We start from the raw sequence: 71,271 nt of genomic DNA on the forward strand, positions 1-71,271 counted from the left end.
GGGCTACATATAAGCATTTAATTTACTTTTGAAAATTGTTTAAATTTAGAAAATTATGACAAAAACACACTAATTACACCGATTTGCGCGTGTTTTTGTCATGAATTCCCAACTTTATACATTTTTCAAGAGTAAATTCAATGCTTATATATAGCCCTAAGGGCTATGTATAGCATTACCCAAATTATAAATACTCATTTTATTACTTCATATAGAAAATAAAATTACGAAGCTCTCCTTTCACTTAGGAGTAAATTTTTACTAAGGATTAGTGTATTACTACAATATTCTAATTATTTTGCACTTATTAATGATTACTCGTACTAATTTCTATCCTGGTCTCTATTTTTTTTTTCTCCCAATTACAAAAACTTTAGGTTATATAAAAACTTTTTTTTTTCTTTACACAAACCGCAAGCTTAGCCATTTATTAAAACATCAAGTTAGCAAGATCATTACAAATAGGTTCATGTTACTTTAAGAGGGTACTCCTCTAACTTAAATACGACATTCATTGAATTTGCTACTAGGTTTCGCTAAACTGTGAGCCACTACAATGCCCGATCGTTTGATGAAGGAGAACGATAACGATCTGGAATCACTAGTGAGCCTTAACTATTAAAAATTAGGATAAACTATAAAACTTCAAAGTAGCGTGCTAAAAGAAATTTGGTGTTAATTATTGTACTAAAAAAAATTACTCTATAGGCACTATAGCATTTAATTTACCTCTAATAAATTATGAAATTATTTTCACACATTAGAAAATTATTGTATCCTGTAGGTTATAGGGGAATTACTTCGTACCCAGTATTTTTTTTACTTGCACATTACTAGCTCTATGGTCCTAGAGTTCCATTTTGTCAAAAAGAAATGTTAAGTTTTAGCAAGTTAAACCAAATTTCAGTAAATCACAATTAATGGTCATTCTGAATTTGTATCTAGTTTTTCCATAATAATAATAATAATAATAATAATAATAATAAATAAAATAAAAATAAAATTGTTTCTAGTTTCAATGGAGTTTAGCTTAAATTGGGATAAACTTGAATTATGACATATTTAGAAAGAACACAAATATATCCTATCAAACAATTGGGTGTATTACAAACAAGAAACAACAACTTACACACTTCTAAGATCCAACTCTACAAAGGCTACTACATACCAACATCATTACGATCGATATTTCTAACAAAACAAAACAAATGAAAAAAATTACTCAAAAAAACCTAAAACTCTCCCTTTCTAATTTTAATCCAACCAAGTATTGCTGAATTTCTTGGGATGTCGAAAATAGGCAGGGTACTTGCACACAACCTAAGCTGTCACACCTCTTGTCTTGGCTCAATGTTGGGTCGAATAAGACTTTGAACATAATTCACCACTTCACTTAACCTCTCACAACGATGAAATTGCACAAAATTTGGCGGATCACTTCTCGTGTCAACCAGCACTAGATCATTCTCCACGACAATCAACACCTTCCCGGACTCCGTTCGTTGGAATATACCGTGACAAATACCTCCTAAGTTCAATTTCAACAAGCACGTCCACGACTTCGTTACACCGTACTCTTTCATCACCCACATTTTAATCAAACGTCCATCATATTCCCCCCAAGCACACAAGCAACCATCCATGTTGCACAACTTGATCACGCGATCGTCCCCTAACTCGGTTTTTGGCGCCAAATCCATCAATTTAAACGCATCATCCGTATTATTAGCCAAATTGAATGCACCAATGTATTTCGCTAACTTCCCTAGAGTAAAAACCCAATGCAATGTTTCATTCACCAATACTCCTATACAATTATACCAACATTCTTGACAAGACAAGGACGATAGATGTCTCATGAAAATTCGCGGTGTTTGCCATTGTCTATACCTTAATGAGTACACATACACGACTATCCCGGGATGTCGAGGACTAATTGACAAAGATATGGCAACAATGCTGTAATCCTTAGTCGACGACACGTAGCCAAACCCGAAACTGAACTGATTTTCACCACGATTACTAACAATGATTCGATCATTTTGGATACTCACAAAATTATTATCACCAACACCAAGACATGGGTTGTAAACAATATAGTCAAAATCTTTATTATGTCGATCATTTACCAATACAAGAGAAGAAATCAAGAGTACTAAACCATTACAAGAAGCAATCAAACGAGTGTTTATCTTGTTCTCATGATTACCCTCAAATTTACGACTGAAATAATCAAGATTCTTGTCAAATGCTTCGTAATTAATAGATTCAAATGTACCTTCATAGTTAAGAGTAAGAATGGATTTTGAAGAGAAATGAGAAGAGCGCTGAAGTTGGGTTTCGGCGAAGTGGGAAGATGAGATTAAAGAAAACCATTGCTTCGAGACACATTTGCATATCATAAGAGTTTTGATGGGGAGTCTTGAGAGGATTGTAATGGAGATAAGGTCGTTAGGAAGCTTTTCCATCTGAGTTTAGTTTTCGGGTTTCGCGGTGGTGGTTTTGGAGGAGAGAAGGCGGGGAAGAGAGAGGAAATGGGTTGTTTTTAGTGGTTCTTGGGTGGTCAGAAAAACAGGGGAGTGTGTTTTTAGTTTGTAGTAATGAGAGTTTGATGATGAATGATGATTTTCAAGAGTATTTATAACGAAAATTGTACACCGAGTAAAATGATTTTATAAATAAATAAATTAAAAAAAAAAAAAAAAAAAGTACAAGGCTTGGATTGGCCCAAATGAATAGACCATATGGGTCGTTGATAATTGGAGCCCACTAACGAAATTCAGTTAAATGCCACTAACGAAATTCAGTTAAATGTTTTAATTTTTGTAAAGGTTTTTTATTTTTATTTTGATTTATTTTTTGGCTCATGTAAGTAGTAATATTGACAAAAATAATGTGTGTTTGTATGATAAAATGGAATTGAAGAAAGAAATGAAGGAAAGTAAGACATATATGCTTTAACAAATGTTGTAATTATTTGGGGAAAAAAAAGAAAGAAATGTGATAAGAGTCGTTGATTGGGGAAGAAGAAATTAAGTGAACTCTCATTACCACTTGCACTAATGTTATAACTCTCATTAGTGCTTTATAACTCTCATTACCACTTGCACTAGTAATTTTTTCACTTTAACAAATTTTATTAGTGCAAGTGGTAATGAGAGTTATAAAGCACTAATGATACAATCATACAAACATGGTATGGTAACCATAGTGGAGTGGCCTTGTTAGACTCCGTATTACTAAAGTACATAAATACCCCTATACCCCTCTCTACTATAAATTAATTAAGACATTTTTGAAAAGATTAAGTAGTTTTTCTATAATCAAATAAAGGAAAGTAAGACGCTTTTTCTATCCCACTTTACATTTCTTTGTCATTTTTTTATTTTTATAAAGGTAAGAAAAAAGATGACATTAGGAGACCCTCCTCACAAGGGGAACTCCTAATACATCACTGGAGAGAATAGTAGAAAGAGTAGAGTTATTACAAAGAGTAATGTCCATACTATCACTAACTAGATGATCGACATTAGCTATCCAATCAGCTGCCCAATTTGTCTCTCAAAAAATATGTCGTATGCTCCAACTTTCAATATTGGTGAGAAGAGTGTAAATGTCTTTAATGATGAGCTAAATCTATCAGGGAGTTGACCAAGTGCCCTTTAGAGAGTTGATGACTTGGAGATCATCGCCCTCGATTTGAATATTTTTTATCCCAAGCTCAAGGGCCAAAAGAATACCTTTGTGAAGAGCTGTCGCTTGAGCAATGAAAACTTTGGTGCTGCCGAGATTGAAGGTACGTACTCCTGAAGAAATCTCGTTGTTGTCTCTGATGATGATTCCTGCTGCTGCTGAGTTGTTGAGAACCGAGCCGTCAAAGTTGAGTTTGTGGAAATTGAGGGGTGGTGCTTCCCAAGAAACCAAGATGGAATTAGGTGGAGGAGGATGGGTCGTAGAAGAGGGGGGGGGGGAGCCTCTAGATAGGAGACCCTGAGGAGAAAAAGGTATCTGTGATAGTTCTATAATGTTACTCGGTAAATGCAATATGCGATCGGTGTTAAATTCTCGGTATATCAAAGGAGTCTTGCTTGAAGATAACGGACTTTCGTTTCTTCTAAATACTCCAAATGAGGAATATAAATTTCTTTGTAGTTATTTTGTATTGTTTAAAAAACATAAATGCCTCTATTAAATCATTGCAGGGAATAGTACAACCTAGCCATTGTCTAACCAAAGAATGATTCCAAACATCTTTAATGCGATAGCACGAAGAGATGGCTTATTTATAGAGTATTAATTGTGCACAACTTAAATACGTAACTTTGTAAAGGTAAAATACCTAACAAAAATTAGGAATTGTCTTTGTCAAGACTCCCTCCATCCCCAAAAGAACAACCATTTTGGGTTGATTTCGCGGGTATTAAAAAAATAAAAAAGATAGTATTTCTTCTGTCCCCAAAACTTCGACTATTTTGGCCTAATTTTAGTCCCAAAATGATGGACCATTTGCATTAAAATTCTCTACTAATTTACAACAATAGTTGTGCAAAATTAGCCTCTCCATATAATTATTTTTTTTAATTTTTTTTTATGTATTTTTATTACTTATCTCTCTACCTTTTTTTACAAACTCCATGTAAATTTATATTTCCAATTATGTTGAATTTCACATGGGGTTTGCAAAAAAATAGAGAGAGATAGTAATAAATATTTATGAAAAAACAAAATTTACATGAAAAAGCTAACTTTGCTTAAGTATTATAAACTAATGCATGGGAAAGTGTGTATTATAATTAGTTTAAGAAGTAAGAAGTACAGAGTTCAATAGTAAAACCACACTCACAGTACTCAGTTTCATCTCCTACGAGTGGCTACGAATAATCTCAGTAAATTAAATTGTTCAAGTTTTATATAAATATAGAATTACAAATGCAAAATACCCCATTATTGCAAATACAAAATTTCTTAATTTCCCTGAAATTTTCTTAATTAGAATATTGGACGAAGGGAGCAGTGATCTGCTGTCGCTCACTCTCCGGCAACCGCTTTCTTGCAATCAATCTTCTGTATTTCAGCATTTCTCTTCTCCTTTCCTCTTTTCCTCAATTTCTGAGTTTTGTAAGTGAAATTCATCCCCAGTTTCTTACCAATTTACTCTCAAAGACTTCTTAATTTGTTGAATTTCAGATTCTATTTCAATAATCTTTCAATTGCATGATTCTGTTATTTATTTTCCCTTTTTAGAACTGTAGCATAAAATTGGTGTGAAATTATAGCTTTTTTATAGTTAAATTTTGTGTATTTTGACAGAATAACACAAACCCTGATCAAATTCACAATGAATGATGTCAAAGAACCCAAATTTGAAGCAAGCTCATTTGTGGGGTTAACAGATGTTTTAATCCATGAAATCCTGTTTCGACTGCCCTTGAAATCATTAGGAATACTCAAATGTGTCTGCAAGAAATTGAATACCCTAATCTCAGACCCCGAATTCACCATCCGTCTTCTCGAATTATCGAAATCTACCACTCCACCCTTAACCATTGCTATGCTACAATATAATACCGTTGCCTCACTCAACTTTACAAGTTACACTGATATCAATGAGGGTGTAAGCTTAACCCCATGGGATCGACAATTCGACAACAATGCCATTTTTGAGAGTTGTTACTATTTCGTTATTGGATCGTGTTATGGTCTTTTATGTCTTTACATTAAGGAGGGGAAACGAGGAGAAGATATGATGTATATTTGGAACCCTTTGGTTAGAAAAGCCAAAAAGATTGCTTTGCCTGTTGGAGGGAATTCGACTTATGTTCATGTAGATTCTTGCTGGTTTGGCTTTGTTCAATCCTTGAATGACTACAGGATTGTCTTGGTTTCTACGGTGGGTAAGCCATACTGTGGGAAGCGAATGCATTTGTACTCATTAAGGTTTGATCATTGGAGAGTAATGTGTGTTAGTGATGAAGATGTGTCTTTTATTTCGGGATCTAACTCAGTTTTCATGAATGAGGCATTGCATTACCTTGTTCATCGCGAGTGCATACTTAAATTTGATTTAGATACTGAAAGTGTTGAGAGGATACCCTTCTCAATTGTGCCTAAGCTATTTCCGAGAGTTGATCAGGTGTTGCTTGGTGTCATTGGAGAATATGATTGTCTATGTGTTGTGTTTGTACATTATTCCATGAAGGACTTTGAGGAGGAAGACTCAAGGGGAAACTGTGAAAATGTGGAATGGATGCTTGAGTTATGGATGTTGGAGGAATATGACAATTGGAATTCTTGGAAAAAGTTATATAGAATCGACTTGAGGGGGGAGATTGCTACACGTTGCACCCAATTTTTAGGGATCACATACAGTGGCATTATTTGCATTCAAGCTGTGGCTGATGGACTTGTGGCTGTTAACCCAAGGTGCAACCCGCCTTCACATATTTTTGTTAGGGAGGCTGGTGCAGAGGTCTTTAAGTTGACCCATTATGTGGAAAGTCTTGTTTGTCCTTTAAATCCCCTTCCTCCTGATAAGAATGTTGATAATGATGATGATAGCGATGATGTTGATTTTCTTTATTATGGTGCTGATGATGATTATGGTGCTGACGATGATGATGATGATTAATCTGCAGTGAGTGGGTATATGCATAAATGCATTGTGGATATACTACTTTTGTGACCTCTTTAATTTCTCTTATGAGTTTACAAGGTATAAACAGAGCTTAGTGAAAATGTTGCAAATTCAGTAGGATGTGGGATTGAGAATGCAGAGATTTGTTGTCAGCAGCTTGCAACAAAATGTATATTACTCCGGCGTCATCTTCTTAAGGTGGAATCTGATAAATTGTAGCTGAACGTGGCATTACAGGGTTGATCTCATATTCTCATGCTTGTAAGTTTTCTTTTTATTACGACTAGTTTGTATATGCAATAGGACTCCCTTTAGTTATTGGAGGAAAGAGTTCGGCTAGAAAACGGGCTTTGGATATTGAATCTCTTGTACTTTGAGTCTTGGATAAGTTGGTGTTGAATGAATGAATGGTATGTGATTTGATTTTATGCTTTCTATCAATTTTCTTTGAGCTTATCTACTTGATCCAAGTTTTATTCAAATGCTGTCCTTACTGAATTAGAAACTTGGATGGAAAATATTGATCAATTTGTCAAATTCTGTTATCCAAATTCTTTCAATTTTTCTTTAAGCTTATCTATTTGAGCAAACACCCAATGTATCCCAGGAGTACATGTTTCCTTCTTTAAAGTTTCTTCGCTCGAAAAGATTCAGACTGTTAGGTGATTCCCATCAGAAAAATGCCAAGAGGTTCCAACCATGGTGGTTATCTCCCAACAACCAATGTAAAGTTTCACTGACCAAATCAGGCATAACAGCACTAAACGAGGCTACGATCTAGAGGCAATAATATCGAGTCAAGTTTTAACAGCTCTACACATCATGATATTTACGTATAATATGCATTGATCATTAACATTATACAGCTGCATAAATTCTGTACAACACCAAAATATATTGTTACTTACAATCTTACACTGCTTGCTCTTGAATGCTTTATGCTTAAAACGGAACTGGCCGCCTTCTGATTTTCCCACTATTCGAAATCATGGAAGGCCTCCCAAACGTCTCTTCCAACCATCTAACTTGCATTTCTAACCCAACATCTCTCAAAGCATTTGAAGCGGATTTATAAAGTCTAGTATCTAACTGGATTCCCTCAGCTTTCAAATCTTGCAATAGCTTAATCAATTCATCAATCCTATTGATCTTTGAGAAGACACCCACCATCATCCCGGCCAAAGCTAGATCAACCCCTCCACCATTTGTTCGATATTCATCATAGAACACGGTGCATGTTTCATATTCTTGCGCCCTAGAGTAAGCTCCTATAATGCTAGTGTAGCTCACTCGATCAGGTTTCACCTTTCTCCTCTTCATCTCCTTCCATAACTTCTCTACTTGCCTCATATCTTTCGCTCTCCCATGTAAGTCAATAAGCGTATTGTACACCCATACATTAGGCTCACACCCTCTCTCCTTCATCTTGGCTAGAAGTGTCATCGCCTCTCTCAATTGCCCCGTCTTACCATACATTGCAATCATAGTCGAGTAAGCCACCACACATTTGTCGAAACCCCTTTGTTGCATCTCATTAAACACTATCTTAGCCTTGTAAAACAACGCAAGACGAAAGTAAACATTGATTATAGATGCATATGTCACTTGCCCCGGTTCACAACCTTCTAAAGTAAGCTCTTGGTACACTCTTGCTGCCTCTTTGAGCCCTCTTTTCTTGGCATAGCCATTGACAATTGCACAAAAAATACAATCAGAAATCTTCAAATTAGCCGCCTTCATCTTCTTCACAACACCTAAGGTCTTCTCCAACAAACCTTCTTCAACATACATGACCACCAGCTTTAAAAACAATGCTGGATCCTTCAACATTCGATTTGATTCCGCTTCCTCAACGAGTCTCTCAACCACACCAATCTCTTTATCTTCGGCTAATGAACCGATCAACGAGGCGTAAATTGAGGCATTTACAGGAATTCCCTTCTCATCCATTAGCTCAAATTGCTCAAGAGCTTTCAAAGGTTCCCCTGATTTCCCCAATGAATCTATCAAAACCCCATAAATCTTAGACAAATTATCAACATTTTCAACCTTGTTAATTTCTCCCAATTCACTAAAAACTTCAACAACTTTCTTGAAATTCCCCAATTTCATATAAGCTTCCATAACCAAAACATACCCTCCAGGATCCAAAACAATCTCCTTTAATCTCATCTTTTCAAACAATTCAATTGTAATTCCATACAAATGAAGCTTATTATAGCTTCTCAGAGCAGAATCATAAGCAAAAGAAGCAACATTTTGATCAAATTCAAAGCATTCTAACAACAAATCAGCAACTTTAAACTTCCTAGCTTTAATACAAGAACTAACCAATCTAGCACAAAAAAATTTATCAGGAAAAATTTTCCACTTTTTTATATCTTTACACATCATTGAAACTAAATCCCATTTCTTTGAATTCACTAAGTACCTTAACACAGCCTTGATGGTTGCTTTTTGGGGATGAAATTCCGAACTCGCTTTCGCCTTTTCATAATACTCCAACCCCAGATTTTCAGTACTTGGATCCTTCAAAAGCTCTCTAATTAGTTGATTTATGTTCTTTTCATCAGATTTTATAGGTTGGAAATCTGAATTTGGATTATTATAGGAGAAATCAACAAGGGGTAAAACAGGGGAAGGCTCTTCTTCTAAAACAGGGGAAGGAAAAGCAGAGGAATGGAGGATTATGAGCTTTGGAGGAGAGAGAAAATGGTGAAATGCTTTGAAAATGGTGAATTTGGTGGAGTTTTGAAGTGGGTAGAACAAATTTGAGGGAGAAATTGCCATTGATGAAGATTATTTGAGAATTTTGTGAATTTTTGGTTTATTTGTTTTTTTTTTTTTTTGGTGGATTATCTTTTATATGAAAGAATTTGATTAGCCACTCGTTGGAGTACACGTGGATGGTTTGAGGTCGTGGAACTTTTGTCCTAGATTTTTAGGATAGGTGGGAAGAAAGTACTTTTTGCCTTTTTTTTTTTTTAATTTTTAGAAAAAAGGAAATATATTGGCGTTACAAAAATAATAAAACTGTCGACTCCACTGGGGATCGAACCCAGAATCTCTGGTTTCGTAGACCAGCGCCTTATCCATTGGGCCATGGAGTCCTGTTTAATGGTAGTTTTGAGTTTATAAAAACTAAATACAAGAATATTGTCCGTTTAAAGTTTATAAACAATTAACCATTGCCCCTTTGACATTGGCTATGTTTTTTTTAAAATTTTTTTTTGAGAAAATTCAAGTTCATCAGAATCAGAAACAAAATATATTTCTCAAGTGATTTTCATTTTTTGTAATTAACTTGCTTTGGGTACCGTGACAAATATTTTAAAAAAAACTCCAAACACAACTGACTACTAACCTTGGGTTAAACAACCCAACCAGTCTACTATTGCAACATTCAACAACATTAACGGCATAAAACCAAAGTGTTAATGTTTTTGGTCAAACTTCGTAGTGGGAAGACAGATGAGGTCGAGATACGAGCAGATCGAATTATGAGCAGCTTCGACATCTGATGTTGAAGCGTCGATTTGGTTTATGAGCTCCAATTTACTGTTTTGAATAATAAGGAAAATTCATAAATTTAGTATTGGAGAGATTTTCATAAACTTAGTATGGAGGAAATCAAGTTTCAAGCTTAGCTTCAATGGAGGACATGTTTTCGTTTATATTGGCACCGGATGGGGTCATCTTCAATGTCACCGTCTTCAATGGTGTTGGCCCTTTGATGTGAGCTTCAATGGAGGAGGAAAGAGAAAGAAGGAAGGAGGAAGAAGAAGGATGATTGTTGACATTGTGAGTGATGCAAGTTAACTAGAGTTTCATGAAGTTAACTCAAGTACAAAGTAAATTATATATTTGTCCTTCATTAATTTGTTGAGATTAATTAATTACCCCATGAGAAACAATTTTTTGTTTCTCATTGTGAGAAACTAGGACTTCCTCTTTATTTTTATTTTTTATGGTACATATGAACGTGTTAATTCTTAAGTTTCCATTTCAAAAAAAATAAAGTAAATAAATTGTGATAATTACATCAGATTATATAGAAAGGAAAAAAAATATAAAATTATACAAAGTATGGAGTATTAACATTGATTGTTGGGTGAAAATAGAAGTGGACTAGTGGTCTATCATGATCTCCATTCCCCCCCTACTTAAAGGTGATGTAGAGTGTTAAGAAATACAAGTATATACCTTTTGTATTTGTAAAAATATTTTACTTTGACTTATGCACTATTAATATACTAATTGTCTACTTTTGATTTGGAGGAACTCATGGCCTCATAGATGTTAAAACAATATGGAGATTGCAATACAAGGACTAATAGGAGAGGATCCATTTGCTCTAGAGTCTAGACCTAAATGTGTGACAAACTTGTTTGCTTTACAAAGGAATTTTTTTGGTGAAGGTAAAGTACAATGACAATATATTTTTTTGTGAGACAATTTTATCAATTCATGCATTATCTGTCAATTATTGTTATTGGGAGGTTGATCAAGTATTGCCTCGTTGGGTTACTACTTACTATGCTTTAAGGGGAAGCACGATTTGAGGATGCATAGGTTGTTCAATAAATATACTCTTTTTTTTTTTTTTTGAAAAATCCAACAAAATCAATGCATCCATTTTATTTTAGTTGATATTGATGAATATTATCCACATGATTTATTTAACTTTTTTTAAATGATAAAAAAAAAAGTTATGTTGGGGTTCATCTAAAAGAAAATACAGTATAAAGTACAGAGTAAAAAAATTAAAAAAAAAAATACAGAGTATAAAAATACGAGTAACAAATCAACGATCAAAGAAGAAGTCAAGCGCATGTATATTGGTATATAATAAAGTCAAGCTCAAAAATTTTTGTTGTCACCGGCGGCATAACCTCCGGTTGCCCCCTCCAAAAACCAAAACCCTTCATTCTAAAATGATGAGATCAATCGAAAGAAACAGGAAAAGGAAGAAACAGAGGTTGAAGAAAACAAACAATAAACCCCAAAATAACCCCTTTCAATCACCCCTAAATTCTGTTGAACTTCCTGAAGAACTCATCTTTTCTGAAATCCTTCCAAGATTACCGGTAAATTCCTTAACCCGCTTCAAATCTGTTTCAAAAACATGGAATTTCATTATCTCCTCCCCAAATTTCATCAATTCCCATCTCAAATGCACTATTTCAAACCCTTTTGTGCTCTCAAATTGTGTGTTTATTAAATCTGCTTATGATTTTTACATTCTTAATTATTCTGCATATGATAGATACCCAGATGATAATTATGATGAAAAGCGTTTGGTTAAGGTTAAAAGTCTTCATTTTGATGATAATGGTGTGAATACTTTCTTAATTGGTTCATGTAATGGATTAGTATGTTTTGGGCGTGGAACTGCTTTTAGTAAATTTGGCTATAACTTTCGTGTTTATAATCCGGTAATGGGTCAGTTTCTTCATGTGTCAGATCCTTTAGGGAATTTTCAAGGGAAATTGATTTTTGGGTTTGGGTTTGTTTCTTGTAAAAATGATTATTTGATGTTGGTTGGTGGTCTTCAGAGGAAGAGTTATAAGAATTTTGTGTATATTTATTCATTAAGGTCTAATGATTGGAAGAAAATCGGAGCGTTTGATGAAGATGAGTTTTCGATATATTTGGGTGGTAGAGGAGTATTGGTTAATGAGACATTGCATTGGCTTACTACCCAAGTTCGAAGAAAGAATGCTAAGTGTATAAGTTGCTTTGATTTGGTTGATGAGAGCTTCAAGGATGTGAGGATGCCTAGGGTGTTTTGGCGTAATGATCATTTTTTGGACTTCAAATTGAGTGAGATGAATGGATCATTGTGTGCTTGGGGTGAAGCTATCTATGGTGGGGTGGAAATGTGGATGTTGATGCAATATGGGGTGTGGGATTCTTGGACGAAACTTTTCAAGATTGACATGATTCCGGGTTTGGATAACTTCTATGGATGCTTAGAGAGCGGGAAAGTTTTGGTCAAAACAAATGATGGATGTCTCTTGCTAGTTGATCCGGATCAAGGTCAGCCACGTTTTATATCATTAGTGAAAGATTTGGGTGATATTGAGGTAGTGAATTACATTCGGAGTCCTGTTTCTCCTTTCTCTTGAATGTTCCTTCCAATATTGTGGAACGGTACTATTATCATTTATCATTGTATTCTTTTTGTATATATTGCATGAAATTATTGCATGGAAACTACCTTATGAATTGTGTTGTTAGTAGTAAACAAATATGTATTTATGTTCTGCAATAATTACCCTCATCTCCCTAAAAAAAATGGAAAAAGAAAGCAGATGAAGAAATGCAAAATGGACATCTTTTTGGAATGTTACATTTATCATTTCTCATGCTGTTTTCAGTTGCAGATGTATCTCATTTTCTGACTTCTGATATTTTGTGAATTTGAGTTCCATGTTTCAATGCTTGTTAACATCTTTCAGTTTCTGCATACAGTTTTTTTAGTTCATCTTCTGAGTGTCGTTGAGGCTTTGTTAAAGGCCAACAAAACCATTGATTTAGATGATCCCCCCACCCTAAGTAAAAAAAAGCCAAAAATAGCCAGTGAGGTGTATTTTCGAAGTTAGTGGAAATCTTCTATTGTATTCAGGAGGAAGTTTCTTTAGGTCCTTGCAAGATTTTTAAGGTGACTTGTAGCTATTGGCTACTACAGCATTAGATAATAACAAACGATAATCAACCCCAGTAAGGCCCATTCCAAAGGCTAAAAGTGTTCCTTTTCAATTGTATATGTGAGGCTAAATAAATCTGCCTTCTCTAACCGGGCCTAGGTAGGATGTTTGTTAGCGGTATTGAGGTAATATATTAATTGTATGAAAGCTCCTTTCAAAGGTCATATGTTCAAACTGTGACTTATATGTTTTCAGATGCTGGTGGAATGTTTGGATGTAAGTGCCTGAAGCACCAAGGAGCTTCTGACTTCTGAGAGTCCAGAATGGCCACTATAACTCAGAGAGTCAGAGACCATAGATTATACAGCACCTAAGATCAGTCATGAGTTTCAGGACAATTAATTCGAATTTAGACCTCATGGCACCACTCAGGGGGCTTTTAAGACTCATCAGATAATAATACTGATCGAGTCTTCCCTTTGTAAAGACCTGTACACAACGTTAAGACTCATCAGATAATGATATTCAGGAAGTTTTTTGTTCATAGAACATGGAAGGCATTACTATTATTGTCCAACCTTGAGCTTTTCTCACTAAGCCTTATTATTATCTAAGTCGCCCCCTAATTGCTGTCTGCTAGATTTGTTAGGCACATGTTCTGTTACTGTGGTTTCCTGTAAGATCCAAACTAGCCAATGGAGTCATTGACTCATTCTTGTCATTAATTCATTGCCTAACTGGATAATGCGATTTTTGTTTGAAGATGTGCAATGTAAGAAGATTTAAGTATCAAAAAAGCTGTAAATTACAACAGTAATGCTTGTAAGAACTTTTCATTGACCTCCTTAATCTGTTGTAAGTATCCAAGTTTGGTGACTTGAACTTTGTATTTCGATCACTGATTCTCTTCCGAAATTAAAAACTTCTGATTTCAGACCTTCATAACCTTCCATTGTTTTTTCTGTATCGGACTCAGGGGACAGAGTCTTATGATAGCTAATAAGGTCTAGTTCAGAAGAGGGTCATGCCTTCATGTGCTCAATAATGGGCAACTACATGGACGAAAGTCCTGCTAGAGTCGAATTTGGGGAGAATTATAACTTTATGAGCATTTATGCTTAGAGACCCACCCAAATTGTCCTTTGAAAGCTCCATGAGATTTACCACCACGTGTCCGGTCCTACTGTTACTCTTGTATGATTTCGGTTGGCGGGGGCGAGGGGGTGGGTGGAGGGTGGGGTAGTGTCGTATCGTATCGGACTAGTGATGGTAGATTCATCTGGCCCTACAGTTAGCCATACTTGCTTCTCTGTATCATCAATTATCAGGTCACTGGATTTTGCAATCTGAAAGGGTCAGAATTTATGAGTGATCAGAATGTCAGATTGTATGTATCATAGATTCATAGGATCAATTTAAGTATAATCCTGGTAGCAGCAGTGCATACTGTCAGTTTCGGTTATCCTCATTACAGTACCCTTCTTTAAGAGTCTGAATTTTACCATATTATTCCAGCAATGTAGACGGGTTTTAAACTCGAGTTAAGGTTGAACTGTCAGAAGCTAACCCGGCGAATACCCAATAACAGCCTGCCTGACAATCTTGAAATCTCAAACAGTCTCAACCCGAAACCAAAATTAACCCGAATAATTTTATCCTAAGATGTGTTAACAAATATGACGATGTCGATTTGACAGGTCTAATAAGATAGGATCTGTTTCTTTGAATTAGAACTCAGCAGTCTGTAAACGTGGGGAATTGTTTATGAAATCTTGCTGTTGAAGCTGGATTTAGTCATTGACTTAATTAGAAGATAAGATGATAAGGTATGATTATTAGGTGGATTCGAACACATGCCCTGATGCCCTCGTGTTACATGATTATCCTGTAATCTTTTTTTACAGGAATCCTGTTTTATTTCTAAATCTGTCTATAATTTCTTCTGTCTTTTTGTTATTTGCAAGAGCCAAATTCCATGTTTATAATAAAGTTAAATGAACATAATATGGAATTTCCTGAAATTTCTAGTGCTTTTCTTAAGGGGCAATTAGAGGGGGTAATTTGGATTCCTAATCATGGATTAAAGTCATTAATTATACCCTATATTGTATTGAAGAAAAAGATGAGAATGGTTGGGAATTTAGTGGAGAAAGGACGATTATATATGTAAGATTTCTTGTTGATTTAGCTTTTTAAGACTAAATGGTTTGTTAATTACTGTCTAACTTCTTGTTCGTCGCGTCATGATTGGCTTGGCATCCTAATCCAATATTAAGATACCTATTATCATGTTAATAATGAAATGTTGTTGCACCAAAAAGAATAATGAGCTTTTATGTCATCATTTGTCACTATGATTTTAATACGTTTTTCATTTATGTGGAGAATAGAGGCTGCTGGCTGAATAACGATCTCTATTATGTACAAACTATTATCTTCTTAATTGTTTATGTGGTTCATGTTTCTTGTATTCTTTAATTAAATTTAGTCTTCATCTTGGACCAAGATAAACTTATTTAAAATAAACATGCTGTATCCACACTTGTACGCGTACTCGTGTTCAACATTTTTTAATTAGCCTTTTGCGCTATTTAATATACAGAACATTAACTTTCATTATAATTTTTACTAAAATCTAAAGAAAATATTATCATTGTGTAAAGTATTGTTGGATTAGACTCAATGTATATTTCAAATATATTAATGATCAAAGTTATGCGTCGATAAAGTTAGATGTCCAATTATTTATTAGGGTGGGAGGAAACACAACTGTCAACACATGCTTCTATTTTTTTCTTGTATTTAAAGAGCAACCCAACTGCCAAATGAGAGTATCCATCAAACCTTCTCTAGCTGAAGCAAAAGAAATGATATAGGAAAGAATGAATCAAATGAGTGAGTTATTAATGAATACTTGTGAATATGAAGATAGGAGTACCTGTCTGAAAACCATCATCCATCAGAAACATCATCGGAAGATAGTATCAGGAATCAGATTGCTTACTGAATCCTGCAATACTGCCAGAACAAGCAGCATTGTAAGCGCGAGGGAGGTTAGTAAGGATCAAGCCGAAGATGCCCTTGAGCAGCAAAGTGAGCTCCCTCGCGATGTACTAATGCATCAGATACTTGCTAGATTGCCTATCAAATCCTTGCTTCGATCAACGTTGGTTTCCAAAGAATGGTACACTACTGTCTCCTCTAAAGAATTTGCTAATGTTCATTTAAAAAGTTGTTACTCTAGTTTATGTCCCTCTTCTCCTGTAGACTGCCTGTTTATTCAATTAGCAGAAAAAGATTTCTATCTTTTCTACCTTCAAGAAGGAGAAAAAGTGCTTGATTATTCCTTAGTGAAACTTGAGCCTAATTTTGAATGTAACAGCCTAAATGAGCTTCGTTTGGTAGGCTCGTGTAACGGCCTAGTATGTTTATCAGATTCTTTAGCAGGTTACATCTATGTTTGGAACCCCATTGCTTATAATTGGCAGAAGTTTTCTGACCTCTGCTTGTATTCTTATAACTACTGCATCTCTTGGGGTTTCGCCTATGTTTCCTCTATTGATGACTATCAGGTAGTGAGAATAGCAGAAAACTATGACACTCAGGAAATCAGTGTGTCAGTTTTCTCATTGCAGACCAAGGAATGGAAACAGATTCATGAGCATGGGCTTGATCATCGCGTTTCTTTAACCAAAACTAACCCCGGTGTTTTGGTGAACGACACACTCTATTGGATCATGGAGACAAGAGATTCTACTAGGAAGAATGTTGTTGTAGGTTTCAATTTGAAACTTGAGAAGTTTGATGAAATTCCCGGTCTTTTTCCTAGGAGTGCCGGTTTTCATGATCACTTTCTGTGTGTCATGGGAGGGTGCTTGTCCTTGTGCAGCTCGAACCTGCATAAGGAGTCTTATTTATCGATGATGAAGCAATCCGGTGAGGTTGTGGAATCAATTTTACTATCCTCTAACTCGAAATCGTGGTCGTACTCTAGCCTTGTGGGATTCACAAGGACTGGCAAGTCACTTGTGGTCTCAAAGAGTTGGGAGCTAGCTCTGGTTGATCTGAATTCATCCCCTAAGCAGTACATTCCCCTTGTAACTTTCGATGAAGCTCGGAAACCTTATATGGTGAGCTACTTTCCTAGTTTAATCCCACCATTTGTAGTTTGAAGTTTACAGAAGTGAGAAGTGTTGAAGAACAGGGGAAGTACTCTATTACACTTTTTTGTTAAGCAAAACTTAATTATGGATATTCAATCTATCTTGTATAATACGATATCTTATTTTATACGTAGTAGTTTGTAAAGTGTATTTTGTATTGCAACAAATAAAAACTGATGGTGCTATCTAGTCATCTATTACGGTTGGACCAACTATAATTTATTTTCTGTATCTGTAATAATATGGTAAAAAGAATGTATTGTAAAACAAATCCAACAACTCATTATATTGAACACACATAGTAGATCACAACAACAACATACGAGTAACTTTTATCATTTGGATATGAGAGAGAGGGTCAATAACGGAACGGAGACAGGAATGAAAAATAACAAATTAAAATAATGGATACAATAGGCTTTGGAAAGGAAAATATCAAAATAGTGATAACTACAACCACGTAATAATAAATGAACAATCATCATTAAGATTTCAAAGAAAATTAAATGCTCCAACTTCACGGTTGAAGGTGTAAACTCTATGGGAAAGTCCTAATACATTACCGTTAGACACACAAAATTACTATTCAGAGTCTTTTGTACTATTGAAATCATATATAGTACTACTGAGAATGTTCAATAGTAATGTATTGCCTCTTAGTAGTATTCTTAAAATATCATTATTTACAAAATTGTCATTGTTATATATATGCTTGTGCCTAACTATGAGGTCCTAGAAAGCACTCAAACTCTACTACTGTATTAAACTTGTTTCTCAGTTACACAACAAATTTTGAAATCACGTTTTGCTTAATTCCGTTTTTTTTTTTTTTGTTGGGGGGGGGGGGGGGGGGGGGGGGGGGGGTGGGCATGCAACCATTACTAGTTTAGTCACCGTAATTCACATTAGTTGTGAAATTTACTTCTCTCTGTTGATCATATATTCATATTTCATTGCATAGCAAACAGTTCCAAATGTCAAACACAAAGCAAAAGCTACAAAAATTTAAATAGAGAGGTCCTAATAAAGTAGTCTTATTCTTTTGGTTGAATTGCTTTTTGAGATAGTACAAGAGTTAAGCCCTGGTTGAACTTTTTTATGCTGGGTCATAATGAATTAGATCCATGTGTGAATGAATGAAGAGATGCACTCAAGCCCATTAAGCATCACACGAAACTGAATCATAGAAAAGGAGCTTAAATGACATACATGAGTGTCTCACATTAATAGAAGAATAACTAGTTAAACATTCTACAGAGTAAATGTTAGTTATAGGGCTATTACTCATATTCTACTTCATATAATTCTACTTCATATATGGTAAGGTTGGAGTGTTGGACAAATGCATGAGTGAAATGGTACGAGGCCCTTTGGGTTCCAGAGGATCACCTTGATACATAGTGTATAGCAAGGGTCCAAATATGTTCTTCAAAGACCAAATTAAAAGACGCTAATGAATGAAATTAGATCATTTGTTGGAATTTTAAGACCTCAACTCGAAAACTAAAGGATAGATAACCATATAAGGTCACTAGAGAGAATTAAAGTATGATTGAATAATATCCGTACACACCCTTTGGCCATTCTCCCATGGTTAAAATTTGAAAATGGACCAAATATGCTTGACAAAGAACCACACATATGATCAAGTTTAGAATAATAAATATATGATATGTAAAATATTTTTGGAATAGTCTGGTTTATTTTCATTATATTAACCTTTAATCCTTCTTTATAATATATACAAGTAATTGCAAATTTTAATAATTTTCAATAATTAAAATTATGCAATAATATGTGCATGATCTAAGTAAGTATTACAATTATTACGAAACTAATTGAGGTGCAAAAACCAGCCTCAAACGCTACATTTAAGTATTTAACCCCCGTCATACTCCTTCAATTCTTTGGTGGATTTGATGGCATGGACAATTGGACATACTATGGTCTATGGAGTATTTTAATGATGCCTAGTACTGCAGTGGCGCTAGTCTATCAGTCTAACCCCTGCCCTGTGGCTGTGTAGTCATGTCTCACATCCAATTTTTTTGTACTCTGACTTTGCTTTTTCAATAACATCAACTTAAGATCTTCAAGGTACAGAGTACTCCATCTAAATTCTCATCTCAATTCAACCAAAAAGGTGCAGAGTACTCCATCTAAATTCTCATCTCAATTCAACCAAAAAGGTGGAGTACAACCCTATTAATTTCACTTTTCTACGTTATGCCTCAACATATATCACTTCTCACATTGTAACCCCAATATACATTTTGTATCCATACGGTAACTTTGCCGTTATCCCGCCGTTAAAAATTCCATTAATGGGGCCCACTCTCAATTTATCAATATTTTTTTATCGATTTGTGCGTTGGAAATGTTCTATCAAAGGTTTTCGGAGCTATTTCGGTTCTTAAGGGACCAAATTTAGCTCAGATTTGGCAAAAAAATAACTTAAATGCATCGTTTTGCTTATTAAGTAATGTCTCAATTTACGTGTTTACATTTTAATACTTATAACGAGGCATTTACATTATTTTTTTGTGAAATAATGCTACAACTTGTAACTTTAGAAATCTGTGACTTTTGCTATGCTTTTGGCTTCCAAAACTCTATGCTTTGCTAGTATGCTATGAATCTTATAAACAATGAAGGGATGTAAAAATCTTTTATGCTTGTGTAAATTACTAGTGGCTCATAACTAGCAGTTCAAGTTTTCATGCTATGTCCTCTGTTATTATCACATTTTCATAAACTTTGAGCCATTAATATGTTATATTGAATGAGGAGTTGACACTTTGTGGTTGTTAGCTAGCATTATAATTTATAAATTGTCTAAAACAAATTACACTTCTCCAATTCTTCTTGGCTTCACACAAGCTTAAGCCATTATCAAAATTATTTTAAAAAAATAAATTAAATAATCAACTATTCATAAGCCACCACAATAAAATATCACCATCTTCACACAATTTTTTTTTTTTTTTTTTTAAAGACATTCAATCTGACGAATAATATATCCATCATCTTATGGTCAACCTGTTTACATAAACAGGTCAGGACCCCCCAACCTGAACCCGACCTGTTTAAGTAAACAGGTCAAATAAATCAACCTGAACCCGACCTGGTTTTAAACGGGTCGACCTGAACCCGACCCGTCTAAACCTGTTTTTTTTTTTTTTTTTTTTTTTTTTTTTTTTTTTTTTTTTTTAAATACCTTGTAATTTGTTTAACATGTATTTATACATGTATCATTCAACTAACATAAAATACAAATTCAAAGCAAACATAAATCCATTATAGTTCATACAATCCTACAACAATAAAATTAAATATGATAAATTAGCTGGGTATTATCAAATAAATAATAAATAATTAGGCAATAAAATCAAAACAGGTGTTGCTGCGTTCGGCATAATTCAGTATCTTCATCATCTTATTCGGATTAGCATGTTCAATGGGTTCAGAAGGAATGAGGTTGTCAACTATCTGTTGATTAAGAATAAGTTAAATAAATAATTAAGCCAAAATGCAGAGAGAAATCACAAAAAATGCAAAAAATTAGCTAACAACATTCACACCATTCCAAGTTTCCAACTCATGATGAAAAAATCAACTCATAAACAAGCTGAAATATTCTCATAAACTCATACAAAAATCAAAGTAAATCGCATAAATAGATGATAAAAAATCAAATAAAATTGCATAATCAAAGTGATGAAAAAATAGCATAAACAAATAAACCCATAAACAAACAAACTTCAATCAGATTAAAACAAGTAAATTATTGAAATAGAAGAAACAAAACGCATAATAACATGTAAGTTACTGAAATTGACGAAAAAAACGTATCAAAACACAAAAAAATTAAGTAAAAAGAATGAAATTAACAAGTAAATTACCTTGGGAATGTTGAGATGAATATTCAGCAAGCTTCAATCAACAACTTTAATGGAAAAGAATTAAAAACAAGAGGGTAAAGAGAAAGAACTAGAGAAGAGAGAAAGAGAATGAGTAAATACTGAATGAAAAGCGGTGTGAGGTATGAATTTTTTTTAGGGTTTTTCATTAGATAGTTTGGGCTTAATTGGCCCATATTTAAAAATTAGGTTGTAAAAACAGGGTGGTAAACAAGTTTAGGCGGGTTGGGTTCGGGTTGACCTGACCTGAAACCGACCCAATTAATTAAATGGGTTTAGGCGGGTTGGTTTCGGCAATAGGTCTACTATAGACCCTGGTCCATATAGAATAGGTGGACCACTAGTCCAAGTACAATCCACAACACAAATACAATACAAATAACGCGGCCCAAACTCTCGTTTCTTTCTTTCCACTCTAACAAAACTGACAGAAGATTAAATATGAACATTTACTCTTTCAAATGCTGAAAAACTCTCGTTTCTCTCTCCTCTGCAAATTCGAGAATAGCCATGGATGAAAATCAAGAAACCAATGCAGAAAGGTAAATAAAATTTCTGAACCTAGAACTTCTTTAAATTTATTTGAATTTGCAATTAACCATTACTTAAATTTCTTCATTAGTTAAATTTTTGCAACTTGTAAATAATTTTTAAAAAAAAATTCACATTTTTTAGAGACCCAACAAATTATTCTACAAGTAGAGATGAAGATGAATTTTTGAAGCTAATCCGATCGATTTCAATGCGTGCAGTGGTACATTGCATTTGTTCGGATATTTTTACTAAATGTTCAAAATTTGCGATGTTCAAATTTTTTTTACTAAAAGTTCAAAATTTAAAATTGTTCAGATTTTTTTACTAAATGTTCAAAAGTAAAGGCGTGATAAATTGCGATTGTTCATATATTTTTAATTAATGTTCAAAATTTTTGATGTTCAGTTCGGATTTTTTTACTAAATGTTCAAAATTTGCAATCGTTCAGAATTTTTTATCAAATGTTCAAAAGTATAGACGTGGTAAATTACAAAATTTTTGTAGATATTTTTACTAATAGATGTTTAAAATTTTCGATGTTCAGTTTGGATTTTTTTTTTTTACTTAATGTTCAAAATTTGCAATCGTTTAGATTTTTTTACTAAATTTTCAAAAATATAGGTGTGGTACATTACGATTGTTTAGATACTTTTACTAAATATTCAAATTTTTTGATGTTCAGTTCATATTTTTTTGCTAAATGTTCAAAGTTTGCAATCGTTAAGATCTTTTTTTTTATTAAATGTTCAAAAGTATAGGTGCAGTACTTTGCAATTGTTCAGATATTTTTACTAAATGTTCAAAATTTTCGACGTTTAGTTTGAATTTTTTTTACTAAATGTTCAAAATTTGCAATCGTTCAGATTTTTTTACCAAATGTTCAAAAGTATAGACGTGGTACATATAACTAATTTTAAAACAATCAATTAATAAAAATTCATACAAATTAGATTAAATTTCTTTCAAAAAAAAAAGAAAAGAATCAGATTAAAAAGGGAAAGAGAATTAAAGAAGGAAAAAAAAAGAAGAAGAAGCTAAAATGGCAGGATGAGGAGAAGAAAGTGAAGCTACATATTATAGAGTGAGCCGCGTGAAATTGAGTGGTCCATATAGAATAGGTGAACCAGGGTCCATAGAAGAATTTGTATTGGTTTCAGGTTGGGATTTCCAACCTGAACCCGACCTGTTTAACTTCAGGTCAGGTTCTGGTTGACCCAATTACATAAACGGGTTGAAATTCTCTCTCAAAACCCATTTTATTTCGAGTTGGGTTCGGGTCGGGTCAACTTTTGCCAACCCTAGATTTTTCTGTGTGGCTGGGGTTATTTGAGTTACTTGGTCACCCCTGCTTGAGTAATCCCTCAAGTAACTTCTGATCTAGTAACCCTTGAGTAACTCATGACCGAATTCCTCAAGGAACCCGTAATCGAGTATAGTAACCCTAGTCCGAATAACCTCTCAAGTAACCCCTGACCGAGTATTCTCTAACTGAACCGCCCAAATCATCCCTGACCAAATAAATCAAGTAATTGCTGCCACACGGTGTTATCAGCCACTAATAAAAATTTGGGTAAATCAACATACCGTAAAGTTTTCATTCTAATTTCATAAAAGATATACTCCCTCCGTGTTTTTTTAAGTGTTACACTTTGACCGACACATAGTTTTAGGCAATTTAATTGACTTAAATGTAATAAGAGGTAAGTAGGGTAGTTGGAGTTTTAAAACATTCTAAGAGAAAGATAGTTGGGGTTAATAGTTTATTGAAAAGTAATAAATGTGATAGGAATGATATAATAATAAAAAAAAATTAACAGTGGGTTTGATGAGGACCATGAGAGGAAAGAGATATAATATTTTAATGTAGTTTTTTGTCAAAAAAAAGAAATGTAACACTTAAAAAAAACACGAGGGAGTATTTAAAATGGCACCAATTTACTTGCACCAATTTATTTTCTCATTTCCTTGGAAAAAATTACACTGTCATTCAATTCACGTAGACGTAGCAATTAGGGGCACACGTAGTGTACTACGGTTAGACTTGGGAGCACAAGCAATTTGACGAAAAGAGCAATAAAGAGTTAGCGCCTGTGTATTCGTCAGTTGACGGCGTTAGTATCATAACTCTCTCTACTCACGGAGTGTTACATTAGTCTGTTTCCCTTTTAGAAAACAAATTTATTACACAGACTACTCCATTAAGTAATCTCACTGTACTCTATTTAAAGAAAAGCATACTCACTCTTCACTCTTCACTCTTCACTCTTCAGTCTTGTCAACTCACAAAATGAGCTCATTCAAGGGAAAAGGGTTACAAATGGAAGACAACAACTGCAATGGCAAGATGGCTAAAGAAGATGATGTTGAAGAAGAAAGTCGGCATCTTCCAGATGAAATCATTGCTCAACACATCCTTCCTTGTCTTCCCATCAAACCCTTAATCCAATGTAAGCTACTTTCTAAACAATGGAATCTTAAAATTAATTCCGATTATATTATCTTTAGTGACCCTTTTACCCCTCTTCATTCCCTCTTTATTCAATCTGGTAATACTTTTTACCTTTACTCTTGCACTAATCATGATAACGATGATGTAGTTGTTGATAATGTTGAAAGCAATTTGGTTAGATTAGATGTTAATTTTGAAGCTGATACTACAATTGATGAGATAAAATTGGTTGGATCTGCAAATGGGTTGGTTTGTTTAGCTGAAAACAAGGGAAACTATTTCTATTTATATAACCCTAAGACTAACCAATCCCACAAATTCTACCCTGCTGATTCTAATTTCTGGCATTCTTGTATCCCAAGACCCTGGGTTAATTGGGGATTTGGGTATGTATCATCTGATGACGACTTTAAAGTTGTTAGGATAATCCCATATCGAAATAGAGAAGTTGCCGTAGTTCATGTTTATTCACTTAGGTCCAATATGTGGTCGAAACTCGAAAGTGGTTTGGAGGAAGGTGATATGACTATAGGTCATGCACATCTAGTAAACGAGACTTTGTATTGGAGTATGTGTAGAGGCCGAACCCTTGCCTTTGATTTGGCCCGGGAGACGTTCGAGTTCTTCCCTCCTCTCTCAATTAACCATCTATTGGGCGGGGCGATGCATTATGTGTGATGGGAGGGTGCTTATCGAAATGTAGTTCAAACTCTCAAAATGATCTGATTATTGAGATTGTGAAACATCCTCCAAGGGTGTCTTCTGTTGTTTTCTCGTGTGATTTGAAGATCGAAGATCCTAAAAAACTCAAATACTGTAAACAATTGTTTGGGTTCACAAAGACTGGCAGAGTCTTTTATACTCGTGAAAAGCCTGGGATGCTGGGCTTGCTCGATCGATGCTCAAAGTGAACACTTGCAACCTTTGATGATAAGTTGTTTATCATTGAGAGTTATGTTCCTACTCAAAGTTCACCTCATCCTGCAGCTGAGTTGCCTAATGATTATTTGAGTTATTTTCGTATTTTCAAGTGGTGGAACACTGCATAATTGCATATCCTTTTGATTTTGATTTTGATTTTGACATTGATCATCTTTGTTTTTAAATAGGGGACTTGGCCGGTATATCAGCCGGAGATACTTCCTGATTAAGATCCGGTATTCTATTCCTTCGTGTTTTTTATTTTGAGTTTTTTTTCATCTTTTCAAGTGGTGGAACATTGAATAACTGCAGATCCTTGTGAACATGTCTATTGTCTATTGTTCATCTTTATTTTGTAATAGAGGACTTGGCCGGGATGTCAACTGGAGAATCTTCCTGGTCCGGACGACATTGTTATACTAGAAGATGTCCTCTAGTTTTATCAGACATGAAATTCTCTATCGATCTAGGCAAATAAAGGAAGCTCATGAGCGCGACGATGGTGACATGGATTCATTTTGATACAAGTATATGGTGCTAAGATGCAGACCTCAGATTTATGCTGTCTTAGTCTATTATATATGGAAGTCTTTTGCCAGTATATTAGGGCTACATGTAACATTTTGCTAAGACATGATCCATTAGGGAACTACTATTAAGTACTAATGCTAGGACTTGTAACTTTTGAAATTTGTGACTTTTGCTTCCAAAACTCCTTGTTATGTTAGTATGCTATGAATGTGCATTACTTGTGGTTCATATCTAAGCAAGTTACCGTGCTAATATGCTGTCTATGTAATGTGTTACAGACTTGCGGTCTTACAGCTTCAAGAATGTGTTACGGACTTACGGTCTTACATGTACTATTTTGTAACTATTTCTTCTCTTTAATTTCATCACTATATTTAAAAAACTTACACTTACACTAAAGTGAGACTAGCATTTACAAAATAGGACATGTAAGTCCGTAACACATTCTTGAAGCTGTAAGTTTAAAAAACTTACACTTACACTAAAGTGACTCTAGCATTTAACTTATCAGGTATATCTCGTTATTTTTATTTACTTTAAGACAAATTATGAAATCCGAAAACTTAGCTTTCTTATGTTTAACTTAGCATATAGAAATCCACTGTAATCTCATAGAAATTACTTAAGGTAACCTAACAAATTTTGATAGTGATGGCCCTGATGGAAAAGAATTAGAGATGAGAAAATTTCTACGCGTAGTGTACTACCGCTAGAGTGTCAGACTTGGGGCACAAGCAATTTGAGTTCACAAAGAAAAAGCATTTTGAAAAAAAGACTTCAAGCTTGTGTATTCGTCACTTCATTACCCCTAGTGCATTGCAGTATTGTTATTCTCCTGGTTTATTGTTCTCTTCAGTTTAATTTCAGTTCATTTCATAATTTTCTTTTTTCATACACAATTCAGTTCAGTTCACTTCTGCCCAATTTAGTTTATCAGAAAGGCCCTTAGTCACTTCATGTTAACTCTCATAAAAAAAAAAAAACTTTTAAGTCTACTCCATGTCTGTTCTATCACCCATCAGAATACAAAGTATTTACTCCATATTTAGATTTAAATTATCTCCTTACTAATTTACTATTCCCCTTGTCAAAAAAAAAGTGTAATATTCCCTTCGTTTTCTTTTACTACCTCCGTTACAGGTTATGTGCAACGATTAGACATTTTTCCTCTCTGTTTATGTCAAATCGTTGCACATAACCTGTAACGGAGGTAGTACGTAGAATTTACTCTAAAAAAGTTGTCAATTATTTAAATTTTTGGTTAAAAGGAGTTAATGAGAAAGAAATGTGTTGGGTTATATGTGCAGGTTGTAGTGGTCCTCATGTTTAGTGATCAACCTATTGTCTAAAAATATGTCCTCGCATATTTTTAAAATTATGTTCTCGAATAGAGATGATCAGAAAATTTAAAATTTAAAATTTTGGGAAAAAAAAAAAAAAAAACTTAACGCGTGGTATTCGTCTTTTGACGTGGTTAGTATCATAACTCTCTCTACTCCATTACGCCGGCCTAGTGCAGCATTGCTAGTCTAGTCTAAGCCCCTGGCTTTATTAATTCACTTCATGTCGTAAAAGTCGGTTCCACATTTATCAAATTTACTCCATATTTTGATTTAAATGAATATTCTTTACTAATGTATTATGGAGTATTTCCTTTGTTTTCTTTTATTTGCTGTGAAAGAGTTAAGTCATTTATTAAATTTTTTGGTTACAAGGAGTTGAGGGGAAAAAAGTGTGGTGTTAGATGTTGTCAAAGTCCTAAGAGCACACTTATTCATGAATATATAAAAAATTATTCACAAAAAAAATAATAATTTCTCTCTCATATACATAATCCAAATAAATAATTTTCATTATCCTCCTCTTAAACCAAAAATAGTAGAGTATGGGGCAAACTCAGGAAAAATTAGCTAAAAAGGAAAATGGGACACATTGCATAAGTGTAAAATAATACACCCTCCGTCCCTTATTAAGATTCCTACTTCTCTCTATTATGTTAGCAATAAATGATAGAAGTAGGAATTTAATTAAGGAACGGAAAGAGTACATAATTATTGTTTGTTTTGTTTTAATAATTATTTTAGAAAGGTGTTTTTTTTTTTTTAAGTGTAAGTTTAATTTGCCTTTAAACGACCAATTTATTGGTTTACAAGTTGCACCAATTTCAATAACTCAAGCCTACCACGAACATTTATAAAAACAAATAATGATCATATATGGTTCCAAACGGCATTATATGACCCCGAGTTATATCCCTTAGAATTTCAAGACTTTTCGACACTGGGCCCCAAAACCTACAAAATTACTTAAAAAGTAGATATTAGCCTTTAATTTTGGAATTTTTTGACTTTTTTTTGCTCGGAAAAAAAAAATCGTCGAAATGTTTACCATGGTCTTTAATACCTTCTGGGAGTCCAATTGGTTAGGTGGAATCATCAAATTTGGCTTTAAACGGCTAATTTACCAATTTACAACTTGCACCTATTTCATTAATTCAAGCCTACCATGAACATTTATGACAACATATAATGATTATATATGGTTCCAAACGGCATTATATGACCCCGAGATGTATCCCCTAAAATCTCATTTCTTTTCGACATCGGGCCATGAAACCTTCGAAATTTCTAAAAAAGCATGGATATTTGCCTTCAATTTTGGAATTTTTTGACTTTTTTCGGACGGAAATAAAATTGCCGAAATGTTTATCTTGGTCCCTAATACCCCCGAGAGTCCAATTGGTAGGTGGAACCATCCAATTTGCCTTTAAACGACCAATTTACCGTTTTACAACTTGCACCGATTTCATTAATTCAAGCCTACCATGAACATTTATCAAAACCTAAAAATGATCATATATGATTCCAAATGACATTATATGACCCCGAGAAGTATTCTCTAGAATTTCAAGACTTTTAGACACCAAGCCTTGCAGACTCCAAATTTCACAAAAAACTAGGATATTCGCCTTTAATTTTTGAATTTTTTGACTTTTTTTCGCCTGGAAATAAAAATTTCTGAAATGTTTACTATGGTCCATAATACCCTCCCGAAGTTAGTTGGGTAGGTGGAACCATCCAATTTGCCTTTAAACGAACAATTTACCGATTTACAACTTGCACCGATTTCATTAATTCAAGCCTACCACGAACATTTATGAAAACATATAATGATCATATATGGTTCCAAACGCATTATATGACCCCGAGATGTATCCCCTTAAATCTTAAGACTTTTCGACAACGGGCCCCGAAACCTCCAAAATTTCTCAAAAAGCGTGGATTAACCTTTAATTTTGGAAATTTTTTACTTTTTTGCCCCGGAAATAAAAATTGAAAAAATATATACCATGGTCCCTATTACCCTCCAGGAGTCTCGTTGGGTGGGTGGAACCATCCATTTTGCCTTTAAACAACAACTTTGTCGATTTCATTCACTCAAGCCTACCACGAACATTTATGACAACATATAATAATCATATATGGTTTCAAACCGCATTATATTACACCAAGATATATTCTCTGGAATTTCAAGACTTTACGACACCGAGTCCCGAAACGTTCAAAATTTCGCAAAATGTGTGGACATTAGTCTTCGATTGGCTGGGTGGACGTTCAAATTTTCGCAAAATGTGTGGACAAACGTTCAAAAAGTGTTTACCATGGTTCCCAATTGGCTGGGTGGAACCATCCAATTTGCCTTTAAACGACTAATTTACCGGTTTATAACTTGCACCGATTTTATAACTCAAGCCTACCACGAACATTTATGACAACATATAAGGTTCCAAATGGCATTATATGACCCCGAGATGTATCCTCTAAAATCTCAAAGATTTTCAATACCGGGCTTCAAAATCTCCAAAATTTCTCAAAAAGCGTGGTTATTAGCTTTAAATATTGGAAGTTTTTGACTATTTTTCGATTGTAATTAAACATTGCCTAAATGTTTAGCGTGGTCCCTAATAAAATCCGGGAGTCCAATTACCATCCAAATTGCCTTTAAATGGCGAATTTACTGGTTTACAACTCGCACCGATTTCATTAACTCAAGCCTACCACGAATATTTATGACAACATATAATGATCATTTATGGTTTAAAACAACATAATATGACCCCGAGATGTATCCCCTAAAATCTCAATATTTTTCGACCCCGACACACAAAACCTAAAAAATTTCTTAAAACGCGTGGATATTAGCCTTTAATTTTGGAATTTTTTAACTGTTTTTCGCCCGAAAATAAAAATTGTCGAAATTTTTACCATAGTTCCTAATACCCTCCGGTATTCAAATTAAGTAGGTGGAACCGCCAATTTGCCTCTAAATGACCAATTTACCGGTTTATATCTTGCATCGATTTCATTAACTCAATCCTACCACGAACATTTCTGACAACAACAAATAATGATCATAAATGGTTCCAAACAACATTATAAGACCCCGAGATATATCCCCAAAAATCTCTAGTATTTTCGATACCGGGTATCGAAACCTCCAAAATTTCATAAAAAACGTGGATATTAGCCTTCAATTTTAACTCAAGCTTACCACGAACATTTATGAAAACATATAATGATCATATATGGTTCCAAACGACATTATATGACCCCGAGATGTAATCTTAAAATTTAAAGGCTTTTCAACAACGGGCCTCGAAATCTCAAAAATTTCTCAACAAGCACGGATCTTAGACTTTAATTTTGGAATTTTTTAACTTTTTTTTCGCTCGGAAATAAAAATTGCCGAAATGTTTACCATGGTTCCTAATATCCTTCGGGAGGCCAATTGGATGGGTGGAACCTTCCAATTAGCCTTTAAATGGCCAATTTACTAGTTTACAATTTGCACCGATTTCATTAACTCATGCCTACCACGAACATTTATGACAACATATAATGATCATATACGATTTCAAACGACATTATATGACCCAGAGATATATCGCCTAGAATTTCAAGACTTTTCGACACCAGGCCCTGAATCCTCCAAAATATCTCAAAAAGCGTGAATTTTGATATTTTTGACTTTTTTTTTTGCCCGGAAATAAAAATTGCCGAAATATTTACCATGGTCCCTAATACCGTCCGGGAGTTTTATTGGGTAGGTGGAACCATCTAATTTTCCTTTAAACGACTAATTTGCCCGTTTACAACTTGCACCGATTTCATTAACTCAAGCCTACCACGAACATTTATGACAACAAATAATGATCATATATGGTTCCAAACAGCATTATACGACCCCGAGATGTATCTCTTAAAATTTCAAGACTTTTCGACACCGAGCCCCGAAACCTCCAAAATTTCTCAAAAAGCATGGATTAGTATTCAATTTTTTTTTGACTTTTTTTTCACCCGAAAATAAAAATTACCGAAATGTTTACCATGGTCTTTAAAACCCTCCAGAGTCCAATTGGGTTGGTGGAACCATTTTATTTGCCTTTATACGGCCAATTTAATTACCGGTTTACAACTTGCACGGATTTCATTAATTCAAGCCTATTACGAACATTTACGACAACATATAATGATCTTATATGGTTCCATGCAACATTATATGAACCCGAGTTGTATCCACTAAAATATTAATATTTTTCTACATTGGGTCCCGAAACCTCCAAAGTTTCTAAAAAAGCGTGGATATAGCTTCAATTTTTAAATATTTTGATTTTTTTCTCCCGAAAAAAAATTTGCCGAAATGTTTACCATGATCCCTAATACCCCCCCGGAAGTCCAATTGGGTGGGTGGAACCATCCAATTTTCCTTTAAACGTCCAATTTACCGGTTTACAACTTGCACCGATTTCATTAATTCAAGCCTACCATGAACATTTATGACAACAAATAATGATCATATATGGTTCCAAACGACATTATATAACCCCGAGATGTATCCAATAGAATTTCAAGACTTTTCGACACCGGGGTCCGAAACCTCTAAAATTTCTCAAAAAGCGTGGATATTAGCCTTCAATTTTGGAATTTTTTTACTTTTTTTCAGCTGAAAATAAAAATTGCTGAAATATTTACCATGATCCCTAATACCTTCTGGGAGTCCAATTGGGTGTGTAGAACCATTTAATTTGCTTTTAAACGGCCAATATACCGGTTTACAACTTGCACCAAATTATTGGTTTATAACTGTCAATTTAATTAACTTGCACCGAACCCGACTTGAACTGGAATTGACCCAACACTGTTTTAACCCGTCAAAACCCGAATTTAACCCGACTTGTTACTAACCTGACCTGAATTCAACTCGACCTGTTCCTAACCCGACCCGAATTTAACCCAATATGTTACAAACCCGACTTGTTATTAACCTGACCCAAATTCAACCTGACTTGTTATTGACTCGACCCGAATTTTACCATACCTATTATTTACTCAACCAAAAATTCAACCCGATCTGTTACTAACCCGACTTGAAATTAGCACGACTTGTTATTGACCCGATCTAAATTCAACCCAAATTGTTCCTGACCCGATTTCAAATCACCTTAAATGCAAGTTAAACCATCTTATTATTGTTGATCAAAGCATTTTGTCTTGGGAGACCAAGTCGGTCCAGGCCAATAAAAGAAAGGAGCATTATCCTCAAATTTAAGAGTTAAATATAGTATATATTTGTTGTATGGTCAAAGGAGATAATTATTTTCCTAAATTATAAACTATAGTTCCCTAGTAATTTCCATATATATTATAGTCAAAGGAAATAATTAGCTTGATAAAAATGATAATTATCTATTTATAGTTAGTTGAATCCGAATATGACCTGACTTGGAAATGACCTGACCTGATTGTAATCTGCAAATTATTGACTTGAACATAACCCGACTTGAATCCGAGAATGACCCAACTTGGAAATGACCCAACCTGATTATAACCCGCAAATTAATGACTTGAACCGAACCCGACTGTAACCTGAGAATGACCCGGCTTGAAAATGACCCGGCCTGATTATAATCCACAATTATTGATTTGAACCTAACCCGACTTCAACCCGAGAAAGACCCGACCTGATTCTAACCCGCAAATTATTGACTTGAACCGAACCCGAGAATTACCCTAACCCGTTTTAATTCGTGAAAACTTGAATTAAACCCGACCTATTGTTTACTTGACCCGAATGTACCCGACCTGTTATTAACCCGACCCAAACCCGATAAGAAGTATGACCCGACGTGACCCGACTCAAGCATGACGCAACCCATACCCGACCTGCATAGGTTATGGAATTAATCTGAATTAACCCGACCTGAATTTACCCGACCCAAACCTGACCCGTCTACCCGAATTGACAGCTCTAGTTTTTATTATGAATTTCTAATATTATACAAGTTTTAAGAGTTTATTTAATGTTTATGTGTAGCCAAAATATAGGGAGTAATCGGTACAACAGTATTCAATGACATTTTTTTTTTTTTTTTTGCTTAAAAATCTTAAGGAATATCTTTCCGTAATTCGAATTATTATCCCATTCAACTTTTATGAAGTGTCTTAATTTGGCTTTTAATCCAGGTGAAATGAAGTAGTTTCTCTGGTAAGTACTTAAAAAACTTGCCTGAAACGCCACATTTTTAACCCCCAACAAAGATGTACGCCAAAGTGTTATTATAAGTTGCACTCTACTTCATTTTTTCAAGTTAAAATTGGTATAAATCACCTTTTTTATCCAATTTTTTTTTTTTTGAAAAAAACCACTTTTTATGGTTTTTTTTTTATCACCTTTTAAGTACCTGGATTTTATTGCACCAACAGATTGCATCTCAACCATCTGTTTCCAAATCATCAACCATAGTAAAACCTTTCCTTCCATCTCAACCATCACTTCAATTACCTCAATTTAGGGTTTGAGAATAAACAAATACTACAATTTAATTTTTGTAGCAAAATTAGGTTTTGTTTTTTTTTTTAAGAGCTTTACTCAAATTAGTCATGCATTTATATAGAGGGAAGGGTCAAATATTTTTTAGGGTGAAAAAATACATGATTTAGGAGCAAAAGACATAAATTGTGGACCCCTTTGACGTCTCAGTTAAATTTTTCGTCAAGATTTGAAATAGAATGATACAATCAAGAATTTTGGTACTTAAAAGGTGGTTTAATAAATTAAAAAACATAAAAGGTGGTTTAATAAATTAAAAAACATAAAAGGTGGTTTTTCAAAAAAGTTAAATACAAAAGTGGTTTATACCAATTTTGCCGTTTTTCAAACTACTACTTTGCATTTGCTACGGAGTAGCATCTAAACAGAGACAAAACCCGAGAGAGAGTAAAAGGGATTAGAAAATGGAAGATAACAATGGCAATGTTGGTGAAGAGAAGAAACATCTTCCATGTCTTCCCGTCAAACCATTAATCCGAAGTAATCTAGTTTCAAAGCAATGGAGTCTTAACACCAATTCCGTCTTTGATCATATTATATTTAGTAACCCTTTTATCCCTATTGAATCTCTCTTCATTCAATCTGGTAATACTTTTTATCTCTACTCTTGTACTAATCTTGATGATGATGAAAATGTTGGAGTTGTTGATAACAACAATTTGGTTAGATTAAATGTTGATTTTGAAGTTGGTAGTCCAATTGATGAGATTAAATTGGTTGGATGTTCAAATGGGTTAGTTTGTTTAGCTGAAAACAATGGAAAATATTTCTACTTATATAACCCTGTTACTAACCAATCCCACAAATACTACCCTGCTGATTCTGATTATTGGAATTCTTCTTTGAAAAAACCCTTTACTAGTTGGGGTTTTGGGTATGTTTCATCTACTGATGACTTTAAAGTAGTCAGGATCATATTATATCAGAATAGCAAAGTTTCAATAGTTCATGTTTATTCACTAAGGTCTAACATTTGGTCCAAAGTTGAGTGTTGTATAGAGGAAGGTGATATAATTATAGGTCAAGCACATTTAGTTAATGAGACTTTGTATTGGTGTTTGGTTAGAGGCCGAAACCTTGCCTTCGATTTGGCCCGGGACACATTCGAGTTCTTCCCTTATTTGCCAATTAATTTTCATTTGAGTTTGAGCAATAATGCATTGTGTGTCATGGGAGGGTGCTTATCGAAATGTAGTTCATATTCTGAAAATGAATTGAAATTTGAGATTTTGAAGTATCCTGGAAGGGTGGATTCTGTTGCTTTTTCATGTGATTTGGACGTAAAGGATTGTGATCAATTCTTTGGGTTCACTAAGACTGGCAAAGTGTTTTTCACTCGGTCTAACCCAGGGATGCTAGGCTTGCTTGATCAATCCTCGAACATAACACTTGCAACCTTCAATGATCGCGTGTTTCTTATTGATACTTATACTCCTACCCAAAGGTCACCTCATCCTGCAGCTGAATTGCCCAATGTGCCACCAGAGGTACCTTCTATGTTTTGTTTGTTTGAGTAGTTTTCGTCTTTTCAAGTGGTGGAACATTGAATAAACGCAAATCCTTTTGAATGTCTATTGATCATCTTTGTTTTAAAATAGGGGACTTGGCTGGTATATCAACAACCGGAGCCTCCTGGTCCGGTTCGCTTTGTTATTCCAGATGATGTTCAGCTGGAGAATCCTCCTGGTCAGGCCGACTTTATTCAACTAGAAGGTGTCCAACCGGAGAATCCTCTAGAAGATCCAGCCGACTTTATTATACTAGAAGACATAGTTGATCTACCTCTTCTAGATTAAGTTCTATATCAATCTAGGCAAGTGAAAGAAGCTCAAGCAGAAAGTATGGTGCTAAGATGCAAAACTCAGATTTATGCTACCTCTGTTTTTGCTAGTTTATTAGTCTATATGTAACATTTTGTTATGCCATGATCCATGAATTGCTAAATACTAAATTTTAATCTAACATTGTAGGGAGTATAAATGTCAATGTGGTTGATAAAATTTTCATTATAAGATAAAAAGTATTAAAAATTAAATTCCAATTAAAACAACAAGAAATCAACATATATTGGATTTGGAAATTGTCTAAAAGAGATTAGACTTCTCCTATTCACCTTGGCTACACACAAGCTTAAGGCCATTATCAAAATTACAAAAAGATCAACTATTCATAAGCCACCACAATAAAATATTACCATCACTATACAATTTTTATTTTAAAAAAATGCATTCAATATATCCATCATCTACCTTACGGCTAATTATTGAAATTTTCCTTTAAACCGAGTAACATGTAATAAGATTTTTAAATATTTTTATTTGGCGTGGTTAACTATAAATTAGTATGTACATAACTCACCGAACTCAAATAATAAGTATAAGGAAATTTTAGATTTTAACACCTGAAAATAACTCGAAATTGGTTATTAACACCAAAAAAAAAAAAAAAATTAACGCCATAACATTTTTAAGAAAATTGATTTTACCACCACATAACAAATTCCGTCCAAGAATCCATTAAAGTAGGCTCCACATTGGCACACTACCACGTGTCGCTTGTTGTTTGGTTAAAAAACAAAAAAAATAAAAAAACTTTAAAACCCTACACTCCTACAGCCACCCAACAACACCACCATCACCATCACCACCACATCCACACCCCATACGCGTATCTTCAACCGACCGGCACCAAACCCACCTTCCTCCCCAGCCCCGACCATCGGAACCCATCCCCTCCCCAACCCCGACCATCGGAGCCCATCTCCCTCCCATTCCGCAACTATAAACCTTCCTAGCCGAAACCCTAAATTCTAAAATTGCCACAAAACGGTTGTGATTTGGGGTTGGTCAGCGTTGTAAAGCTTGTCGGGGTGATGGTTGCGGTTATGGTGGGGTTACGGTGGGGCTGGGGAGGAGGTGTGCCGATGATGAGGTGTGGGTGGTGGTGGTGGTTGTTGGGTGGCTGTAGGCTGTGGTGGGTGAGGTCCGAGAACAGGGAGGCGATGGTGGCGCTGGGGTGGCTAGGTAATGTTAGGATATTTTTAATTTTTTTTTTGTTATTTTGACCAAATAACAAGCGACACGTGACATTGTAGACTCCAGTTAACAAATTTATGGACGGAATCTGTTAAGTAGTAGTAAAATCAAATTTTCGAAAAATTTTATGGTGTTATTTTTTTTTTGGGTATTAAAAACCATTTTCGGGTTTTTTTTTCAGATATTAAAATCTAATCCCTCAAAATATATATATATATTAAAATCTAAAATTTTCTAAGTATAAACTTTAGAAAAAAAATTAGTGGTAAAAAAATCCTAAAAACTTAAAGTACTAGTAAATACTCTCATCTAACTAATTTATTGTGATGAGACAGAATTAGATATGATGAGAAAATTTGTAGTGTACAACGGTCAACGGCTAGACTTAGGGGCACAAGCAATTTGAGTAACTTCACCGCTTCACGGCGTTAGTATCGTAACTCTTTCTACTCAGTCAATACATTAGTCTGTTTCCCTTTTTAAAAAAAAAATCACTAATCACTCACATGAGTTACTCCTCTTTCCATCAAAAAGAAAAGAAAAAAAAAACCCTCTCATTTAACTCACCTCACTGCAGTAATTTATATTTGGGATATTATCAATGATACACCTATGGTTTTGACTTTTCTCATTGATACACTCAATCTAGTTTTACTTATCAATGATACCCTTGTACTTTGTACAAATAAACTGTTGTAATCACTCTGTTAAATAAATGTTAAATTTAATTTTTAATAGTTTTATTTAAAAAGAAAAACTAATATTAACCTTAAATATGTTAAAATAAAAGTAAAATTAAAAAAATAACTCCCTTTCTCACCCTTGGCTGCCGGTAGCCACCCCTCCCTCCCCTCGACCGGTGCCCGAACGGCCGAACACCCTAACTCGCTCCGGCCGACCTACCCCTGCGCACCCCTGCAAACTGAAAGCTGAACATCGCTCACCTACTATATAAAGCCGATGCCGGAGCAAAAGGTCGTAGTTTGATGATTCGAACTACCGAGAGAGTTTTCCACCGGAAGAACAGAATGATTAGCGATCCAAAGCTCGATCGCTTGAAAAGCGACTTCGAATTGGTCGCAAGGAATAGCTTCGCGTTGGGATAAGCTTTACCGGTAGTGATATCAGAGTACGCGAAGAGTTGTTGCGGCGGCGGTGGAGATAACGTGGGTTTGGGGAAAGGGAGGGTATAGGGGTGGCGAGGGTGAGCTGGGGTGGATCGTCCGACGGAAGTGAAGGTGTTTGGGGTGTCGGCCGTTGGTGGGGAGGAGGAAAGGGCGTTGCTGCTAGGGTGGGGGAGGGGTGGTGGAGGGGGGTAGCTACCGGCAGCCATGGGATGGGTAGGGGAGGTTTTTTTATAAAAAAATTTAGTTTTAATTCAATAGATTTTTTTAAAAATAGATTTAAGTATTTTTTAATAGATTTAAGTAATTTTTTTACTTTTAGTTTTTTTTAAATAATACTATTATTAAAAAAATTTAACTTTTATTTAACGGAAATGTCACAACTGTTAATTAGTACAAACTATAAGGGTACCGTTGATAACTAAAACATAAGTAAATGTATCATTGATAAAAGCCAAAACCACAGGTGTATCAATGATAATTTCCCTTTATATTTTATAGTGATGAGACAGAACTAGAGATGAGGAGAAAATTTCTACACGTATTGTACTACGGTAGACTTGGGGCACAAGCAATTTGAATTTTGAAAAAAAGACTTAACGCCTATTTATTCGTCACTTGACGTCGTTAGTAATACAACTCTCTGTCTCTCTCTACTCCATTACGCCGGCCTAGTGCAATATTGCTAGTCTACAATATTTTAGTCCCATCTTTGTGACTTATTAGTCAGTTTTTTAGCCAAAATGTAATTTATGTCATTTTAATCTTGGAAAACTTTTGTATACACCCGGTTTTCAGTAATTTACTGAACATCGGGTACACTTTTGTCAGATTTAGTGTCACTTTTGTCAAATTTAGTGTCACTTTTGTCAAATTTATCAATGAAACATAAATAACTTTTATATATGTCAGGGTAACTTTTGTGCGTTTTAGTGTAACTTTTGCATATTTTATTGTCACTTTATACCGGATGTTCAGTAATTTATTGAACATCCATTTTATTTAAAAGTTTGTCTTTAATCTATTTAATCACTTATTTATCAATGGTTTTCCTTAAAAATTTTTGATGTAAATTAGAAAGGTAATAAGTAAAGTCTTAATTAGGCTAATTCGTGGAAAAACGACTTGAGGTAGTAATCATACAAATAAATCACAAGGTATTAATTAACAACTGTATTTTTTAAAGGGTATTAATAATTGACAAAGTGTTTTTTTAGGGTGGTAATTGACAAGTTTTCCTTGAATTTTTTTTAGAGAGCTAAAAAAGGCGTGTATCTGGTACAACAGTATCCAATGACATTTGATTTTTTTGTATGTAAAAAACTTTAGAAAAAGCTTTCCTTGTTTCAAACTAGATGTAAGCCCGTGCGATGCACGGTTTTTAGATATTTCATTTTGTATATTTTTTTTTGTAATTTCTTAATATTTTTTGTTTTTATTTTCTATTCTATTATTTTAACATTAATTTAAGGTAAAATATTTTGTTAAGTTTTAAATTATTCTTATTCAAATTTTACGTATATAGAACTTGAATTTATAAATTGAAATAAATATTATCTCATTCATCGGATAGTTAGATAAAATCATTAAATCAAAATATATTTTTTAATTTCTAATTATTTGTTAAAATAATATAAATCCTAATGTAAAAGATAATATAAAAGATAATTTTTGTTTTTTTTTTTTCATAATTTAAATCTTAAATTAATATTTTTTTTGTTTTCAATTCTCAAATTTCATTTGTTAATTTTTTCTTAAATGGCGACTGGAAATTTAAATTCTAAATTAATATATAATCTAATTTTTCATTGGTCGAAATATTACTTTTGATTATGTGGCGTGCGATGCAAGAAGTTTTATATACATTTTAGATATAAATATTTTTTTGGTGATCTCTTAATTTTTTTTCTTGCATTATAAGTTTTAAAATTTTGTATGAAAATATCATATCATCAGATATTTACATAAAACCATTAACACCAAATGATAATTTATATTTTTTAAATATCAAAATATAATTTTTAGTTTTTTAAATAATATAAATCCTATATCAAAAGATCATTTTTAGTTTTGTAACAAATAAAAATGATAAAATTTAGTGTTCTTAAATAATTAAAATCTTAATAAATTACTATTCGTCGTTTTTACCTACGTGGCAAAAATTTAAAATTTCATTCGTCACTTTTGTTTAGGTGGCGAGTGATTTTTTTAATTCTAAAATAAAATAGAAATCTAATTTTTAATTGGTCGAAAATATACCTTTTCTTACGTGGCACTCCCAATGCTCTCCAAAAATGCCTATTTTATTTATATATATTAGATTAGTTTTAATGGTTTGATAGAATTATCATCTTGTAACCCATTCGACTTTTTTTTAAGTGTCTTAATTTGTCTTTTAAACTAAAGTGAAATGAACTAATCCCTCTAGTAAGAAACTTGCTTGAAACGCCACATTTTAACCCCCACCAAACTGCATTAATGATGTACCCCAAGGTGCTACTAGTATTTATAGTTGCATTCTACTTCATTTTTTCAAACCACTATCATTTCACATTTGCTAGCATCTTAAAGGGGTTAGAAAATGGAAGATACTCCTAACAATGGCAACGGCAAGAATGCAATGGAAGATGTTGAAGAAGAAACGCATCTTCCAGAAGAAATCATTACTCAACACATCCTTCCACGCCTTCCCATCAAACCATTAGTCCGATGTAAGCTACTTTCAAAGCAATGGGGTCATAACATCAATTTCGCCCTTGATCACAAAATATCTAGTAACCCTCCTACTCCTATTGAATCCCTCTTTATTCAATCTGGTAATACTTTTTATCTCTACTCTTGTACTAATCTTGATGATGATGAAAATGTTGAAAACAATTTGGTTGAATTAAATCCTAATTTAGAAGGGGAGGGTATGTTTTATAACATTCCAAGAATGGGTGATATTAAATTGGTTGGATCTTCAAATGGGTTGGTCTGTTTAGGTGAAAAAAAAGCAAGATATTTCTATTTATATAACCCTATTACTAACCAATCTCACAAATTCTACCCTGGTGACTTTGATTTCTGGAACAATTCTTCGAGTAGACCTTGTACTAGTTGGGGTTTTGGGTATGTATCATCTATTGATGACTTTAAAGTAGTCAGGATTATTTTATATGAGAATAGACAAGTTTCCATAGTTCATGTTTATTCACTAAGGTCTAACATTTGGTCCAAAGTTGAATGTTGTATTGAGGAAGGTGATATGATTATAGGTGGAGCAAATTTAGTTAATGAAACTTTGTATTGGGGCTTGGTTAGAGGCCGAAACCTCGCCTTCGATTTGTCCCGGGACACATTCAAGTTTATCCCTTATTTGCCACTCGATGTTCATGTGAGCAATGGGTTGTGTGTGATGGGAGGGTGCTTATCAAAATGGAGTTCATATTCTGAAAATGAATTGAAATTTGAGATATTGAAGTATCCTGGAAGGGTGGATTCTGTTGTTTTTTCATGTGATTTGGATATCATGGATTTCAAACAATTCGTCGGGTTCACTAAGACCGGCAAAGTGTTCTACGCTAAGTCTCTGGGGGGGAGGCCAGGGGTGTTAAGCTTGATTGATCAACGCTCTATGAGAACACTTTTGACCTTCAATGATACGGAGTTTTGTATTGCTACTCATACTCCTACCCAAATATCACCTCATCCTGCAGCTGAACTACCTAATGAACCACCTGAGGTACAATCTATGTTCTATTATGTTCTGTTTGTTTTGAGTATAATTTTGAATGTGTATTGATCATCTTTGTTATATAATAGGGGACTTGGCCAGTCTATCAACCACCGGAGCCTCCTGGTCCGGTTCACTTTGCTATTCCAGAAGATGTCCAACTGGAGAATCCTCCTGATCAGGCCGACTTCATTATACTAGATGAAGTCCAACTGGAGAATGTTCTTGATCTGGACAACTTTAATATGCTAGATGATCCGGCCGACTTTATTATGCTAGAAGATGTCCAACCGGAGAATCCTCCTGGTCCGAACTAACTCATCTAGATTAAGTTATCCTCTAGTTTAATCAGACATCAAGTTCTCTATTCAAGCAGCGTAATGATGGTAGCACGAACTAATTTTGATCAAAACTTAGATTTATGTTACCTCTGTTTTAGCTAGTTTATTAGTCTATATATATGTAACTTTTTGTTTATGCCATGATCCATGAACTGCCTAATGCTAAGTATATTGCTATCACTTGTGACTTTCGTAATCTGTAACTTTTGCAATGCGGTTGACCTCCAAAAGTATTAGCCATGCTAGTAATTAGTAAAGCTATGAATCTTATGAATTATTTACTCGGGTTCAAATTTCCATAATTGTTATGTCCTCAGTGTAATGTGTTATTGTTCTTACTTGTATATCTTAGGCTCTTAGCTTTCTAAAGTGAAATCTTGTTATGTTAAGTGTCATCATCACCATATTTTAAAACGTGTTTGCCAACAACTTATTAGGTAGTGCTAGACCTGGCAATCCTGACCCAGACCCGAAACCAGTGACTCGAGATTGACCCAAACCCGAATTAACCCGACCCGAAGTGGAACTGACCCGACCTTGACCCGAAACCCGAAATGACCCAACCCAAAGTTGACCCGAGACCCGAAACGACCCGACCCGAAGTTGACCCAAGACCCGAAGTTGACCCGACCCGAAAATGACCCGACCTTTAACTTCTTTTAGTAAATAATTATATAAGTTATAAAAAGTTTATATTAGGAAATTATACATTACAATAGACCCAACAACTTCTTACATGACTACATTGACTTTCATATAATAGCTAAAAAAGATGGTCAAAGTGAGATGTGTGAATAGTGCAAAATGTCAAATCGTTAAGAGTAATTTGGGACGGGGGGGGGGGGTATAAGAATAATTCAAAGAAATTATTACAACAATGACAATGATAATGAGAGTACGTATTAAAACTAAGATCAATAAGAGAGTGAGGTATAACTCAATTAGTTAGAGCATCCTTCTTAGTTTCAGGAGATCCTGAAAGTGATTCCCAGTCTAAAATTCTAAAATTCAGTAGGCATAGAACTTACCGTTGAACATAGGTGGACGTTGGGTTGAGTACCCTTCTTCAAGTTTCTCCTTGTAATTCATCTCTCCAGGAACTTACTCAGCAAAGTTATCTGCTTGCACGTGAGAACCTTGCTCTGATACCAATTGTTAGTTGAGACGAACACTATAAGAGGGGGGGTGAATTGTAGGTGAGTTCCTAGTGACTACTTTTTCAACTATAAAACAGAATAAAACATAAACTTCAATGCACACAGGATTTTACCAGGAAACCTTCTAGTGCCCAACTAGAAGTAAAACCTCGACCCTACCTTAGGGATTTCAAACACAAACAATTCCACTATAATAGGGCAAACACCAAGTTACAACCTATTATAATCAAACCTCTACTCACAAGTTCCTGAACAAACTTGCTACAGAATATGACTCTATTTTACCCAGTCTAAGTCCCACACTTAGACTCTCTCTCGTACTCCCTAAGTACAGGCTTTCCAACTTCTCAACAGAAGCTCTCTCTCTGTATGCAATGATAACAAAATCACTCACACCCAAATAACCCAAACCAATTACAAGTAAAACACTTAGTATATGATAGGCAAGCTATGCATGAAACCCGAAACTAATATGACAAGATGATAAGCTTGGCAAACTTACACAATTAAAGCTCTGTAAATTCTTCACGCATAAAACTCACAAAAACCTCAACTCCTTTTATTCTCTACTATTTATACACGTATTACTTGTATAGAAAGTAGGTTTTCTTAAAGATAAATAAGTTAAACTTAACTTATCTTTTCACACGGTTTTTATGTAAATTATTAGAAGAAAATCTTTTCCGAAAAACAAGATAGAAAGATTGAGTTAAAAAGTATAATATCTTTTTAACAAACCGATTTTAAGAAATAAATGTTTAAAGAAAATCTTTTTCGAATTATATCTTTTATTTTTTCCGATTTTAATTTATTTGCCAAGCCAACTTGTCACGCTTCTAATAGACTTCATGCATATCCTACTTAACATATTTAACAATGAATCTACAAGATAAAATCTTAACTAAGTCATTGCCGCGCTTGTACTGGTAGGTTTACTTGAGCTTCACGCTTACTAAGTTCCTCCAAAGATCTTAGTCAGCCATCTTCAAGTTCCTGTTAGGGAACTCAGTTCCTGTGAGGGAACTATTCTTCTGTTTCGAATAACCTTCTCAAATAAAGAACTTCTTCAAGTCTTCTTAGTTTCAGTTACATCTTCCATCTCTAAGATCAATTTCACCTAAACTAAACAAACACTTGAAAAACCTTTATTAAATGAGTTTGCTGTAGTTTAAGTTCCTCATCATCAAAACCTTTAAACATCAACAGACTTAATTACTAGTTTACCACAACGCTTGAAAAAGAACCACAGGCTATATGATCAAATTTAAAATTAATTTCTAGGATATTAACTTGGTAAAATTACCTTTAAAGTTGCATAAGAGTAAATATAAATACATCAAAGTATATGATAATAAGGGCATGTTCTCTTTGACTGAACTCAACTGAACTGAATTGAACTGAATTGAGCTGAACTGAACTGAATTGAGCTGAATTGAACTGAACTGAACTTAAATGAATACTCCGTATTTTATAAGAGAAAGAAATTAGGAGCTGAACTGAACTGAGCTGAACTGAACTGAACTGAATTTCAACGTAAGAGAACAGGCCCGCCTACAGAACAAATTTAAAAGATACCTATCTGTTTTAATTGAAACATTCTCACTGTCTCACTCCATTCCTATTTATTTTCCCTTAGTATTAGCTAATAAAGTCAAAAATTAAAAATTGATCATTAATTCTTGCTAACAACTCCATATTATAATATTATAATTATGTGACTATGTGAGAACTTGTTGGATTTCTCTTGTTGTATTATATTGAGTAAAATTTAATAATTTTTACGTGTTTTAGAGATCATAATTAGTGAGAAGGAAAAAATTAATTGGGACGAAAGGTAAGAATATTCCATATTTCATCATTCCTAAAAGATTGTCGAGAATCCTACAATAAGTCAAATACAACCAATGACTCAAGTTGACTAAAATTTGCTTTAAAAGCAAATAAAAAATACTACCTCAAATTTTTTTTAGTTGTGACTTTGAAATATTTTATGTATTTCTCAAATAATACTTTAAAGTTACAACTTAAAAAAATCAGAGGTAATATAACAAGATATACCTAATAAAAAAAAGAGAAAATTTGTAAATAATAATCCTAACTAATTTATACTCCGTAGTGCTGAGACCAAATTAGAGATGATGAGAAAATTTGTAGTGTACACCAGCTAGACTAGGGGCACAAGCAGTTTGAGTAACTAAGCATTTTTTTTGAGTTTGATGTATGGATTGTTGAGTTGAGACTAGTGAGAGTAATGTTTACTCCTATATCCCAAAACCAAAAATTTCACCTAATTAAAGCAAGTTATAGTGATGAGGTGAAAATTTCTACACGTTTTGTACTACGGATAGACTTTGGGGCACAAGCAATTTGAGTAATTCAATTAAAAGAGACATTTTGAAAAAACAGACTTGACTACTTGAAGTGTTGAAGTCGAGTCTAAGCCCCTGGCTTATTTATTACTCCGTATTTTATTCACTTCATGTTGCAAGTCACTAAAGTCTCATAAATAACTCAAACTCTACTCCTTATTAACGTACATTACTATTTTTCTTCATTTTCTTTAACTAACTTTAATTGTTTTAAAGAGTTGAGTTTCAAAAAAAAAAAAAAAAAAAGTTTACTTTTTTAAAAATTTGGTTAATACGAAGTAGGAGTTACCGAGTTGTGACTAAGAAAAGTGTTGAGTTAGAAGGTACGAGTTGTGAGGGTAAAATTTTTATTCCCAAACCATAACTAGAACTTTGTATTGGGCTAACTCAAAAAAAGGAACTAAAAAAAAAGCGAGACACATAGCATAGGTGTAAAAAAAAATTACAATCGTGTAGGGTATTGTTTGTTTTGTTTTTAGTAATTGTTTTATAAATATCAAAATATATAAAGTACCTCTAATTAATTGTATTATTGATAATAAAGTGTATTATTAAAAACATACCCATAGTCTAAGGGTCTGTTAACTTCAGTTTAATTTCAGTTCAATTTAGGGCTTGTTCATATTTACTGAACTGAGCTGAACTGAACTAAAGTGAACTGATTGGAGCTGAACTGAACTGAACTGAACTGAACTAAGCTGAAATGAATATTTTATGAGAGAGGGAAATTAAGAGCTGAACTGAACTGATTGGAGCTGAACTGAACCTGAACTGATTAGAGCTGAACTGAACTGAACTGAAAATAAGTAAATATGAACAGGCCCTTAGTTCAGTTTCTAATTTTATTCTCTTATAAAATATTGAGTTCAGTTCAGCTGTAATTAATTCAATTCAATTCAGTTCAGTAAATGTGAACGGACCCTAACCCAAAACATTAAATATAACTAAAAAAAATGTATGAGAATTTTTTTTTTTTTTTTTTTTTGAAAGAAACTAAAAAAATAGACTATGTATTTGCTACATCAGTATCCAATAACATTTGATTTTATGATTTCCTATTTTTTTTTTTTAAGTTTATCTTTCCTTGTTCAAATTAGTTGCAATGGTTTGATCGATGGATAATTTTGTAACCCATTCAACTTTTTTAAAGTTTCTTTTTTAGCTCTCTTCAAAAAAAAAAAAAAAAAAAAAAAATGTCTTTATTTGTTTTTTTTTTTTTTTTTTTTGAAACTAGGTGCAAACTTGCCTCAAACAGTCAAACGGTCAAACGCCACGTTTTAACCCCCACCAAACAGCATTTATGATGTTAATGATGTACGCCAAGGTCGGTGCTATTTAAAGTTGCATACAACTTCATTTTTACAAACTTCAACCATAAACCAGACAGAGAGAGAGTAAAAGAGATTAGAAAATGGAGAAGTTGTTAAGAATACTAGAGAAGATATTGAAGAAACGCAAGAATAGCAATGTCAAAAAACATCTTCCAGATGAAATCATAGCTCAGCACATCCTTCCACGCCTTCCCATCAAATCTTTAATCCGATGTAAGCTAGTTTCAAAGCAATGGGGTCGTAACGTCAATTTCATCCTTGATCATATCATATCTAGTAACCTTTCTACCCCTCTTGAGTCCGTCTTTATTCAATCTCATCATGATTTTTATCTTTACTTTAGTATTAATCTTAATATTGATGATGCTGAAAACAATATGGTTCGATTAAATCCTAATTTAGAAGGGGAGGGTATGCTTTATAATATGAAAATAATGGGGGAAATTGAATTGGTTGGATCTTCAAATGGGTTGGTCTGTTTAGGTGAAAATAATGCAAGATATTTCTATTTATATAACCTTATTACTAACCAATCTCACAAATTCTACCCTGGTGACTTTAATTTCTGGAATTCTTGTACAAGTGGCCCCACTACTTTCTGGGGTTTTGGGTATGTATCATCTATTGATGACTTTAAAGTAGTCAGGATAATTTTATCATATCAGAATAGAAGATTTTGCATTGCTCATGTTTATTCACTAAGGTCCAACATTTGGTCCAAAGTTGAATGTTGTATTCAGATAGATGATACCATTACAGGTCGAGCATATTTAGTTAATGAGACTTTGTATTGGGGTTTGATTAGAGGCCGAAGCCTCGCCTTCGATTTGGTCCGGGACACATTCGAATTCTTCCCTTATTTGGTAATCGATTGGCATCGGAGCAATGTGTTGTGTGTGATGGGAGGGTGCTTATCGAAATGTAGTTCATATTCTGAAAATGAATTGAAATTTGAGATTTTGAAACATCCTGGAAGGGTGGATTCTGTTGCTTTTTCATGTGATTTGGATGTCAAGGATTGTAGAGAATTCGTCGGGTTCACTAAGACTGGCAAAGTGTTTTACACTCGGAATTACCCAGGGGTGTTAGGCTTGCTTGATCAACGCTCTAAGAGAACACTTGCAACCTTCGATGCTCGGGAGATTCATATTGATATTCATACTCCTACCCAAAGATCACCTCATCCTGCTGCTGAATTACCCAATGAACCACTAGAGGTACATTCTATGTTTTATTTGTTTTAGTAATTTTCGTATTTTCAAGTGGTGAGACATTGAATAATTGCACATCCTTATGAATGTCTATTGATCATCTTTGTTTTAATGTAGGGGACTTGGCCGGTATATCATCTACCGGATCCGTGGCCTAGGGTTTATCGCATTGGCTAGAAGATGTCCAACCGGAGAATCCTCCTGGTCCGAACAACATATATAGTCGATCTAAGTCATCTAGATAAAGTTGTACTATCTCTAGTTTAATCAAACATGAAGTTCTATATCCGTGGCCTAGGGTTTATCGTAATGATGGTAGCATGAACTAATTTTGATGGAAGAAAGTATGGTGCTAACATGAAAAACTCAGATTTATTAGTCTGTATGTAACTTTTTGTTTATGCCATGATCCATCAACTGCTAAATGCTAATGCTACAACTTGTAACTTTTGTAATCTGTAACTTTTGCAATGCGGTTAGCCTCCATAACTTTATGCTACCTCTTAGATTAGTTAGACATGCTAGTAAAGCTTAGAATCTTATGATTACTTTTGGTTTGACTCGAATAAATCCACTCTAATTTCATACAAGTAATAATGATTTAAGGTCACACTTGGCTAATTAATCTCTCATTTCCTTCAAAGATAAATTAATACTCCATAGCAAATAAAGTTTTACTCTCTCATTTAATTCACCTAACTACAGCAATTTATAGTTGTTAAAAAAATAATAAAAAAAAAAAAACAGCAATTTATAGTGATGAGACGTACATCAATTTACTGTTAGACTTGGGGCACAAGCATTTTGACTAAAGTGAGGAAAAGAAGACCACGAAGGTCAACAAATAAAAAAGAAATCGATCCTACACTTGTTACAAATTTTCTTCAAGCAAATTTGCACTAAGTGGCTTTAACTACAGTACAATAAAAAGGTGACAAACCATAAAAACCGGAGAGAATATGCGTATGAGAGTATCCATCTTTACAAACGACCTGACTTTATTACTTACATTGGAAGAAAACAGTGACAATGGGGACTTGGCCAGTATATCAACCACAAGATCCCCTAGCCTTATATGTAACATTTTGGTATGACATGATTCATTAGGGAAGTGCTAGTGCTACGAGCCTACGACTAGTAACTTTCCAAATCTGTAACTTTTTCTATGCCGTTGGCCTCCGGAACTCTTTGTTACGTTAGTATGCTATGATTGTGATAATCAATGAAAAGGTGTAAATTTATGCTGATCGATGTGAATTACTTACAGTTCATAATCAGGCAAGCTTCCATGCTACTATAGTAAATTAGTAATATGCTATGTCTGTGTAATGTACTACGGTCCAAATCTAGTATGTGTTACGCATTTTGTGACTATTCCTTCTCTTCACTTTCATCTCCATAGTTAAATTATGTTTACAAACAACCTTCTTTAGGTAGTTTTTTTTTTTTTTTTTGGATAAATTCTTTAGGTAGTTTTTAATGGTAAAGTTATGAATCTTATTTTTGGAACTTTTTTTCTTAAGAAAAAATTACATCTTACATTCAAAGGATTCAACCACTTATTTATTGGGTGTATCTTTATTTATATTTTTTTTACTTTAAAGCAAATTTAAGTCAACTTGGGTCATTGGTCAGGTTTGACCAACCCTCGCAGGATTTTGGACAATCTTTTAGGACAGATGAAATACAAAGTGCTCCTTCCTTCAGTCCTAATTTATTTACTCCTTTTGACCTTCCTTCAGTCCTAATTTATTTACTCCTTTTGACTTATTTTTTAGTGTTTAGAGAGCCACATAGGCGGGAGTTAGAATCGATCTCAGGATTTCCTAAAATAGAGAGAGAAACTTTAAGTCTTTAACCGCTTGAGCTATCCCCCACTCTCACTCTTTTTGACTCATCATGGTGTCTAAAGCGCATTTAAAACAAAGATATCTCTATTACATGCACGTAACGATTTTAAAAGTCAATTTTTAAACAAGGTCTCACATAATTATATTAACAAGTTAATGTGGGCAATTTTTAAAGTTTGACTTAAATTTTATCTATTTTTTGACTTAAATTTTATCTATAGAGCAGCGTTTCAATTAAAAAAGTGAGGTGCTTTTAAAAATTCTACTTTACGTACTACTTCATTAATTGATTCAATTCATTTCCTCAACTACATTTGTCTAATAAAGGGGACAAATCAAAAACCTCGAATGAGAGTAACCATCTTCACAAAGAAGCTTAATTGAGAGTGAAAGCTTAGAAATGGAAGACATTAATGGCGATGGCAAGCGTGCTAGAGAAGATGCTGAAGAAAGGTATTTTCCTGATGAACTCATTACTCAAGAAATCCTTCCATGGCTTCCCATCAAATCCTTAACTCGATGCAAGTTAGTTTCAAAGGAATGGAATTCTACCATTTCAGAACCAAATTATATCCTTGATCACTTCAATAAATCTGTTTTTAGTGACCCTTTTACCCCTGTTGAATATCTCTTTATTCAATCTGGTGATTTTTTTTTCCTTTTCCATTGTAATATTGATGAAAATGTTGAAAATACTGATGATGATGAAAATGTTGATGATGGTGAAAATGTTGATAATGATGAAAATGTTGATGATGGTGAAAATGATGAAGTTGGTGAAGAAAATTTGGTTGAATTAAATGTTAATTTTGATTATGAAGATCTAGAATTTGAGGGTGATGAAATTGAATTAGTTGGATCTTCAAATGGGTTGATTTGTTTAAGTGGAAAAATTGGAAGATACTTCTATTTATATAACCCTAAAACTAACCAATCCCACAAATTCTACCCTGGTGATTTTGATTATTGGAAATCTTATGGGCCAAAACCCCTAACTGTTTGGGGTTTTGGGTATGTATCATCAGTTGACGATTATAAAGTAGTCAGGATAATCCCACATTTTAATGGAGAAGTTAATATGGTTCATGTTTATTCACTTAGGTCCAACATTTGGTCCAAACTTGAATGGGTTTTTGAGGAACGTGTTTTAATTACTGGTCAACCTAAATTAGCTAACGAGACTTTGTATTGGGTTGTTGGTAGAGGTCAAATTCTTGCCTTTGATTTGGCTCGGGAGACATTTGAGTTCTTCCCTCATTTGGGAATAATTGATCGATCTAGCAGTGCGTTATGTGTGATGGGAGGGTGCTTATCCAAGTTCAGTTCAATGTCTCTAGGTGGTATGCTTATTGAAATCATGAAACATCCTGGAAAGCTGGTTTCTGTTCGTTTTCCATATAGTTTGAACCTTAGGGATATTAAGCAGCTGATCGGGTTCACAAAGACTGGCGAAGTCTTTTTTACTCGTTCTAATCCTGGAATGCTAGGCTGGCTTGATCTATGGTCGATGGAAACACATGTAACGCTTGATGATCGTTTGTTTCTTGTTGAGAGTTATGTTCCTACCGAAAGGTCACCTCATCCTGCAGCCGAGCTGCCTAATGAACCTGCTGAGGTACCTTTTCTATACTGTATTATTGTTTGATTTAGTTCTTTCATCTTAAGTGTATTTATTTGATTAAATTGATGTTCCTGTGTCATCTTCATGATAATCATGCTATTTTACCTTGTATTTAATTAATATAATGGTTTATGATACAAATTTGTGTTCAGACTAGTCCAACACAAATGTAGTTTGAAGATAGATGCTTTGGATTTTTATATAATAGCATTGAATGTATTCCTTTGATCAAACTAACAAAAAAAATATTTGGCAGACATGATATTTTTGTTAAATTACTTTAAATGCATATGTTTTCTTCTTGCAAAGGGCTGTATAAAGTGGTGGAACAAAAACAAAATCTACAGAACTACTATGTATTTAGATTGTCCATAATTGCAGACCCTTTTGAATCTGTCTATTGATCATATTTGTTTTAAAATAGGGGACTTGGCCAATATATCCACAGTTACCACATATCATGATACTAGAAGCGGACATATAATCAGATATGAAGTTCTCCATCGATATAGGAAAGTGAAGGAAGCTTTAGCAGCATGATGACGGAGGCATGAACTCATTTTGATGGAAGAAAGTATGGTACTAAGATGCTAAACTCAGATTTGTGCTACCTCTACTTTAGCTAGTTTATTAGTCTATTGTCTATATGTAACATTTTGTTATGCCATGATCCATGAACTGCTAAATGCTAATGTTACAATTTGTAACTTTCGAAATTTGTGACTTTTGCTGTGCCGTTGGACTCGATTGCTCTTTGTTATGCTAGTATGCTATGGATATTAGATAATGTGATCAATGAATTACTATTACTATTGGTTCATCCAGTAAGTTTCCAATGCTATTTCCTGTTTATTGTGTTACTCATAATCTCGTATGTCTTTTTTGACAAGAATCTTTCTTTTTTTTTTTTGACAAGAGAGTATCCATCTTTACATCGTCACAAACGATGTGAATTACTAACAGTTCATAATCAGGCAAGCTTCCATGCTATTATAGTAATATGCTATGTCTGTGTAATGTGTTACGGTCCAAATCTAGCATGTGTTACGCATTTTGTGACTATTCCTTCTCTTCACTTTCATCCCCATAGTTAAATTATGTTTACAAACAACCTTCTTTAGGTAGCAATTTTTTTTTTTTAAAATTTTTTGATAAAGTCTTTAGGTAGCATTTAATGGTGAAGTTATGAATCTGATTTTTGAAACTTTTATTCTTAAGAAAAATTTAAAACTTACACTCAAAAGATTCAACCACTTAGGTGTTGTTTGGTTTACATACAAAATCGTGGGAATTGAAAGTTCCTAGAAATTGCAAAATGAGTTAGTTGTTTGGTTGAATAAAATTTGGTGAAATGGGGGAAGTAGAACATCCTAGGAATTTCCAATTCCCACAAAATGTAGGAATTTACTTACCTAGTTCCCCCTAGGTAAGTTGAAATTCCCATGGGAATTTACTTCCCTCACAACCAACCAAACAACTTTAAGAACGTCCCATGAATTTGATTATGGAATTTATTTCCCATATATTAGAAGTTTATGGGAATTTTCACTACCTATGTTAACCAAACAACCCCTTAATTCATTGGGTGTATCTCATTATTTTCTTCTATTTACTTAAAAGCAAATTTAAGTCAACTTGGGTCATTGGTCTAGTTTCACCGACTCTCGTAGGATTTTGGGTAATCTTTTAGGACTAATGAAATACGGAGTACTCCTTCCTTTTGTCCTAATTTATTTACTCTTTCAGACTTATCACGATGTCTAATGCATAGTTAAAACGTATATATGTCTATGCACGTAACAATTTTTAACAATGTCTCACATAATTATACTAATGAGTTTACGTGGTCAATTTTTTAAGTTTGACTTAAATTTTATCTGAGGGGTAGAGATTCAATTAAAAAAGAGGGGTGCTTTTTACTTCATTAATTGATTCAATTCATTTCCTCAACTACATTTATCTACTACGTAATAAAAGGCGACAAACCATAAACCCGGAGAGAGTTACCACCATCACAAAGAAGCTTAATTGAGAGTAAAAGCTTATAAATGGAAGACATTAATGGCGATGGCAAGAGTGCTAGAGAAGATGCCGAAGAAAGGTATCTTCCAGATGAACTCATTACTCAGCACATCCTTCCTCGCCTTCCCATCAAATCCTTAACTCAATGTAAGTTAGTTTCAAAGGAATGGTATTCTACCATTTCACAACCAAATTATATCCTTGATTACTTCAATAATTCTGTTTTTAGTGACCCTTTTACCCCTGTTGAATCTCTCTTTATTCAATCTGGTGATTCTTTTTACCTTTTCCCTTGCTCTAATCTTTATTATGATAATGATGAAAATGTTGATAATGATGAAGTTGCTGAAGATGGTTTGGTTGAATTAAATTTTAATTTTGATTATGAAGATACAGAATTTGAGGATGATGAAATTCAATTGGTTGGGTCTTCAAATGGGTTGGTTTGTTTAAGTGGAAAAATTGGAAGATACTTCTATTTATATAACCCTAAAACTAACCAATCTCACAAATTCTACCCTGGTGATTTTGATCATTGGAAATTATGCGGGCCAAAACCCCTAACTATTTGGGGTTTTGGGTATGTATCATCAGTTGACGACTATAAAGTAGTTAGGATAATCCCACATTTTAATGGAGAAGTTAACATGATTCATGTTTATTCACTTAAGTCCAACATTTGGTCCAAACTTGAATATGGCTTAGAGGAACGTGTTTTGATTACTGGTCGACCTAAATTAGCTAATGAGACTTTGTATTGGAGTGTTGGTAGTGGTCAAATTATTGCCTTCGATTTGGTTCGGGAGACATTTGAGTTCTTCCCTCATTTGGGAATAATTCATCGATCTAGCGATGAGTTATGTGTGATGGGAGGGTGCTTATCCAAGTTCAATTCAATGTCTCTAGGTGGTATGCTTATTGAGATTATGAAACATCCTGGAAAGTTGGTTTCTGTTCATTTGCCATATGGTTTGAAGACTTTGAACCTTAGGGATATTAAGCAGCTGATTGGGTTCACAAAGGCTGGCGAAGTATTTTTTACTCGTTCTAATCCTCGGATGCTAGGTTTGCTTGATCAATGGTCAATGGAACCACTTGTAGCATTTGAAGATCCGTTGTTTCTTGTTGAGAGTTATGTTCCTACCGAAATTTCACCTTACCCTGCAGCCGAGCTGCCTAATGAACCTGCTGAGGTACCTTTTCTATACTTTATTTTTGTTGATTTAGTTTCTTTCATCTTAAGTGTGTTAATTTTTATTAATGTGATGTTCCTGTGTCATCTTCATGATAATCATGCTATTTTACCTTGTATTTAATTAATATAATGGTTTGTGATACAAATGTGTGTTCAGACTTCAGACTAGTCCAACGCAAATGCATGGTGAAGATAGATGCTTTGGATTTTTACGTAATAGCAATGAATGTATTCGTTTGATTAAAATAACATAAAAATATTTGGCAGAAATAATATTTTTGTTAAATGACTTTTAATGCATATGTATTCTTCTTGCAAAGGGTTGTATAAAGTGGTGGAACAAAAAATAATCTACAGAACTACTATGTAATTTAGGTTGTCTATAATTGCAGACCCTTTTCAATCTGTCTATTGACCATATTTGTTTTAAAATAGGGGACTTGGCCAATATATCCACAGTTAATAAACATCATGATACTAGAATCGAACGAGTTTAATCAGACATGAAGTTCTCTATCGATATAGGAAAGTGAAGGAAGCTCAAGCAGCATGATGATGGTGGCATTAATGAACGAACTCATTTTGCTGGAAGAAAGTATGGTGCTAAGATGCAGGACTCAGAATTATGTTACCACTGTTTATTAAATATGGAAGCCTTTTGCTACTATATTAGTCTATCAGTAACATTTTGTTATGCCATGATCCATTATAAAACTGCTGCAACTTGTAACTGTCGAAATTTGTGACTTTTGTTATGCTGCTGGACGCTAAACTCTTTGCTAAGGATGTTGTGAACAATGAATTACGAGTACGGTTGGTTCACTCAGTTTAAGTTTCCAATGCTATGTATGTCTTATGTGTTACTCTTAATCTCTTATGTATACATCTTTCTAAAGTGTCATCTTATAATATTACATCTTTCTAAAGTGTCATCTTATAATATAATGAATTGTAACCCTATTCCTTTTTTTTTTTTACTTTCATTGCCACATTTTAGAACAACTTTTTTTAGGTTGCATAACGTGTACTCCCTCCGTTCTCGAAAGAACGACCCATTTGGGCTGATTTCGCGGGTATTAAGAAAGTTAAATAAATAAAAAAAAAAGTAAAAGTATATTGGAAAGATAAATTTACATAGGGTTTGTGAAAAAGTAGATAGAGAAAGTAATAAAAGTACGGGGAAACTAATTTTGCACAAATATTATAGCAAATCGGTGGGGATTTTAATGCAAATGGGTCATTCTTTGTGGGACTAAAATTAGGCCAAATGAGTCGTTCTTTCGAGAACGGAGGTAATATTAAATAGTGTAGTTATGAACTCATTACCCAACAAATCCTTCCATGTCTTCCCATCAAATATATATCTTCTTTCACATACTTTCTCTTTTATGGTCTCATCTTACATTTACTATAATAATTTATTCACTCACAATAGTATATTACTCTCCTAAAATTTTGTGCAATCCAAAGTGATGCAAATAATAAAAAAAAATACTAAAAAAAAAAAATTCCCGGAGGGAATATTATATAATATTAGAATTTAGTAAAAATATTATTGAGACTTTGATAAATATTGCTAAAAAAATAAAAAAAAAAAAAAAATTCCCATTACAAGTTCACAACCCAAACAAGAGAGATTTTTTTTAATATTTTACTCGTATTTATATTTTGTTTTTGAATTTGTATAAAAAACCTCCCTCGAAAGAAAGGGTTCCCTCGCTCGCAAGAAAGTGCTCTCTCTATCATCGGATAGGGCTCTACCGAATTCCGGTGAATTCTTGACTAATCTCTCGCTCTCTTTCTCGCTGTTTCAATGGATGATGATATTGCTTCCCTGTGCTCAAACCTTCGAATTCCAGAAGAGGAGAATACTGCAATTGACTTTGGTGACATAAACCCTAGCAATGAGGAGAAAAATCTATCTCTTATGCTTATTGGTAAACTCCTAACACGAAGATCTTACAATGTTGATGCCTTTAAGAATACTATGACGAATTCCTGGGCTCCTTCGAATGGTGTGGCTATTAGGGTTCTTGGCCCTAATTTATACGCTTTTCAATTTTTCCATTGGAAGGATATGGAGAAGGTTCTAAAAGGGAGACCGTGGTGTTTTGACAACATGCTCGTCGTGCTGAAAGAAATTGATGGAAACGAATAGCCGGATGAGGTAATTCTTAATCAAAGTCCTTTTTGGGTTCGAATAAAAAACCTCCCTTTCAATTGTAGAACTGATGCTCATGTGAGGAAACTTGTGGAGGGGATGGGTGAAATTCTTGAATTGGAGGAGGATTCTTTGGGGGTCGGTCGCTTTCGTAGAGTGAAAATAATGCTAGATGTTACTCGGCCATTGAGGCGATTCCAGAAAATTAAGGATCGAAGGGGTACTGACCTTCGAGTTGATTTTGCTTATGAACGTTTGCCTTTCTTTTGCTTTGCTTGTGGTATAATGGGTCACTCTGAACGTGACTGTCTTGTGGTGTCGGAGGAGGACAAACAAGAGAAGTTGGGGTGGAGTACGAGTTTAAAAGCTACCCCTAGGAAGGGTATCTCGAAGGAGAAGGAGGAAATTGGCTCACTGCTGGCTGCTAAGCGTCTGGTATTTGTTACTAAGGCCTCTGATGTTTCTGCCCAAGAGACTCGGGTGAGTAAAGAGTTGCCTGCCATCACGATGCAGGCCCAAACTAACTCACCTGTGATCTTGGACAATGCTGCTATAGACGATACCCCTCCTACTTCTTCAGTGTTGAATTTTGACAAAAAGTACGTTCTAAATAAAGAACAGGACGCCCCTGTAACTCTGAATTATGGGAATGCTGATACTCTCTTTAAGTCTCCTGTTAAGCCTTTTAATGTGGGCTGCGTGACAATTGATGAAAATCGAAGTGGGAGGAAAAAGGGTCGTGTTTTCTCTGGGGGGGAAGGTCAGCTCTAGCTCTCAAACATCACGAAAACGTCCTCTCGAAAAGGATGAGATCCTAGAAGAGCTTCCTGGTGGTTCTGGTAAACGTGGCAAATTGGATGTGGGTGTTGCGATGGAGGAACATACTAACATGGAGACTGATCTAGCGGCGGAGGTTGGTGCTGACCAACCCCGCCTCTCTCAATGAATGTCATTTGTTGGAACTGCCGGGGTTTGGGTAATCTCTCGTCAGTTCGACAGCTTCGCAGATGGAGTAACAAATTTGCCCCCGGTATGATTTTTGTATCGGAAACGATGATAAATAAATTAGAGGTGGAGAAGCTTAAGGATCGTTTGGGCTTCGAGCATGCTTTTGGTGTTACTAGCATAGGGAAGGCGGGGGGTATGTGTTTATATTGGAGGAGGGAGGTGAATTTTGCTTTGATTTCCTTCTCTCAAAACCACATTTGTGGTGATGTTACAGATTCGGAGGGGTCTTGGAGATTTGTTGGAGTTTATGGCTGGCCTAAGGAGGAGGAAAAACACCAAACCTGGAGCTTACTTAGGCGCTTATATACTGAGTCTCCGCTTCCTATTCTTTTTGGTGGTGATTTTAACGAGATTTATCTTATGGAGAAATTGAGGGTGGAGCGGATAGAAATAGAAGGGAGATAGAAAATTTCCGTGGCATGGTTGATGATTGTGAGCTTCGGGATTTGGGTTATGTTGGGAGTTGGTATACGTGGGAAAGGGGTAACTCAATGGCTACTAGAATTAGGGAGCGCCTTGATCGCTTCTTGGCTTCGAGACAATGGTTGAATCGGTTTCGAAAGGCTGAAGTGGAGCACCTTGTTCGTTACAAGTCAGATCATACAGCCATATTACTCAAGCAGGAAGTGGGTAGAAGAAAGAAAAAGAAGAAACCAAAGCCTTTCCGTTTCGAAACGGGCTGGCTCCTTGATGAATCTTGCGAGGAAGTTGTAAGGGAGGCATGGTTTAATTCGGCAGGGGGTGCAACCATTGAGCGTATAGCTGCTGTAGCTCGTGGGCTCACTTCTTGGAGTGAAGTCAAGTTCCACAAACTTGACAAACAAATAGCTGATGTTGAATTTTCCTTGCGCATGGCTCAACTTCCGAGGCCTACTGATGATAGTATCCGTGAATGTGCAGCCCTTGAAAAGAAATTGGATGACTTGAATGATAAATTGGAGGCTTATTGGTACATTCGCAGTAGAGTTTCGGAGGTTAGAGATGGAGACAAAAACACCAAGTACTTCCATCACAAAGCTTCTCAAAGAAAAAAGAAAAATTTTATTAAAGGCATTTTTTATGAGCATGGTGTCTGGTCTTCTGATGAAGAAAAAATTGAAGAAATAATCTCCAAACACTTTGAGGGATTATTTACCTCTTCTTCCCCTTCCGATATTGATATTCAAGAGGCCCTCAACAACATCCAGCCGTGCATCTCCCCGGCCATCAATTCAGAGCTCACTAGGCCTTTCTCAAAAAAGGAAATTCTAGCAGCGTTGATGCAAATGAGCCCGTGCAAAGCTCCTGGTCCCGATGGTATGCATGCGGTGTTCTATCAACGGTTCTGGCATATCATTGGTAATGAAGTGACTTCCTTTGTTAGTAGTATTTTACATGGTTTTTCCTCTCCAAAATCTGTGAATAATACTAATATTGTCCTGATTCCGAAAGTTGAGTCCCCTACTATTACTGCTGAATTTCGCCCTATTGCCCTCTGTAATGTTCTTTATAAACTGGTGTCAAAGTGCATTGTGATGAGACTCAAAAATATTCTTCCTGATATTATTTCTGAAAATCAGAGTGCTTTTGTTACGGGGCGCATTATTACTGATAATGCTCTTATTGCGCTAGAAATTTTTCACACTATGAAAAATAGGAGTAAGAGTAAGAAGGGAACAATAGCTATGAAACTTGACATGGGCAAGGCATATGACAGAGTTGAATGAGGTTTTCTGAAAAAGCTTCTCCTGACAATGGGATTTGATGGAAGATGGGTCAATTTGGTGATGGAGTGTGTGACTTTTGTATCATACTCTTTCGTGATCAACGGAGGAGTGTGTGGGTCGATCTCCCCTACTAGGGGCCTTCGACAAGGGGACCCTCTCTCCCCTTACTTGTTTATTCTGGTAACTGATGTTTTCTCTAGTATGTTGCAGAATAAAGTTCGGGAGGGTAGCCTACATGGGGCTAAAGCTAGTCGTAATGGGCCAGAGGTCTCTCACCTTTTATTTGCCGATGATAGTCTCCTCTTTGCTAGAGCCAACCGACAGGAATGCAAAATGGTAGTTGATATACTCAACCAGTATGAAATTGCATCCGGACAGAAAATTAATTATGAGAAGTCGGAAGTTTCTTTCAGTAAAGGGGTTCCAGTTGAGCGAAGAGAAGGTTTGTTGGAGATCTTACATATGCGACAGGTTGATAGACATGAGAAATATCTTGGCATCCCGACCATAATTGGCCGTTCGAAAAAAGCAATTTTTGAGGCGGTTTTGGATAGAATTTGGAAGAAAGTCCAAGGTTGGAAGGAGAAGCTCCTATCGAGGGCGGGCAAAGAAATTCTCTTGAAAGCGGTCATTCAAGCGATCCCGACTTATTTAATGGGTGTGTACAAATTCCTGGTTTGGGTTATTCAACGAATTCACTCGGCTATGGCTCGCTTTTGGTGGGGTTCGAAAGATGGGAGTAGGAAAATACATTGGAAGAATTGGGACTCTATGTGCACCCTCAAGTGTCTTGGTGGTATGGGATTTCGCGATTTGAGTGTTTTTAATGATGCTCTTTTAGGAAGGCAAGCTTGGAGACTCGTGAAGGCTCCCTCATCTCTCTTAGGGCGTGTCTTTAAAGCAAAATACTACCCTCATTCTGATTTTCTAGAGTCTTATCTTGGCTTGGCAGGAAGCTACTCTTGGCGTAGTATCTGGGCTTCAAAAGCTATCATCAAGGAAGGGGTCTTGTGGAAAGTGGGTAATGGCAACAACATTAATGTGTGGTCTGACCCGTGGGTAGCTGATGTGGATGGACGCTTCATTTTGAGTGATGAATCCGTGGCTATATCTAATGTCAGCGACCTGATTGACCAGGAAAATAGGGAGTGGAGGTTTGATGTCCTTGATGAGCATTTTATTGAGAGAGATAAGCATTGTATTCTGACCATTCCTCTCCCTGAACGCGAACTTGTGGATGAACTTACCTGGGCTTATTCAAAAACTGGTGAGTATTCGGTAAAATCTGCTTACCTACTCGGGAAGGGGTGTGACTTGACTCTTTTTCACCAAGCGTGGATTGAAATTTGGAAGGCAAATGTGACTCCTAAAGTGCGGCACTTTTTCTGGAGGCTATGCTCAAACACTCTCCCTGTGAAAACTTTGTTATACTTCCGTCATTTAACCACTGATGCTCACTGTCCCTGGTGTACCCATGAGAATGAATCAGTCAGCCACGCATTTGTGGACTGCTGTCGTGTGCAGAGCCTGTGGGAAGAATGCTCGTGTTCTGAGATGGCGAAGTGGGGTGAGTTTGACAGCATGTGTGATCTTGTTGTTAGCTGGAAGAATTTGGATCCCAAGATTATCCAACGAGGTATGTTTTTAGCTTGGTGTATATGGAGTGATAGGAATCTTAAAGTATTCCAAAACAAAGTCACGCCGAATGCTGTGACAATTGGAAGAGTTTCGAGGCTTGTTGAGGAGCAGGGGAGTTATACCACTCGAATTTATGGGGTTGCTGGTCTTCGACCCCCTCCCAGCCCAAATAAATGGTGTGCCCCCCCTGCTAGCATTGTCAAAATAAATGCTGATGCGTGCCTTGCAGAGGAAGGATGGGTTGGCCTCGGGGTAGTTGCTCGTAACCATGAGGGGCAAGTCTTAGTGGCTGCTACGAGACGTTGTCGCGCATTCTGGTCTCCTGAGGTTGCAGAGGCAAAGGCTTTGCTCTTTGCACTGAAGATTGGGAAGAGGTATGGTTACTCTGAGATTTTGCTGGAATCGGATTGTAAACTGGTCATTGATAAGCTCTCAAAGGACTCGTTGACAGTGGATGCTGATGGGGTTCTTGGGGATATTTTTGCTCTTTGTTCGAATTTCATGTCTGTCGATTGGTCCCATGTGAAACGTGATGGTAATACCGTTGCTCATAATCTAGCTAAACTAGTTCCATTTGGTTTTGAACAAACTTGGGAAAATCACTGTCCTCAAGTTGTTACTCCGTATGTACTTATGGACACTTTGTCCCTTAATTAATTGATGGAGTTTGCGTGTTTTCAAAAAAAAAAAAATATATATTTTGTTTTTGAAAACTAATGGCTTAAGTGTCAAAAAAAAAATTTCGGATTTTATCATTAAAAAAAAAAAAAAACATTGGTGACGTGGACTTCATAGTTGTCCTTTCATTTTGCCCATTGACATTCCATTTGACGGGTGTATTAACGTCGTGTTTTCGATGTTCTTCTTTGTGCAAACTTAATGGAAAGCAGGGGAGAGAAACTAAAATTCAGATGAACAAATTGTTCGAAATTCCTCTCTCTGTTTGACCATCAACAAAATCAGCTCATACATTGGACCCTGCTACCGATAATTTTTAGGTCAGTTGTTCGATCCTTGGGTTTGGTTTACTTGATCATTTGCCAAACTAATACTGTACTTTTGTAATTAAGTTTTTAATGGGTTTAGGGTTCTTATTAATTTCGAGTATCATTTTATCTCTAGTTAATTACTTGTCTTGATTTATTGAACCCGATTTGGATTTCAGGGGATTAGCGTAATTGGTTATTAATTGTAGAGGATTTAGTCCATTTTCACTATTTGATTTGGGTTATGATTGATTTTGACTTTTTTTTTTTTCTTGGTTTTCATAAAATGCTTGCTTAACAAAAACAACATTTGAATTGGGAGAAAATGGTTTAAAACTTGTTTGATTTGGATTTGTAATTGTTATCAATCTACTTGTTTGGAATTTGGATGACATCATATTTTCTTTTTCGAATTCTCTGTACTGATTGCAGTTGTACTATTCAATTTAGAGTGGTATACTGGAATTAAAATTTGATGTTTATATGATTAGTGTTGTCTTTTATGCATCCTTATTTTGTTAATTTGCCATGTTTTATAGCTTCCATGATGATCGATCAAAGTTATATCCTGTATTGCTTTCTAATGCCCAAAACTGAAGAAGACGGGGTTACTTCCTGGTTAACGAGGTCAACTGGTGTGAAAAACGGGATGTTTAATGGTACCACATGACTTTACAATATTAATTCCAATAGCCAGGTGAAAAGACGAGTACTTTGTTAATATAGGATATCAACTTGGAATTTCTGGTAAAAGGGGGTAAGAGCAACAAACCAAAAAAATGGAAGAAATTAATGGCAAGAATGCTAGAGAAGATGTTGAAGAAAGGTATCTTCCAGATGAACTCATTACTCGACACATTCTTCCATGGCTTCCCATCAAACCCTTAACTCAATGTAAGTTAGTTTCAAAGGAATGGAATTCAACCATTTCACAACCTAATTATATCCTTAATCACTTCAATAAATCTATATTTAGTCACCCTTTTACCCCTGTTGAATCTCTCTTTATTCAATCTGGTGGTTCTTTTTACCTTTACCCTTGTCCTAATCTTTATCGTGATGATGAAAATGTTGATAATGATGAAGTTGCTCAAGACAATTTGGTTTATTTGAATGTTGATTTTGAATATGAAAATACAGTAACAGCGATTGATGAGATTAAATTGGTTGGATCTTCAAACGGGTTGATTTGCTTAGGTGGAAGAATTGGAAAATACTTCTGTTTATATAACCCTAATACTAACCAAGCCCACAAATACTACCCTGCTGACTTTGATTATTGGAAATCTATTAGGCCAATACCCCCAACTAGTTGGGGTTTTGGGTATGTATCATCTATTGATGACTATAAAGTAGTCAGGATAATTGCATATCGCAATGGAGAAGTTGCCATAGTTCATGTTTATTCACTTAGGTCCAATATTTGGTCGAAAATTGAAAGTTGTATAGAGGTTGGTGATATGATTATAGGACGAGCAAAATTAGTTAATGAGACTTTGTATTGGAGTATGTGTAGTGGTCGAACCGTTGCCTTCGATTTGGCCCAGGAGACATTTGAGTACTACCCTCATTTGGGAATCATTCCTCCATTTAGCAATGCGTTATGTGTCATGGGAGGGTGTTTATCCAAGTACAGTTCAAACTATCAAAATGATATGTTTCTTGAGATTATAAAACAGTCTGGAAGGATGATTTCCGTTCGTTTTTCGTGCAACCTTGGGAATTTTGAGCAGTTGATTGGGTTCACAAAGACTGGCGAAGTCTTTTTTACTCGTTCTAAGCCTGGGACGCTTGGCTTGCTTGATCGATGTTCAAAGGAAACACTTGCAACGTTTGGTGATCAAATGTTTCTTGTTGAGAGTTATGTTCCTACCCAAAGTTCACCTCATCCTGCAGCTGAGGTGCCTAATGAACCTGCTGAGGTACCTTTTCTATTCTGTTTGTTTTAGTTTCTTTCTTTTTTGAATATGTGAGGCTCCCTTCTCATCTTTGTGATGAATAGGCTATTTTACCTTGTATTTTATTTAATAATTTATAATTGTTTGTGATAGAAATGCTCAAACTAGTCCTATACAAATGTGCATTGTGAAGATAGATGCTCCTATGGCATCACCTCATTTAAAATTTTGGATATCTATATAATAGCAAGGAATGTATTCGTTTGATCAAATTAACAAAAATATTTGGCAGACGTTAATTTTTTTTTTTTTTTGGTTTAATGACTTTTAATGCATATGATTTCTTCTTGCAAAGGGTCATATAAACTGGTGGAACAAAAATAGCTACAGAACTACTATGTACTTAGATTGTTCATAATTACATATCCTTTTGAATCCGTCTATTGATCATCTTTTTTTAAAACAGGGGACTTGGCCGGTATATCAACAGGAGAATCTTTCTGATCCGGACGACTTTATTATAGTGGGAGATGGATGACTTTGATATACTAGAAGATCCGGACAACATCATTATACTAGAAGATTTCCAGCCGGAGAATCCTCCTGGTGTGGACGACCTTGATATACTAGAAGATGCCATCCTCTTGTAATCTAGTTTAATCAGAGATGAAGTTATATATCTAGGCAAGTGAAGGAAGCTCAAGGAGCGTGATGATGATGGCATGAAGGGCCATGAACTAATTTTGATGGAGGAAAGTATGGTGCTAAGATGCAAAATTCAGATTTATGCTACCTCTGTTTTTGTTTGTTTATTAGTCTATATGTAACACTTTTGTTATGCCATGATCCATGAACTGCTAAATGCTAATGCTACAACTTGTAACTTTCTGTGACTTTTGCTATGTCGTCGGACTCAAATGCTCTTTGCTATGCTAGTATGCTATGGATATTGTGATCAATGAATTACGAGTAATCGAGTACTATTGGTTCATGCGCTGGTCAAATGCCAAGAGGTCATGAATATCTGGTATGTTTCTCCTCTTAGACTTTATGTTAGTTTTTGTAATGTCAGCTCTTGTAAGGACTGGTGCTTGTCATTGGAAAAAATATTTGTGGAGTATTTTCTGGTCTCCTGTGGGGATTATGGTTGAAGATAAATGCGTGGGGTTTTTGGAAAAAATAAATTAATTAATTAATTTAAATTAAATTAAATTTATTTTTTTTTTAAAAAAAAAAACGAGTATTGGACATCGAGGTGATTTAAAAGGCCGTGAGTGTAGTAGGGGAATATGAAAAACCAAATGAGAATACCCCTCTTGAGAGTTGAGGCTGATGGTAATGCTATAACCTCACATACTTGGAAGCCACCTTTGATAGCAACTTCAAGGTCAACTCGGATGCTGCTGTTTATGGTGATGAAAAGGTTGGTTTAGGAGGAGTTATGAGGGATAGCGTGGTGATGTGTTGGCTGCAACTTGCGTGGTAATGCAGTGAGGAAATGATGCAGGAATTTGCCGAAGCACTGGTAGCAAGACATGCACTAAGTGTAGCTGTGGAGGCTGGTCTTACTCGAATTGAACTCGAAACAGATAAGTTGAAGCTCGTCAAGCATCTAGATCAAGGAAAAAAGTAGATCAGTGCTTTTGGTTTGCTTGTTAGTGACAATGTGACATTCTTGAAATTGCAAAAAGTTGTAGTTTTATTTAGTTCAGCCATATTGGATTATTGGTAGGAAGAGGAACAAGGTTGCTCATTGCCTTGCTCACCTTAGCTGGCATGGGGAGTTAAGGGTGTGGATTGAGGAAGTTCCTCATGAAGCACTGAACTTTGTAACCCGCAGCTTTTGAGTATTTTTATCTCCTTTTTTCTTGACAAAAGACAAGACCAAAAAAAAAAAAAAGAAAAAAAAAAAGTGGAATTAATGTGTTCTTGCACATCAAATTTTAGATTATGTAACTTCGGGTTAGGTTGGGTTCTTTTAGGTCTTGCCTATTTTGGTCACATGTTACTATGTTAGGGGTGCCAATTGAGGCTATAGATTCAAACACGGTTCTATAAGAAACGTTAAGGAGCACGAGTTGAACAAGCTCTAACTTAGGAGTGCATTTTCGGTTTGGATTTAGGGCAAATTTGATCTGATTCAAAATAATACTCCCTCCGTCCCTATTTGATAGTCACTTTTGGGCAATTTTCACGGGAATTAATAAACATGAATAAGAAGTAGCAAAAGTACATTGAAAAAGTAAAATTACATTGGGTATGCAAAAAAGTAGAGTGAGAAAGTAATTAAACCCGGGGCATTGCTTATGCCATAAACTAGCTTTTACTTATTTCATAAAAAATATAAGGAATTTTTGTAAATATCCACCCAAAAATATACCCTTAATTGAATTAACCACCCATTTTTTTGGAAATTAAAAAATACCACCCATTTAGAGCTGTCAATTCGGGTAAACAGGTTGGGTTAGGGTCGGGTAAGAGTGGGTCGGGTCAACATGGGTCGGGTCAATTCAGATTAATTCCATAACCTATGCAAGTCGGGTTTGGGTTGAGTCATGCTTGAGTCGGGTCACGTCGAGTCATACTTCTTATCGGGTTAAAAACAGGTCAGGTTACATTAGGGCCGGGTGAAAAATAGGTCGGGTTTAATTCAGGTTTTCACGGGTTAAAACGGGTTACGGTGATTCTCGGGTTCAAGTCGAGTTCGGTTCAAGTCAATAATTTGCGAGTTAGAATCAGGTCGAGTCATTCTCGGGTTTGAGTCGGGTTCGGTTCAAGTCAATAATTTGCGGATTATAATCAGGTTGGGTCATTTTCAAATTGAGTCATTATCGGGTTCAAGTCGGGTTCGGTTCAAGTTAATAATTTGCGGGTTATTATCAGGTTGGGTCATTTCCAAGTCGGGTCATTCTCGGATTCAAGTCGGGTTATGTTCAAGTCAATAATTTGCAAGTTATAATCAGGTCAGGTCATTTCCAAGTCAGGTCATATTCAGGTTCAACTAACTATATATAGATAATTATCATTTTTATCAAGCTAATTATTTCCTTTGACTATAATATCTATGGCAATATACTAGGGAACTATAGTCTATAATTTAGGAAGATAATTATCTCCTTTGACCATACAACAAATATATACTACATTTAACTCGATCTTAAATTTGAGGATGATGCTCCTTTCTTTTACTGGCCTGGACCGACTTGGTCTCCCATGACAAAATGCTTTGACCAACAATAATAAGGTGGACTAAATTGCATTAAAGGTGATTTGAAATCGGGTCAGGAACAATTTGGGTTGAATTTAGATCAGGTCAATAACAAGTCGTGTTAATTTCGAGTCGGGTTAGTAACATATCGGGTTGAATATTTTGGTTGGGTAAGTAATAGGTATGGTAAAATTCGGGTCGGTTCAATAACAAGTCAGGTTGAATTTGGGTCAAGTCAATAACAAGTCGGGTTGATTTCCGGTTGGATTTAATTTGTAACAGGTTGGGTTAAATTTGGGTCGGGTTAGGAACGGGTCGGGTTGAATTCAAGTCAGGTTAGCAACAAGTCGGGTTAAATTTGGGTTTTAACGGGTTATAACAATTTTGGGTCAATTTCGCTTCAAGCCGGGTTCGGTGCAAGTTAATTAAATTGGTCGTTGTAAACTTGTAAATTGGTGCAAGTTGTAAACCGGTAAATTGGCAGTTTTAAAGCAAATTGAATGGTTCCACACACCCAATTGGACTCCTGGAGGGTATTAGTGACCATGGTAAACATTTTGGAAATATTTATTTCCGAGCGAAAAAAAATAAAAAAATCTCAAAATTGAAGGCTAATATCCACGCTTTTTGAGAAATTTTGGAGGTTTCGGAGCTCGATGTAGAAAAGTATTAATATTTTAGGGGTTACACTCGGGGTCATATAATGCCGTTTGGAACCATATATGATCATTATATGTTGTCATAAATGTTCGTAGTAGGCTTGAGTTAATGAAATCCGTACAAGTTGTAAACCGGGTAATTAAATTGGTCGTTTAAAGGCAAACTGGGCGGTTCCACCAATCCAATTGGACTTACGGAGGATATTAGGGACCATGGTAAACTTTCGGCAATTTTTATTTTTGGGCGAAAAAAAGTCAAAAAATTCCAAAATTGAAGACTAATATCTACGCTTTTTGAGAAATTTTGGAGGTTTCGGGGCTCGGTGTCGAAAAGTCTTGAAATTCTAAGGGATACATCTCGGGGTCATTTAATACCATTTGGAACCATATATGATCATTATTTGTTGTCATAAATGTTCGTGGTAGGCTTGAGTTAATGAAATCGGTGCAAGTTGAAAACCGGTAAATTGGTTGTTTAAAGGCAAATTGGATGGTTCCACCCACACCCAATGGGACTCCCGGACGGTATTAGGGACTATGGTAAACATTTCGACAATTTTTATTTTCGTGCGAAAAAAAAAGTCAAAAATTTCAAAATTGAAGGCTAATATCCATACTTTTTGAGATAATTTGGAGGATTCAAGGCTCGGTGTCGAAAAGTCTTGAAATTCTAAGGAATACATGTCGGGGTCATTTAATACCGTTTGGAACCATATATTAGGGCTTAGCAAAACTACCGAAAAAACCGAAAACCCGAAAAAACCCGATCCGTAACCGTTCCAAAAATTAGGGTACCCCATCCGATAACCATACGGTTCGGTACCCGTTCCGATAATATATTATCGGGTATGGTTATTGGGTATTATTTTAAAATTAACGGTTACCCGATCTGATCCGATAAGCATATTTTTACTTTTTTTCCTACATAAATCTATATTTTAAAAATCTAAACTCTTATTTTACTTCATAATTACCTTATTATACCGATGATTAGTAATATTATTAATAATTTAGTCAAAATCATATGATATAGTTGTTAATTAATGGAAAATTATATCATAATAATTAAGTTTAATTATCATTATTGGATATCTTATTGGGTACCCTATAACCGATCTGAAAATCCAAGTATCCGAAGTCCGAGTACCCGAACTTATCAATTCGGGTTATGGATATCACTTTAAGGGATTTTGGTTATCGGGTACTCGAACTACCCGTCCCATGCTCACCCCTGCCATATATGATCATTATATGTTGTCATAAATGTTCGTGTTAGGATTGAGTTAATAAAATCGGTGCATTTGTAAATCGGTAAATTGGCCGTTTAAACGCAAATTGGATGATCGACCCACCCAATTTGAATCCCGGAGCATATTAGTGACCATGGTAAAGATTTCGGAAATTTTTATTTTCGGGCGAAAAAAAGTAAAAAAAAATTACAAAATTATTAAAGCCTAATATCAACAATTTTTGAGAAATTTTAGACATTTCGAGGCCTGGTGTTGAAAAGTCTTGAAATTTTTGGGGATACATCTCGGGGTCATATAATGTTTTTTGGAACCATATATGATCATTATTTTTTGTCATAAATGTTCATGGTAGGCTTGAGTTAATGTAATCGGCGCAAGTTGTAAACCAGTAAATCGGTCGTTTAAAGGCGAATTGGATGGTTCCACCCACCCAATAGGACTCCTAGAGGGTATTGGGGACCATGGTAAACATTTCGGCAATTTTTATTTCCGGACAAAAAAAAAGTCAAAAAATTCCAAAATTGAAGGCTAATATCCACACTTTTTGAGAAATTTTGGAGGTTTCAGGGCCCGGTGCCGAAAAGTTTTGAAATTGTAGGGGATATATCCCAGGGACATATAATGCCGTTTGGAACCATACATGATCATTATTTGTTGTTATAAATGTTCGTGGTAGGCTTGAGTTAATGAAATCGGTGCAAGTTGTAAACCGGTAAATTGGTCGTTTAAACGCAAATTGGATGGTTCCACCCACCCAATTGGAATCCCAGAGGGTATTAAGGACTATGGTAAATATTTTGGAAATTTTTATTTACGGGCAAAAAAATTTTTTAAAAATTTAAAAATTGAAGGCTAATATCCACGCTTTTTGAGAAATTCTGGAGGTTTTGGGGACCGTTGTCGAAAAGCCTTAAAATTTTAGGGGATATATCTCGGGGTCATATAATTCCGTTTGGAACTGTATATGATCATTATATGTTGTCATAAATGTTCATAGTAGGTTTGAATTAATGAAATCGGTGCAATTTGTAAATCGGTAAATTGGTCGTTTAAAGGAAAATTGGATGGTTTCACCTACCTAATAGAACTCCGGGAAGGTATTAAGGACCATACTAAACAATTCAACAATTTTTAATTTCGGGCGAAAAAAGTTAAAAAAAATTAAAAAAAAAAAAAGTGAAGGCGAAGTATCCATGCTTTTTGGGAAATCTGGAGTATTCGGGGGCCGGTGTCTAAAACTCTAAAAATTCTAGGGAATACATTTCGGGGTCATATAATGTCGTTTGGAACAATATATAATCATTATTTGTTGTCATAAACTTTCGTGGTAGACTTGAGTTAATGAAATCGGTGCAAGTTGTAAACCGGTAAATTGGTCATTTAAAGGCAAATTGGATGGTTTCACCCACCCAATTTGACTCTTTTGGGGTATTAGGGACCATGGTAAACATTTTGGTAATTTTAAATTCCGTGCGAAAAAAATCGCAAAAATTCCAATAATGAAGGCTAATATCCATACTTTTTTAGAAATTTCGAAAGTTTCGAGCCCCGGTGTCGAAAAGAAATGTAATTTTAGGAGATACATCTCGGGGTCATATAATGCCGTTTGAAACCATAAATGATCATTGTATGTTGTCATAGATGTTCGTGGTTGTCTTGAGTTAATGAAATCGGTGCAAATTGTAAACCGGTAAATTGGTCGATTAAAGGCAAATTATATGGTTCCACCTACCCAATTGGACTCTCGAAGGGTATTAGGGATCATGATAACATGTCGTCAATTTTTATTTCCGGGCGAAAAAAAGGCAAAAAATTCAAATATTGAAGGCTAATATCCACGCTTTTGAGAAATTTTGTAGGTTTCGGGGCCCGGTGTCAAAAATGCTTGAGAATTTATTAGGAGAAACGTCTCGAGATCATATAATGCCGTTTGAAACCATATATGATCATTATATGTTGTCATAAATGTTCGTGGTGTGCTTGAATTAATGAAATCGGTGCAAGTTGTAAATCGGTAATATAAATTGGCCATTTAAAAGCAAATTGGATGGTTCCACCCACCCAATTGGACTTTCAAGAGGGTATTAGCGACCA

At 35.0% G+C, this 71,271-nt stretch overlaps 9 protein-coding genes and 1 non-coding gene across 11 annotated transcripts; 7 read left to right on the plus strand and 3 right to left on the minus strand.

Moving 5' to 3' along the window:
* Positions 1-1,328: 1,328 nt before the first annotated feature.
* On the minus strand, positions 1,329-2,468 carry LOC145631351 (F-box/kelch-repeat protein At3g23880-like). The gene has a single exon (XM_081683422.1). It carries the CDS (start codon positions 2,466-2,468, stop codon positions 1,329-1,331), a length of 1,140 nt encoding a protein of 379 aa, XP_081539548.1.
* Positions 2,469-4,970: 2,502 nt separating this feature from the next.
* Positions 4,971-7,063, plus strand: LOC145630148 (F-box/kelch-repeat protein At3g23880-like). The gene is made up of 2 exons (XM_081682397.1): positions 4,971-5,118; positions 5,311-7,063. Exon 2 carries the CDS (start codon positions 5,339-5,341, stop codon positions 6,626-6,628), a length of 1,290 nt encoding a protein of 429 aa, XP_081538523.1. The 5' UTR covers positions 4,971-5,118; positions 5,311-5,338; the 3' UTR covers positions 6,629-7,063.
* A 368-nt stretch (positions 7,064-7,431) lies between these two features.
* On the minus strand, positions 7,432-9,475 carry LOC145631611 (pentatricopeptide repeat-containing protein At5g13770, chloroplastic-like). Its single transcript, XM_081683729.1, has one exon. The coding sequence runs from the start codon at positions 9,422-9,424 to the stop codon at positions 7,577-7,579; it is 1,848 nt and encodes a 615-aa protein (XP_081539855.1). The 5' UTR covers positions 9,425-9,475; the 3' UTR covers positions 7,432-7,576.
* A 196-nt stretch (positions 9,476-9,671) lies between these two features.
* TRNAR-ACG (transfer RNA arginine (anticodon ACG)) lies at positions 9,672-9,744 on the minus strand. Its single transcript has one exon. It is a non-coding gene; the product is annotated as a tRNA-Arg (tRNA).
* Positions 9,745-11,374: 1,630 nt separating this feature from the next.
* Positions 11,375-13,057, plus strand: LOC145630149 (F-box/kelch-repeat protein At3g06240-like). Its single transcript, XM_081682398.1, has one exon. The coding sequence runs from the start codon at positions 11,569-11,571 to the stop codon at positions 12,760-12,762; it is 1,194 nt and encodes a 397-aa protein (XP_081538524.1). The 5' UTR covers positions 11,375-11,568; the 3' UTR covers positions 12,763-13,057.
* Positions 13,058-16,190: 3,133 nt separating this feature from the next.
* On the plus strand, positions 16,191-17,456 carry LOC145631352 (F-box/kelch-repeat protein At3g23880-like). The gene has a single exon (XM_081683423.1). It carries the CDS (start codon positions 16,191-16,193, stop codon positions 17,454-17,456), a length of 1,266 nt encoding a protein of 421 aa, XP_081539549.1.
* Positions 17,457-47,453: 29,997 nt separating this feature from the next.
* On the plus strand, positions 47,454-48,658 carry LOC145630150 (uncharacterized). Its single transcript, XM_081682399.1, has 2 exons — positions 47,454-47,981; positions 48,093-48,658. The coding sequence occupies exons 1-2, from the start codon at positions 47,664-47,666 to the stop codon at positions 48,150-48,152; spliced, it is 378 nt and encodes a 125-aa protein (XP_081538525.1). The 5' UTR covers positions 47,454-47,663; the 3' UTR covers positions 48,153-48,658.
* A 1,528-nt stretch (positions 48,659-50,186) lies between these two features.
* Positions 50,187-51,992, plus strand: LOC145630151 (F-box protein CPR1-like). Its single transcript, XM_081682400.1, has 2 exons — positions 50,187-51,440; positions 51,871-51,992. The coding sequence occupies exons 1-2, from the start codon at positions 50,226-50,228 to the stop codon at positions 51,928-51,930; spliced, it is 1,275 nt and encodes a 424-aa protein (XP_081538526.1). The 5' UTR covers positions 50,187-50,225; the 3' UTR covers positions 51,931-51,992.
* A 1,415-nt stretch (positions 51,993-53,407) lies between these two features.
* LOC145630152 (F-box/kelch-repeat protein At3g23880-like) lies at positions 53,408-55,480 on the plus strand. 2 transcript variants are annotated; one of them, XM_081682402.1, is made up of 3 exons: positions 53,408-53,615; positions 54,375-54,661; positions 55,099-55,480. In XM_081682402.1, exons 1-3 carry the CDS (start codon positions 53,495-53,497, stop codon positions 55,168-55,170), a joined length of 480 nt encoding a protein of 159 aa, XP_081538528.1. In that variant the 5' UTR covers positions 53,408-53,494; the 3' UTR covers positions 55,171-55,480. The 2 variants fall into 2 exon arrangements, with proteins under 2 accessions (XP_081538528.1, XP_081538527.1); XM_081682401.1 differs by having other exon boundaries at positions 53,408-54,661.
* A 6,541-nt stretch (positions 55,481-62,021) lies between these two features.
* LOC145630153 (F-box/kelch-repeat protein At3g23880-like) lies at positions 62,022-64,953 on the plus strand. Its single transcript, XM_081682403.1, has 3 exons — positions 62,022-62,174; positions 62,702-64,084; positions 64,527-64,953. Exons 2-3 carry the CDS (start codon positions 62,942-62,944, stop codon positions 64,596-64,598), a joined length of 1,215 nt encoding a protein of 404 aa, XP_081538529.1. The 5' UTR covers positions 62,022-62,174; positions 62,702-62,941; the 3' UTR covers positions 64,599-64,953.
* The last annotated feature ends 6,318 nt before the right edge of the window (positions 64,954-71,271 follow it).

The sequence above is a fragment of the Chenopodium album genome, chromosome 5 (genome assembly GCF_948465745.1).
Source record: "Chenopodium album chromosome 5, dcCheAlbu1.1, whole genome shotgun sequence".
Lineage (NCBI taxonomy): Eukaryota > Viridiplantae > Streptophyta > Magnoliopsida > Caryophyllales > Amaranthaceae > Chenopodium > Chenopodium album.

What these genes read in the sequence shown, in the direction of transcription:
- LOC145631351 (XM_081683422.1), bottom strand. Translation starts at nt 2,468, where the DNA reads ATGGAAAAGCTTCCTAACGACCTTATCTCCATTACAATCCTCTCAAGA.
- LOC145630148 (XM_081682397.1), top strand. Translation starts at nt 5,339, where the DNA reads ATGAATGATGTCAAAGAACCCAAATTTGAAGCAAGCTCATTTGTGGGG.
- LOC145631611 (XM_081683729.1), bottom strand. Translation starts at nt 9,424, where the DNA reads ATGGCAATTTCTCCCTCAAATTTGTTCTACCCACTTCAAAACTCCACC.
- LOC145630149 (XM_081682398.1), top strand. Translation starts at nt 11,569, where the DNA reads ATGATGAGATCAATCGAAAGAAACAGGAAAAGGAAGAAACAGAGGTTG.
- LOC145631352 (XM_081683423.1), top strand. Translation starts at nt 16,191, where the DNA reads ATGAATACTTGTGAATATGAAGATAGGAGTACCTGTCTGAAAACCATC.
- LOC145630150 (XM_081682399.1), top strand. Translation starts at nt 47,664, where the DNA reads ATGGGAGGGTGCTTATCGAAATGTAGTTCATATTCTGAAAATGAATTG. An exon ending in TACCCAATGAACCACTAGAG is followed by an intron (nt 47,982 to 48,092) that starts GTACATTCTATG and finishes GTTTTAATGTAG; the next exon opens with GGGACTTGGCCGGTATATCA.
- LOC145630151 (XM_081682400.1), top strand. Translation starts at nt 50,226, where the DNA reads ATGGAAGACATTAATGGCGATGGCAAGCGTGCTAGAGAAGATGCTGAA. An exon ending in TGCCTAATGAACCTGCTGAG is followed by an intron (nt 51,441 to 51,870) that starts GTACCTTTTCTA and finishes GTTTTAAAATAG; the next exon opens with GGGACTTGGCCAATATATCC.
- LOC145630152 (XM_081682401.1), top strand. Translation starts at nt 53,495, where the DNA reads ATGGAAGACATTAATGGCGATGGCAAGAGTGCTAGAGAAGATGCCGAA. An exon ending in TGCCTAATGAACCTGCTGAG is followed by an intron (nt 54,662 to 55,098) that starts GTACCTTTTCTA and finishes GTTTTAAAATAG; the next exon opens with GGGACTTGGCCAATATATCC.
- LOC145630153 (XM_081682403.1), top strand. Translation starts at nt 62,942, where the DNA reads ATGGAAGAAATTAATGGCAAGAATGCTAGAGAAGATGTTGAAGAAAGG. An exon ending in TGCCTAATGAACCTGCTGAG is followed by an intron (nt 64,085 to 64,526) that starts GTACCTTTTCTA and finishes TTTTTAAAACAG; the next exon opens with GGGACTTGGCCGGTATATCA.